The sequence below is a fragment of the Sinocyclocheilus anshuiensis genome, unplaced genomic scaffold, assembly GCF_001515605.1.
Source record: "Sinocyclocheilus anshuiensis isolate Anshui unplaced genomic scaffold, SAMN03320099.WGS_v1.1 scaffold843, whole genome shotgun sequence".
Classification (NCBI taxonomy): Eukaryota; Metazoa; Chordata; class Actinopteri; order Cypriniformes; family Cyprinidae; genus Sinocyclocheilus; species Sinocyclocheilus anshuiensis.
In genome coordinates, this window is record NW_015547670.1 from 206,488 (window position 1) to 258,298 (window position 51,811).

Genomic DNA, 51,811 nt, shown 5'->3' on the forward strand with positions numbered 1-51,811 from the left:
GCTATGTTTCACTGTAGACATCGTCCGATGCCAATTTTGTAGACATCACCCAACCTAGTTTCCTTCTAATAGTTTAAAATGTAACGTTATCAACCACATATCCTATTATTTTCCCTTAAATTTAAACTGTAGTTTAATTGACTGTGATTTAAAAGTAGATATAATAATGCTATTTGGTATATTAGATATTTTTTCTTGCAGAGATTATTCTGAGGTTGTAAATTGAGATTATTTAATGAACCTTAATTAATGATATCATGACCTCCTTATTGACATTTTGTCAGTCACTCCTTGTTGTAATAAATAGCACATTATTAGCACAGTATTTTTTATTTTATTTTATTCTATTTTGAGAGCCAAAGTTTAATGCAGTCAATGTTTTTTTATTTTTTTTTTGTCTATCTGTGACAGCCCTCTGGAAGCAAAAAAAAAAAAGATAGAGACAGAAAGTTGGGGAGGTGCCCATGCTATTCTAACAAATCACGAAGGCTCTATGCCTGTCAATCATTTTAGACATTCAGGTTAGCAGATATATCTTTACAGGGCAGGTTTTGATCGAAATGTTACGGAAGTTATCAAAATTCACGTATAACACCTTTAAGCATGCATGTAATTTACTGTTGGCTCTTAACTTTGCTAAAATAGTTTTAGTCCACTTGAGGGTGCTGTTCTCACAGACCAATGTCCAGCCCTCCCTGTGCCCATCCTTTGATAATCCCTATATTTAGTCACTCCCTGGATTCTGTCATGTTGTCCTTATGTCACTGCTGGTGTAAATACATAGAATGGACAAACTGTGGCTCTAACACACTGACTCGTTGAACAGGAAATATCACCCATGCCAGAGCGTCCATGCGGGATGGTGGAAACCCACCATTGTCATGTCAGGATAAGCACAGTTCGCAGATTCTGCCTGGAGGGCAAGTCCATCTGCCCTGCCATATGATGACAGGAAATTAATGATGCTGTTGTTGACACACTGTGTTCATGTTGAAATTTTGGGAAGGATTTCTCAATATTGTGCAATTGCAATTGTGACATCCGTATTATTATGGCTGCCTGTGAATAGTGTGTAATTTTACCTGTTGGAGAGATGCTACAAGTGAAGGGTCAAATAAAAAAACAAAAACAAAACAATTGTACTATAAAATATGAGATATTCCTATTGAACTCTAGTAATTTAAAACTCTTATTATAAGGTATACAGTGGGTAAAGAAAATAATCACCCCCCCTTTAAAATAATTGCATTGTTGTTTTGCAGCCTGAAATGAAGACAGACACAGTTTTTGTTTTATCCTGCTGTATTTACTCAGTGCAACTTACAACATCCAAGTAAAAGATATAACACTATCATGTCAGAAAAAAAAGCATAATAACAGAGTTGGAAAAAGGATCACTCCCCTCCTAAAAATGACTTGTAAACTCAATCAGGTGTAGCTAATCACCTTCTCAATGGCACACAAAGCCATTTGATTTTCAACTGTAGTCAGCTGTGGTCATTTTGATTAGCTCAGCATGAAGTGGAAGGTATTTGGTACAACACAGACACTCCCTGGATCAGGATGTCGCATCAAACTGGATGAAAGAGCCAGGAGGAAACTGGTCAGTGAGGCTACCAAGAGGCCTACTGCAACTCTGAAGCAGTTGCAGGAATTTATGACAAAGAGTGGTCATTGTGTGCATGTGACAACAATATAACAAATGTGGCTTGTATGGGAGGGTTGTAAGAAAAAAGCCACTCCTCAAGAAAGACAACATGCAGTCAGACTGAGCTTTGCCAAAACACACCTTGGAAGATTCTGAGGCAGATGAGACTAAAATTTAATTATTTGGCCTCAACACCAAACTATATGTCTGGCGCTGAAAATCTGAATGACGGAATGACTTGAAGACTGCAGTCCACAAATGCTCACCATCAAATTTAACTGAACCTGAGTAGTTCTGCAAAGAAGTCTAGAGGTGCAAAGTTAGTAGAGACATTTCCCAACAGATTAAAGGCTGTATTTAAAGCAAGAGGTACAAAATACTGATACGGGGGGGGAATACGATTTCATACGTTTTTCTCGTATGAAAAAATACGTTTTTTCATATGAGAAAAAAAGATTTTTTTTTCTCGTATGCTCGCAAAGGCTGAAGATGAATTAACTAACAAACGGGGAAAGAACAGTGATATACTAAAGTATTATGATTTAAAACAGCAAAAACATTTCTTAATTATTATTAATAATAATGGGTTAATTAATGTAAAAAGCTCTTATTGACAATTTTTCAATGGTTAGTATGTATATATAATTTTTCTCTGTCGTGTCTTGCCTTTATCCATTGTATGGAAAGTGAATGGAACATTGCAGCGTGAACATTCTGTCTAACATCTCTTTTTGTGGTCTACAGAATAAAATGGAACAACATTGTACCTTTAATTCTGTTGCATTAAAAAGCTCTGATTGGCCAAAACACACAGACTTGTGTGCACACTTGTGTGCGCTTTACCAGGTTGGCAGTGATGCCTTAGTGCACATACATCAGCTTTTGACTGATTTATAGTATGTTCTGGCAAGGGTATTGTTCCGTGTTGTTACATGTGAACTGCATCTGGCACATGACCTCCTGATGAAATAATGATTTCTTAATTTAAAAAGGAGCCTGGGGTGCACTGGCTTTTAGAATGTCTATTTTCAATATACATGTTGCCCCTTGGTAATATTATTAGAAAATACGGGATTAGTTTCCACTGTTATGCTGATGATACTCAACTATATAACTCAACAAGACCAGATGAAACTTCTAAATTATCTAAGCTAACAGAGTGTGTTAAAAATGTAAAAGATTGGATGACCAATAATTTTCTCCTATTAAATTCGGATAAGACAGAGATATTACTCATTGGACCAAAAAACAGTACACAGAATCTATTGGATTACAATTTGCAACTGGACGGATGTACTGTTACTTCCTCTACAGTCAAAAATCTGGGTGTTATATTAGACAGCAACTTGTCTTTTGAAAATCATATTTCCCATGTTACAAAAACAGCATCTAGATTAAAGACACATCTCTTTGGCCAGGCATTCAAATAATGCATCTCATAATCTTGGATTGCAGTTATATCTGATCAAGTGCGCATTATTATACTTTAGCTTGGGTTAAAAAATGTATTTTGCTTGGTTGGAACAGCAGCTACGCTAATTATGTCTCTATTTGTTTCTCTGTTTTTGCCACGGGATTGACATCCCGTGGTAACTAGGATTTACACAAGCTTCAGTCTGGATCCAGAACACCTGAGAAGAGATGATGCCAACCCCTCAGATGATGCCAACCCTGAAACAACATACAGAACTACCACATTTTGCTATAAGTTTGAATGCATCATATAATAATTGCTGTTAATAGTGTTCATCATCTGTTTGATTACGTCTTTAATTGATTTTTCCGTACATTTCTGCCATATGCACATTAACTGACAGTCACCACTGATAAGCTACTACTAAATATTGTAGAAACTTAATTTTCTGTAAAGTTGCTTTGCAACGATTTGTATCGTAAAAAGCGCTATACAAATAAACTTGAATTGAAATATCCTGGTGAGCCAATTTACAGATCATAATACAGAAAGTTTGGCCAGATATCTGAGAGTGAGGTGTCTGTCCTCCAGAGGTGAGACCAATAGAAACAGAGACACATGCTGGGAAATCGTTTTAACAGATACATCAGATTGCTCACACTCTAAGGCATTGAAAATAGATTTTTCTCTGTTTTTAAGGACTATATCATCTGAAAATGAAAGAGATGTCCTGCTGCTCTTTTACTTGCAATGAAAGCATATAGTGGGCAAACGTTTGAACTGCTATGTGCTGCTTAGATGTTGAGCTCCATAGATAGAGAAGCTTGAGGACACGAATAGGTCCTTTCTGCTGAACATTTGAGCCTCAGTATTTCTGGAAAAAATATGCTGATACTTAAAGTACATTTTGAAGGAATTTGTCTAAAGCTGATGAAAAGGCAGCAACCTGAATGTACTTTTATCCTAATAAATCTTTGTGTTCTTTCTTACATAATGGATAACAAATGTGTTATATAATGAGAAATAAAAATCCATCTTCACAAAAACGGAGCCATTTCATAAACTTCCATGCTTGAGAATGCGGTCTGAATATTCAAATGGACCTAGAGTTCTGAAGTCATTGGTTTGGATTAATCCGAAACAGACAAGAAGCTGTTCGGCATGCCAAAATCCGCAGCAAACACAATAGCGTCCCAGCACAGCTAAACCATGGCTAAACTCATCAAAACAACATAAGTCATTTCTTTAACCACATTTTTCTTGTCTTTCCAGCTATTAGCATGATTAAAATCACTAAACAATGTGTGCGTCAGGCACGTGCACAGGTAGGGCTCAACCTGTGCAGAGCACATGCCCTTTTTGCCCTTACACTCCGAAGTGCCCTTTTTTTTTCCCCTTCAATAAGTCAATGATATTGGTCACCCTTTACATCTGTCTGTCTGCTTTACAAATATTTAGCTAATGAAAGGTATTAAAAAGAGCGTGACTAAATCTCGTGACTCAAACTGTCAGTAAACCTCATAACTCCACCCCCTCTATCTTGACTGAATGAACTGAAGTTCCACAGCAGCTGAACTAGGTCTGCAAGGGTAAATAAAGATCTTGTTGTTTGAATAAGTACAGCGTTTTCTTTACGCAAGAAACATTATGTCTATAAAGGCTCATAATTTATGTATTTGAAACTGAGAGCCGCGCCCATATACAGTAGCTACAACAAACACCTGGTGATGAAAATGTAACGCCGCCGTTTTAATGACGGACAAACATTTGCACACATTCACTGGTCAGAAACCCCATAACTGCATTTGAGTTTGACACAAAGCGACTGAGTGATCCTCGTCACTTAGGTCAAATATATCTCTAAGAAATTTATGATTGCTGATACACTTAATTTATTAACATTTAATCATATATGGTCGCATGGCTAATTCATGTTTACGCTGTTAATATGCAGCACATGCCCCTCAAAAGGTCTGTGCACGGCCCTGGTGTGCGTCCACGTGTTGGCTTTTGTAATGTCAATTACAGAAATTATTTGCTGCTTATGGAAGCATTTTTAATTGAGTTTTGAACCAGTAGCAATTATTATTATCACTGAGTTCTAATACCTCAGCAAAAATATATTTGAGATGTGGTGTCTGTCTGCATAAGTATGGAGATGTTCTGATCTAGATACAGAAACCTGCATGTGAGTTCTGTTAACCTTTAGTTTATTTTAAATGGGCCGTAGGGGCCTGTGAAAGGCCCTTAGTTTTATGCCTCAGCTTTGCCTCTCCAACTACGTCTCTGCTTTGCAGAAGGAATTCACAGTTCATTGAGGGTTTTGTTTTTTTCAGTCACAGCAGATGTAATGATGAATTATTTTTCCTGGTAAAGATGCTTGTCACTGTCTGTTCAATGCCGATTTTGATAGGTTTACAGCTGCCATATAATATGTTAGCATGTCTGCCAAAGTTTCTCCTAGACCTTTACATGTCTAATTGACTTTTTGCATTTTACAAGGTGCAGCAGGATTGTGCAAAGGATGCTGTAATAGGAAATGATTAAATATTTCTCATTTCTCCTCTATAGACTGGATAAAGCACACCATGACATCATATAAACACTTCTGCTGTATGTTTATTTTTAGTGGTATGACTCAATTGAAGTTGACATTTTTCAAATGTTGCAATACAAAAACACGGATATGAATATTGATTTTGTTGCTGTGTAATTGCGTGTATATATACAATACAGTTCAAAAGTTTTGGGTCAGTAAGCTGCTTTTAATGTTTTTGCAAGACGTCTCTTACGTTCACCAAGGCCGCAATTATGTGATCAAAAATACAGTAAAAACATTAATATTGTAAAAATTGTATTACAGTTTAAAATGATTGTTTTCTGTTTGAATATATTTTAATGTAATTTACTGATGTGACAGCAGAGCTGAATTTTCAGCAATTACTCCAATCTTCAGTGGCACATAATCCTTCAGAAATCACCACATGCTGATTTGCTGCTCAAAAAAAAAAAAAAACATGGTAAAGAGTTGTGCTTAATATTTTTGTGGAAACCATGATACATATTTTCTTTCATGATTCTTTGATCAAAAGAGAGTTTAAAAGAACAGCATTTATTTCAGATAGAAATCTTTTGTAACGTTATAAATACATTTAGTGCCATTTTTTTTATCAATTTAATTTATCCTTGCTAAACACAAGTAAAAAAAAAATCCTACTGACACCAAACTTTTTAACATTTAGTTTTAGATAGTTTTAAGTGCACTCATTTATTTCTTTTTTAAGACTAAAAGTTGTACAAAATTGTACTTTAGGATTGTTTTTTATTATTAAAAATCTATATAATTGAAACTTTTTTATAGCAGAGCTGAATTTTCAGCAATTACTCCAATCTTCAGTGGCACATAATCCTTCAGAAATCACCACATGCTGATTTGCTGCTCAAAAAAAAAAAAAAACATGGTAAAGAGTTGTGCTTAATATTTTTGTGGAAACCATGATACATATTTTCTTTCATGATTCTTTGATCAAAAGAGAGTTTAAAAGAACAGCATTTATTTCAGATAGAAATCTTTTGTAACGTTATAAATACATTTAGTGCCATTTTTTGCTTGCTAAACACAAGTAAAAAAAAAATCCTATTGACACCAAACTTTTTAACATTTAGTTTTAGATAGTTTTAAGTGCACTCATTTATTTCTTTTTTAAGACTAAAAGTTGTACAAAATTGTACTTTAGGATTGTTTTTTATTATTAAAAATCTATATAATTGAAACTTTTTTATACCTTGAAGAGATGGAGCGATCTCTTGGCCATGCAGAGATTACAGTAGAGTGTAAAGTCCACAAGCCCAGCTCTTCTCCTTATGGTAAGTCATGTTTGTGATTATTGCTGACAGGTAGGTAGGCCATAAAAAAAAAACTAATATCTCATTTCATATCTTTCTACTGCTACATTTATCTCTAGTGTTTTCTTCCTGCTAAATGTCTTCTCTTCATCTTACACTGATACTTTAGCAACAGTATATTCTGCCAGACTTGACTTTGAGTAATCGTTTCCCATTTATCAAATAAGGACTAATAATCGCATTCTCTCCTCTTGTTGATTGTGGTTTCCTTTAGAGAGTGGATGTTGTTTTACTTTGGTCCCATGCAGTGTTGTCATTGGATTTTAGGAGAAACATTTAATCATCATATTTCTCTAAAACACATAAACAGTCAGAGTAATGAGATATCATGAGTCTATTGTATCGTCAAATACGTTCATGAAGCAATACCACATGCCTTGTCAATATATGTCGCATCCAATTCTGTACGTCTGGGTGAAAAAGTGACAAAGTTCACTAGACCTCTGTGTTCTAAAACTGTGATAAATGCTTATTTGCTTTAATTCCAAGTTAATAATATTTTATTTTTGCATTTGAATTTTGCACAGAATTCTCATTTCCTGCGTTCTTGGGACAGAACATGATTTTGATCACATTCCAGCCATCTCCTCCTGTTGTTAAGTCAACAGTATATTTTTGGTGGCAGAGAGCCTGACCAGTCTTGCAGCACACACACACACACAGAGAGAGAGAGAGAGAGAGAGAGAGAAACGCATAAATCACAACTGCACAGACTTGCAAAAATCCCTAAATAAATTGAAATCAGAAAATGTCCCCTTATATTGATGCATATCAGTCCTAAGTAATCTGGCAAGGCATATGTTTTCAAAGTGGTAAAGAGGCAATTTTGAGGTTTCCTGAACTTTCTAAGAGCAAACAGTAAATTTGCAGGACAGCATAACTTGATGGGCTACACACTTTCGTGCTGTCTACAATTTTGTGTTTTTCCAGTCTGAAAAATGCCAAAACTGCTGTTGTTACCAAATAACAGATGCACAAAATTCATTTCATATGAAAATAAAACTAATTTACAGTATTAACTGGCACCACCATCTGGTTTATTACTGGACATCATTTCATTAAAATTGTCAAATATAGTTTTTGAAATAAAAAGTTAATAAAACACTCCAAACCATGCAGTTTACTAGAAATGCTTTATTCACGTGAACAATGAATAAAAATTATAAATGGAATAAAATGTAATGAAATTAAAATGTCATTACATTTTCATATTTAATCCATTAGATTTGCATTATAAATATATAATTTTATAATTTGATTTATACTAAAGTATGACTTCTCAGGAAGGAAGTGAGCATTCCCTTTCAAAGTAATAATGGTGCTTTGTCATGAAAATGTCCTCCGACTACAAGACAGTAACACTAGCCGTACATGTCAACACCAGTCTAATATTACAAAAAGAAATGCCAGATTTCATAAACAATATGCCAAGAGAATGGAAACAACCTTAGGAATGCACTTCACACACCAAAGTCAATAGTTCCATGGCCTGTGAAGTGTTGCAATATGTTTTTCTCACATGTTTCTCCATCTGAATGTGCCTGAGGATCCTACTGAGAGTTTAGTGTGATCCAAAGATCATTCCAGGTGGTCAGATTAAAAAAAAAAAAAAAAGGAATCTGTTTTTGTTCTGTTTCCTTAGCAACAGCGACGTTCTTGTTGTCCTTAGACACATCTTCCTAGCAAGTATATACAGTGAGGTCTAAAAGTCTGAGTTCACAATGAAAATCTGGGATTGATATTCAGATTTAAACCTTCACCCTTTAAAGTTTTTGATCTTGTGATTAACTTTAATGTACTGCATAGTAGGAATGGTTTAGAATGGTTAAATCTCTTATGAAAGGTGCCTGTGTGCATTTATTTAGGGAGCTCTATTTTTAGCCCCTTTCTGCAATGTTAGTAACAAGGCACAGTGAGATTATGCACTTTATTTTTAACACCTCTATAAAAAGACACAATAAACCAAGACATTTTAATGTTTTATTTATATCACGGATCAAACCCTCTTTTTTCTTTCCAGTTCCCTCCTGTGAGACAGACGTTTCTGGGCCAAGGGATGGTGGCATCTGCTCAAGACATTTTTGGCCTGGATGAAAAACAAAAGAGGAGATTCCCATTCGTCGACATGCCTCGGATTTTCATTTACACAATCTAGAGTGAGTATCAAGTAAATGCTCTTAGTTCGGCATGCTTTCCGATTCTATTTTGATTCAGGAAAAAATTCTTCTGTGTATGAAATCAAACGTGCTCATGTGAAAATGTTACTGTGGGGTCATTTATAATCTCCTTTGATATAGGAAAAAAAATAATTTTGTAAATGAAATAAAGCAGCTTTGCTTCCCACGTTTTGCATGTTTGTTCAAATTTGACCTTATATTATCTGACATTCCCAAAGGCGTTATGCTGTCTAATCAAATAAGCTGTGATTAGTGTATACACTTCCTCTGTTTTTTCCTGGATGCATCATCCCTGAATCTCTGAACGTGTGTGCGAATGCGTGCAAGCCTTGGGCAGTAAGCTTTTTTGATTATGTCAGCCCATGTGGGCCTGTAATGCAAATTGTTTTACTGTTTAGATGCAAGGCGAAGTTCTTTTGCTGTGATTATGTAGCATGGTTACAGTGTTCAGTCAGAGACAGGAGCAGATGGTATTGTCCTGTATCCAATGTGATCAGATTAGCTATCTCTGAGTTTCAGCTATTGAAAGTGACAAATGCTCCCTTTTGGAGAGAGTGCAAGTGTGTTTTGTTCAAGAATATCTTATTTTCAAGTCAAGTCAAGGCCGTTAGGTAAGGTATGGTTTCCTACAGTCTTACACGATGCATTACACCAGATTTGTGTTTTGAAATGTTCATTTAGAGCTAACTTTAACATGCATATGCTGCATGCACTTAGCTTTGTTTTTTATTAGGAATGCTCATGGTTAAAACATGACTACTATCCAGTCCACGTTTTGGTCGAAGCCCATGAGCGTCCAAACATCAGCAGCGCAATTAATACATTTTTAAGAGTCTTTGCCTTTCCTGTGAATCATGCAGTCTGTTTCATGCATGTATGACTCAGGCTGAGCCACCGCAATGATTGCCAGAGAAAGATATTTTAGCAACAAACAGACCTAGGGAAATGCCAGCTCACCGTAAACCTGTCAGGATTTAATTTCAGATGGGGTATTAAATGTTTATTAGGTTAAGATAAAATATATTTTGATTTATTTATACTTGGACTTGGATTTACATCAGACATCAGTCCATCCAATATAATATGCACACCACCACCTGCATCATATATATATACTGTATATATATATATATATATATATATATATATACTGTCCTCCATCCACATGAAATTGTGAATACACTCATGGGTCACCTTCATCATATATTGCACAACCTCTTGGACCTTTATTCAATATCTGTCTTCGTTTTCGAGATTTTAATGGTTGAATGAATTATCGAACCCGTTCAACCTTGGGGAAGTCTGAATTTTCTTCCAGAAAGTACAGTAGGAGCTGAAACTCACCATGGAAAACATGGATATTGAATCTTCAGTGCAAAGCAATGCCACTATATTAATGTAAACTTTTAAATACGTTATCAGAACGTTGGCTAATGTTCTGGCTAGATTCTCTCAATGTTATGAACATTAGAATAGAACATTTGTTCAATGTTATCTCTTAAATAACATTTTCAAAATGTAAGTATAAAAATGCTATTTATATTTCATTCATGGAACGTTGAATTTAGATTTTTTTTTTACTACTTATTTCAGAATGTTCAATGAACATTTAAAACGTTCCCATAATGTTTGCAAATTTATTAAATGGAAGGTTCCCTTAATGTTTTCCCTACCATTTGCATAACCAAGAAAAAATATTTTTAAACATTTAAAAAGACTGGACATTTTGAACACTAAGAGAACACTAAGAAGTAATGTTTTAATTCGGAAATAAACTTAAAGGAGACGCTAGCAAAACATTCTTAGAATATATTTTTGTTAGCTGGGTCCTGTAAACTTAAACATTAATGTATATCTTGCATCTATATTGTAAAAATGTAAACCTTCAGAGGCTCTATCTAATAATTATATTTAATATTTATATTATATTTATTAATATTATATTATATTATATTTTATATTATATTATGTAGTAATATACTCCTCTGGCGGTCCTGCTCACCCTCTCTCTCAGAGTCTGTACGAAGATCCAGCGTATCTACAGACATGAAGTGAAGCACAGCTACTTAATGTACCAGTCACTCCTCCTTCATCAGTGGGACGCTGCTCCACCCTCTCCAGCGCGTTCATCTCTCCGGCCGTTACCGTCCCACGAGTGGAGAGGATTTCAGCACCGGGACAGATCCACCATACATCCACCACCGTCACGCATCATGGCGACAGAGGTAAGAATCATTAACGCATTCATTTGAGCTTCGTGCGAGATGAAGAGACGGCGGAGAGCGGGTCCGTTTCATTCGCGTGCTTTGGATGAAGTTATGTTGACACCTGCTGTGGGGATGAAACACGGTGTTTCCTGTAAACGCTTTAGATGAGATGCGTTCAAAGAAGCCAATTAAGAAAGGGAGACGCTGTTTCCTTTAAAGGCTGATTTCGTCGACATGACACGGAGTTTCCCATTGAAATCAGCTAAAAGTGAATATTTTGTGGTCAAAGTAGAGAATCTACAGAGGAATGTGTGAATGAAACAGACAGACTGACGAATTATTCAGCACCCTGGACAGAGACACAAATAGACTGAATAAAAAAGCAACAGATGCTGAAGTAAAAGTATTTTTACACGGCTCTCTGGAATATTTGATTCTGATTGGTCAGTTGATCGTGGAAACCCATGTTTGCCATGCTCCTGTCTCTTCAGACAAGTAAAAAAAAACATAAATAAATGAATCTAATATACCGTACTATTTATTTATAAATATAAAAATAAGCTCAAATAAATATTTTGTCAATTAATTTATTTGGTAGCTATGTAAAAAGCGGGACAAACACTGATATGTTGATCAGTTTATTTTGCAGTTATGACTTGCGAAGTGTATTATGCTTTCCATATAGACTATAATGCAACAACCAGTGTCTTTCCTTCACTATTAGTTATTGACTCTAAATTCTGATTGGTTGAGCCACTTTCACTGTCAAGACACACGCAACAAAATCGAATACTTCCCTACTATGTGGAAAAAGAGTAGTATGTCCGAATTCATAAAGTGGTACTCACTGCAGAGTCAAATGACTTGCAGCTCTCCACCTCTCCGGATGTCTAATGGGGTGGAGGGATAGAGTTGTGGGTAGGGTTGGGGTGTGGTTGGAGATTATAGCGCCACTCATTACAAGTGGTACTCACTGCAGAGTCAAATGACTTCCAGCTCCACCTCTCCGGATGTCTAATGGGGTGGAGGGATAGAGTTGTGGGTAGGGTTGGGGTGTGGTTGGAGATTATAGCGCCACTCATTAGGCACAAATTACATTCGCTCCTCCTTGCTGGACGTCTAGCGAGGGGGAGCTAGACGTAAGCTCCACCCATTTGCTCTGCAGTGAGCAGCTTCTCGAATCCTTAGTATTTAAAAAAAAAAAAAAACAGAAGATGAAAAGTACCCAGGTGACCTACTACTTCTGGCAGGATTCTGAAGTTTGATGGACATTTTGCCCTACCATAAGGCCATGGGAGAGGATGTATGAATGGCAGTGAAGCGAAGAAACTGACACTGGTTGGTCACGTAACCAGAACCACACTGCAGATGTAGTACATCTGGATTTCATTCACACTACCCAAATTCATACTATATAGTAAGTAAGTTCAAATTCAAATGTAGTACCTCAGACAGTATGAGATTTCAGAACGCAGCTACGATCTATATTTGAAATGAACATAACAAATATGACAACATTCCGTTTTTTTTTTTTTTTAATTAAGTATGTCATCTGTGTATTTGAAGTACATTTTTCACAAATTGGGACGCATCTAAAGTTAACAATTTTCTTTAATCTGTTTACCAACTGAAGTTCATAACTCATAACATAAGATGCATGGAATATAATATAATTACGCATAATATAATTTTTAATACGTGGTAACAGAGTTTTAATACCTGTAAAAAATTGGTAGATGAAACTGACGGCATCTGACCAATCAGAACAGATATTCAAATAACCCAACATCACGACTACCATAGGTAACATTAAAGTCAATCAGCTTTTAGAATCACTTCGATGCGTCATCAAGCTTTCCTGTAGACAACAGGGGAAGATAAACTTTTAGGCAAAATAACCATGAAATCCAAATTAATGAAAGATCTCCATCTACACCGTGCAGGTGAGTAGATTTTAGTTGCAATGGGGCTCTCCATATATATATATAAATGTGTTTTAGTTTTTTTTAATGGTCATAGTCTTTAGATCATCTGGTGCGAGAATTGTTTCATTGATATAACCTACTGTATTGACATATTGTGTTGGTGATTGGAGAGATTATGACAAATCAATCATTCATTATCAATACTATTTTAAGATAACATCATAGTTGTTAGTAAGTAAATTAATATAAATCATGCTGCAATATTTTGTTGGTTTTAATCAATATTTATTTACATATTAGCCTAAAAAAATCCCTCTCTGCCTTCCATTGTTAGTACCCACATAGCAACGCCCTGGCAACCATGTGCAATACTCTAGAGTAGTATGCAAGGGAATGCAAGCATGGATGGGCATTTTTAATAAGCACTATATCCACATCTCTTTTCTCTCATGGCATATCTTCCAAATACCATTTAATTTGCTCTATTTAAGAATAATTTCTGTATGGCTGCCCTTTATCCTTAGTGCATCATCAACTCCTATCCAAACAGCATAATAAATGGATTGCATCTGTATAGATTGCATGCACTTTCTGTTTACTCAGTCATCTTGTTTACAGATTTATTCAAAAGGTAGGCAAGCAAATTCCTCCAGTGAGAATACACAAAGAGATTCCACTGTTTGTAATGTATTCAGGGAAACAATTGTATCCCTCAGCAACCTAGATTTTAATTTTACAAGGATATTGAAACTGATTGTTGACTCTCACCTAGCCAACATTCGCTGTCACAAGAAGAGTTGTCATGCACTTGCTCTGGGCATCTTGTGGTCTTGTTTTCCTACATCCAGCTCGTTTTCATTAAAAAATATTGTAATGAGTCATCGGAATGTTCCAGGGATGCTCAGAGAGTCTTTCCTACGCTTCACTGGTCAGTTTAGCGTTCAGTGCCATAAACTCTGAGGCTTCTTTAGATGGCTCTCTAGTTTCTTCTTTGACATGCACCTCAAAGTGAAGTTAATCCTTAAAATAACTACCTCTGAAAATATCAGGTTGTTTTATGTTCTGGGGCTACTGTGACAACTGATGTGTGATGTGTTTCTGTTTTTATGCAGAGCTGCTGCATTAGACAGTCTTTGGAGTATTGCTTGCTATTTATCTGTCTACTGTAGATGAGACTCCAAAGTCAACAGTGTTTTTACCCTTGTGCAGGGGCACATAACATGGCTATTAAAGACTCCCACATTGATTTGTTGTGTTTTAAGGGCCTGGTAGCTGCTCTCAAACACACACATGTTGGGTTTCCATGTTTTATGGGGACATTTCATAGGCGTAATGGTTATTATACTGTAGAAATTGTATTTTCTGTCCCCTTACCTTAAATCTACCCTAAAACCTACCCCTCACACAAAAATTTCTGCTATTTTAGATTAAAAAACAAAACTTTCTGTGTTATAAGCTGTCTTCCTCATTGGGTCCACAAATGTCCCCACAATGTCAAAATGTACTATCCTTGTATAATATAGGGAATACCAGGTACACACACACACACACACAGAAAAAGAGAGAGATACACACAGAGACACACACGTTTACTTAGCTACTTAAATAGGGAAATTATAGATTGTAGTAGTTTTATATAAAGCCAACAGCAAAATCCCCAGAGTTAAATCAACTCTGCTCAGAGTACATATTGTCCCAATCTACAGAGTGTTAAAGTAACACTGAAGCCGAGTTAAACTTAATGGGATAATTAAGCAATTATTTAATTGATGAGTGAGCATTATTAAAGAAAACCCGCTGTTAACAATGTTGAAGATGAACAACTACTGCTCAGGCTTTTAGACATGAAAACGTATCACATAATCCTCAACAGTGGTAACTGCTTCAGTGTTACTTTAACACTCTGTAGATTGGGACAATATGTACTCTGAGCAGAGTTGATTTAACTCTGGGGATTTTGGACTAACCCTAAACCTAGCTTTAAAGATTTTTATTTATTTTTTTTTTTGTCTTAAAAATGTATTTTGTCCCCAGTTGTAGTAGTTATTATTAGTAGTATTATTAGTATTATTTAATGTAATATTTTGCTTATTTACTTCAACTAACCCTATTCTTTACAAGAAAACGTTTTGCATTTAAATAATTCAGAAAATGTGAAACAAAACACTATTCTAATTATCATTATTAGAATAAAAAAGAAAAATATAATAAAAAGCCATATAATAATAATAATAATTTGCTTATTTGCCAGACTATCCCTATTCTTTACAAAATATGTTTTGCATTAATATAATTCAGAAAAGCGAGACAAAACACTATTGTATTATTATTATTAGTAGTAGTAGTAGTAGTAGTAGTAGTATTTCATTGCGTTTTTAGAATACAAACATTTTTAAAAATGTATTTCTGAGTTGTTTTAATCCAATAGAATCCATACAGTACTAGTAGTAGTAGTAGTTAATAATAGTTAATAACATTAATAGTTTTGCTAATTGTGCTTAATTGTGAGACTAACCCTGTTCTTTACAAGTATACTTTTTGTACTTTTATAATATATAAGCATTTTTTTGTTTTTTGCATTTATGTAATTCACAAAAAGTGAAACAAAACGCACATAAAAAAAACTTTAAATTATTGTTATTATTATTTTAGAGTGTTAAAAGGATGGTTTTATTAAGATTTAGCAAACGTCCTGGGACTGTTTTATCCCCTGAGTATAGCCAGTAAATCCAACACAGCTGTCTCCTGTTACATACTTGCACCCTGTGCCAAATCTAATTAATTATATACAACACAACACAATTCTTGATTTGTGTTACTTGTTAACTGTGATCTCCAGAATATCTTGAGTTCATTAGAAGTGAATAAAAAAGACAGAGCAAGATTGTAAAGCAACATTTCAATAATGCAGTCATATTCCTTGTATTGAACTGAACTGACCTAACCAGAAAATGTATGCTGATCTTAAACACGTTTACAGTTATAAGACAAGCTGAATGTTTAATGAAAAGATATTTGCATCTAGAAAGAAGGGAGTGAGAGAGGGTGGACAAGCGAAGCAATGAACTAGCACGACAGAAAGAAGTTCTACTGTGTAACAGCCCTTTTAAAGTGTCACAGCTAAAGCAACCTGTAATTTGCTTCATGTGACCCTAAGGCCTTGTGCACGCAGCATCTCTGCTAGCGGTTAGCGAACGACATGCTGCCCTTTCAAGAGCTATTTCATTTTCTAAAGGCATGGCATCCATGCACTGTTTACACTCAATGAATCTTACATATCTGCTGAATCGTTCTGAAGTTCTCCTTCTGTTCAATCTCTAATAGGTGGCAGATGTTTAGCAAATGTGAGGTCAGTGAGAATCTGAATTTAACCTGTACAATTATGCAATGATAGCTTTTCATAATGGTGCGTAGAATCATAAATTCTTGACACAAATTGAGTATATTCCAGATTATAGAAGTTTGGGTCCGGAAACTTAATTTTGAACAGTGCATCTATAGTTTTATCATTTAAAAAAAAGGATTTATGAAAGGTTTTGCTTGTGTACTTGTGCTGTCTTTCTTTAAAAGTTTATGCCACTTGGTTTGATATTTTGCTATCTAATGCAATGAGATTGAGATATTTTTAAATGTGGTTAATCGTCCAAATACGTTTCTGTACTTTATGCTTAATATAAATTCAAAGCAATTCCTGTGAGTCCTGTTCTGAACTATTCATTCACTTATAAACAAGCTTCAAAAGGCAGCCACAGTCTATTTAAAAGCAAATGAGTCTCTTGGGGGAGCGGAAATTCAGTTTATAATCTCCTGGTATTTAATTAACATGGATAACAAATTGTGCACAAGATCAGCAGTCTTTGATTATAAAGGCATCTGTGCACAAGACGGGTATCAAATGCGTATTGGTCTGTTTGTGAGTAAAGTAAAAAAAAAAAAAAAAAACCTAACAATTTGAGTTAAACAGTTGAGTGGCAAAGGTGAATAGAAAGTTTTAAAAGGCAGAATTTATTTTAAATATAATTTTTATAACAGTATTAATGAAAAAATTAGTTTCTGTTGAAAAACACTATCTGTTGTATACATCTTTTGAAAAAAAAGTATATTGTAAAAAGACTTTCAGGATATTATTATTATTATTATTTGCATTATGATTTTTGTTTTCCATCACACTCAGTCATGACTGTCAGTAGCCTATACAAAGCTTTATTTTTATTTATTTATTTACTTACTTATTTACTTGTTGAATAATGAACTTCTTTGCACTCTAAAAAATCCTGGGTTATTTTTTCAGTGTTTGGGTAGTTTTTGTGTCACACAGATCCTGGGTCAGACGTAACCCAGTGGTTGAGTTATTTATCGCGGGGTTTTTTCATCCTCTTCAGGAGAGAGCAGTTCTAAGCGCCATCGAATTGATGCATTTCTTTGGTAAAATACAGGTTTGTGTACATTTAATTTTATCTATAAAATCGTTACTGTGCTATATATTGTTCAATTTTATGCAGCGCAACATACAGGGGCGCGGAGTGAATCACCTAAGTTAAACGAGTGTCACGTTGGTCTTTTCGCGTGATGGAAAGGCCTGATGTCATGCATAAAATAAATGATTTTATTCATAAAGATACAGAATGTAAATACTTTGGATGTTAAAATATGTCCTCAGGGCTGTTTACCGTTTGTTTATGGGCAGGTTATGGAGGCAGTTACAATATATTTTGGCTATGAGTGAAACGCAGGGCAGCGATCTGAAGTTAGCAGTTCCCTTTCATGGGAACTTTGAACTGCGTCCTCTAGGGGTCGCTATGGGAGGAATGCCTCGTCGTGACCCGTGTCTGAAGCATACATTGAAAAAACACCAACTCGTTGGCCGGCGACAGCCATGACGTCACTACCGGTGCGACTATAGTATAAATAGGCGCCGGGAGCACACATGTAACCATGGTTCCCTGAGTAGGGAACGAGACACTGCGTCCTCTAGGTTTCTTGGGCGTTCCCCCCATAGCGACCCCTAGAGGACGCAGTGTCTCGTTCCCTACTCAGGGAACCATGGTTACATAAGTAACCTGAGACGTTCCCCACCGAACACAATTCCAGCTCGGGCACGAGAACCAGCACCGTTACGGTTGAAAAACGATAACAGAGACTGGTCAATTACATGTGAATTACTTCTAAATGTTTAATTTTTCTAATGTTTGTTAAACGATATCGATTTTTAATATGTATTAAAAACTCTATAAAATATGCAATACTGTAAATATGATATAAATAAAAGAAAATAAAGTAAGTTATCATGCAAACCAGTAGTTGTGTGGAGTATTTTACAAATGTTTAAAGGATTTAAGTTCATCTGTAAACATATATGAAATAAAAAATAAGCTAGTTTTATAGTAAAAATGAATCAACCCATTATACTGGGTTAAATAAACAACGCAATTTGCTGGGTAAAATTAACCCAACATGTGTTCTGTCCTATATTTACCCAGCCCTTGAGTTAAAAAATAACCCAGATTGGGTTGTTTTTAACCCAGTGTTTTTTAGAGTGTGTTTATTTTTGTTTCATGTACATTTTGACAGGTGTCTTGTGTATGTGGGTCTAGATAATGAACCTTAAAAGTTCCATACAGCTTTACAGTAGCTATTTGTGAGGAGTTCAGAGACATTGGGCAGCTGGCCTGTGCATCAGTGAGTACTAACGTGATGTGATTGATATATAATATATTTCATTTGAATGGTTTTAGTGTCTCTTATGTGTTGCTTAAAACTGAGCCCATAAGCTGGCTGACTTGCGTATTCTCTGGTGTAATGAGTCCAAAATATTGCTAAACATCCAGCCGACCAGGGCAGAAAATAGTTTTTTTTTACTCTCTCAGTCGATTGGACTCCTTCACGTATAACATGTGGGTCTATAAACCACCATTAAACTGAAGAAAGTCTATATTTTGCTTCCTCTACAGTGTCTCTCAAGGGTTTGAGAGCACATCAACATTTCTCTTTTTCTGTGGGAAGAAACCCGAGAGCTGTAAATGTTCTCCCTCTGTCACATCTGTTTAAAATAATCTTCCCTATTCACAAGGGAAGGAAGAGGAAATGCCCGAGAGCCTATGAAGTTTTGAAGGTACACATCTATCTTTCTGTTATGCCTCTGCAGATCTGCTCAGCTACTTATGAAATACGGCTCAATATTGGCAGCATCTAGAATCAACCTCTGACCCCTCAGATGTTCTTGCTGGACAGACCGTTTTATTAAAATTCATAACCTTTTCCTTAAATGATGAATTTTAATTGGCCGTGAGCATCTCACTGCTGAGAGTTGTGATGGCCAATGATGCTAATGGTCTCACTTTAGGAATGGCACTGTACCCTCATTCGCCTTTCAGACTTATTCGCCAGTTTGACAGTTCACGATTTACAGAAATCGGATGGTAACTCTTTTTATAGTCATAACCTAAGCCCACTAACCACCTACAGTCTGTTTACCGACTGTCTGATGCAAATTGGACAGAAATGGCAAGAGCTGGCAGAAATTGCCACTTCCAATCTGACTGTCTGTTAAAACTTTATTGTTGAATACTGAAAACAATAGAATACTCAGAATTGTTTTATTTGTTTGTTTGTTTGTTTGTTTGTTTTTGTATAGCGCTTTTCACATTACACATTGTTTCAAAGCAGCTTTACTGAAAATGCATGTGTCTACATTACAATTTAGAGTGATCTGTTATCAGAAGTGAATGTGTCCAAGTAATGTTCATTTCACAAATGAACAGTTGAAGATAATAGAATCATACAGTTAGCTAACAAGAATTAATTTTAGGCAGAAGCTCATTAAAGCTATTATTACAAGTGTGATCATAATGATTACAATATAGAGAAATTTTTGCAGTTGTGCATGTCGATTCAAGTTGGCGTCATCTGGGGTCCTTGCAGGGGTCAGCATCATCTCTTCACAGGTGTTGGGTCATCTGAAGTCTTTCTACGAGGCTGGATCCACGCTGGAGCTGGTGTAATCTCTTGTTACTTTGAGATGGGCATCCCGGGGTAGGAACAGAAAGGCAAATGGAAAAGAATTAGCGTAGCTGCTGTTCATAACCTTTCAAGCAAAAAATATGTTTGTGACTTTTATCTGATCTACCTGGGAACAATGTTATGAGATTCATTATCTGAATGCTTGGCTGAAGAGATGTGTCTTTAATCTAGATTTAAACAGAGGGAGTGAGTTTGAGCCACGGACATTATCAGGAAGACTTCCAGAGTTTAGGAGCTAGATGAGAAAATGCTCTCCCACCTTTAGTGGACTTTGCTATCCTAGGTACTACTAAAAGTCCAGAGTTTCGTGACTTTAAAGAGCGTGATGGATTATAGGGCATAAGAAGATCAGTTAAATATACAGGAGCTAAACAATTTAGTGCCTTATAGGTCAGTAGCAATATTTTGAAATCAATATGGAAATTAATAGGTAACCAGGGTAGAGATGATAAAATTGGGGTGATATGATCATATTTTTTTTAGACCTGGTAAGAACTCTAGCAGCTGCATTTTGGACTAACTGTAGCTTGTTTATTGAAGATGCAGGACAACCAGCTAGTAGTGCATTACAGTAATCCAGTCAAGTCATGAATCAGTCATGAATGCATGAACTAGCTTTTCTGCATCAGAAACAATCAATCAATCAAATTAATAAAATAATAATAAAAAAAAAGTTAGCATTTTCTCACCCTCCAAAACTGTATGACTTGTTTGGATCACAGAAGAAGATATTTTTGAACAAAAAAAAAAAAGTCTAAAAATCAATAGGTCTAATGTTGTTCGAACCTCAATGTTCTTTAAAGGAATAGATCAAATTTACTGAAAATGAGCGTTCAAACAGCTGATAAAAGCATCACAATAATCCTCAAGTAATCCACGCGACTCCAGTCAATCAATTAACATCTTGTTAAGTGAAAAGCTGTGTGGTTGTAATAAACAAACCCATCATTAAGACATTTTAATTTTAAACTATCGCTTCTGGACAAAATACAAGACCATAATCTATAATACTGTTTCCTGTGGCACACATTCACTACAGATGATCCATAGGAGAGCAGATGTTTTAATGTTAAATTTCTTAAAATCTGTTCCCATGAAGAAACAAACTACATCTTGGATGGCCTGAGGATGTGCCAATATTCAGCAAGTTTTTATTTTTGGTTGAACTATTCCTTTAAATTGCCTGTAGAATAAAGAAAGTCATACAGGTTTGGAACAGGATGAGAGTGAGTAAATTATGACAGAATTTTCATTTTTAGATGACTCTAAATGGCACCAAATCAAACCAAAATTTGGTTCACTTTTCACGTTGGTCAGACAGATCCATCTTGTAGTTCTTGGCAAGATAAGCTTAAAACAGTACAATACTTTGTTGACAGTCAAAAGTCAGACTGTGAAACTTTTCTTCTTGTAACTTGCAGATACCAGTTTAGATGACCTCCCAAGTGTGAATAATTTATCATATCTGGGAGAAATCCAACTGTGGATAGTCATGTGGCCAGATAAGCCACTTGCTTGTGGTTATGTTAACAGCTGCTGTGGGATTTGAGACAGCAGAACAGCTATTATGAGCATCCTCAACCTGAGTTGGAGTCTCACTGAGCGATGCCTCGGTGAAGGAGTGCAGGGATAATTAGGCTCATCTCATTTGCCGTGAACTAAAAAACTTTGTGTGTCATGGCAACAGTGAAGACTAATTATCATTCACGTACATCCTTATGAAGCTTTGGTTGCTAATTCTGACTTTCTTTGTATTTGTTCCAATGCTGGATGGTGTGAAGTCATAATGACAACATGTAGTTTAATTTATTGATATATTCATGAAATCTTGCTCAGGGGTGGCTCCTTTAGTTGTACCTCATTTAAATATCAACTTTTGTCTCATATGTTTCTCCTAAAACAATATAGCGCCTGACTTGGCAAATTTGAGCACAGTTTATTGCTGAGATATCTAAAGCAGTGGTTCTCAGACTTTTTAACTTGAATGCCCCAGGGTTGTTATCGTTAATTAAAGCTAAAACCATAAATAAACAAAATAAACAATAATTAAAAAAATATTTATTTATTTATTTATTTACTTACTTGCTTACTTGCTTCAGCTAGCTGCCAAGGCAACATCTATTATTTTCATTTAGTTTGACTCAAAATACTACAATAACTAAAACTAAATCTGAAATAAAAAAAATTAGCTAAACTTTTAGCTAAAATTAAAATGCAACGTATTAAAATTTAAAATGAACAGTTTGATACTGATTCTCTATGATAGTAAAACATAATTCCAGAACTGAATGTTCTTTAGGTTTCACACTCTTAATGACCAATTTACTTTTAATTTTCAATTTAATTTTTCAGTCATTAGTGATTATGGGATAAGGTTTTTAAAATGGATTTTTACTCATAAATAATTTCTACATGATAAAATATTTTTGAGCTTGACATAACTGGAAGTAGACTTAACTAAATGTGTACTCATTATATAAATTTCCATAATTGTATTTGTTTCCATGACTTTTCCAGCTTGAAAACACTTTTAAAAATGTCTATATCTAGGTTTTCCAAGATCCTGGTATTTAAATAAACATTAAAGTAAGAAATACATTAAGAGATGTTAGTTCAGATTGTGATTTTTAGTTTAGTTTAGTTTAGTTTTTAGTTTAGTTTTAGTTTTAGCTTATTTAAAGATGATTATTAAATCTTTTAAAAGTCATTTTAAGACATTTTGAGGCCCCCTAGTGGGTCCCGGCCCCCTGGTTGAAAATTACTAATTGAGAGGTGACACATTATTAAACAAATAATGTGATTATTAAACAAAACTCTCCATTTGTTTTCAATTTAATCGCATTGCTTTCTAGGAGAAACAATACTGGTATTAAAAAGATCTTATTTGTGATTTTTTTCCCCCCGTCATCTACAGCCCATTACACATTTAAAGAACCATTAAACCTTTTTCATTCGTTCTGTATGTTTCAGCACTGGCCTTACAGAGTAACTTTACGATGTTAGCTATAGAGAGTATTAACGATAGACTTATTTTTGGCATCAAAGCTTTCAGCAATTACACTAATGAGACCACAACTGTGAGGCCAATTCATTTTTGCTGAAAATAAAGTTGTGAACCTGGTCTTATGTCTTGATCTGTTAAAATAGGGCTTTGTTTACGAGGGAGAAACAAGGTTTCGAAAGAAAGAAACTGATGCATTGCTTACAGTGTGTTAGGTGATATGCTCAGACAGAAAGCTGCAGTATGTTCTTAATTCATGTAGTTATTATTATTTGAAAATGAAATTTATGAAACACATTTTTGCCAGCAGCCACTGTAGACAGACTGAGTGCTGGAATATGTCTGTCCGACTGTATTGTCAATTGGAGAATCAGGAGAAATGGGACACAGCAAATGGTCACTAGAGTTGGATTTGCGTCTTGGATCTATCAGGTTTCATTCTCTCTCTTGGCTCTCTAAATATATTTCATGATGTTTCCAGAGCTGGTGAAGATGGTTTTTACACATTAAGTTCTAAAACAACTCATTGAGTGTTTATTTTCCTTCTTTTGATTGATGCTCTGTCTTTTACTGGCCTGGATTTTATAAACCTGCGTACATATTTCTTCATACTTTAAAATATTATTGCTTCAGAGGCCCCTGTCTGTTTTTCATTTTGATAGACTCTTGATGTAGGGCCAGTCTCTATCATTAGGTTTTCTGTGTGTCTTGGAAGAGATAGAAACCGTAAATCATTAAATTAATTGACACAATGTCATGCTGTCAGGACCCTCTCAATTTTAAGTGTCAAATCACAAATTCTTATCCACATGTACAATGATTTAACTGTGCAAGTAATGATTTACATGAAAAATGTTTAAAATGATGTACATACAAGGCGCTAGTCATATCAATGGCCTAGTGACTGTGCCATTTGTCATTTTAAGTTTCAGAAAGGTGCTCATGAGCGCCCCCTTTGAGACATTCCTGATGTATTTTGTGTCTCTTTGTAGTTTCACAACCTTCAGGAGCTGTGTCACAGTGCATCTCTGGCCACCAAGGTCTTCATTCAGAGAGACTACAGAGACGGCACCATCTGCAAATTCCAGACCAAGTTCCCCGCTGAGCTGGACAGTAGGGTGAGATTCAGATGAAGGTTAGGGGACACATCTGATGTATTACTGCCATTTATGTGGTCGCACAGTCGTCCCATGTGGCATTGCTTTAATCTTAAGACTTTTGATTGCCTCAATCTTAAATTTAAATTTGCTAAAAATGTACTCACCCTCAGTCCATCCAAGATGTAGATAAGTTTGTTTCTTCTTTGGAACAGATTTGAAGAAATTTAGCATTACATCACTTGTTCACAAAGAGAGCTTCTCTAGTGAATGGGTGCCGTCAGAATGAGAGTTCAAACATCTGATAAAAACATCACAATAATCCACAAGTAATCCACACCACTCCAGTCCGTCAGTTAACATCTTTTGCAGTGAAAAACTATGTGTTTGTGAGAAACAAATCTCTCCTGATTCAGACCAGACATCTTTTTCACGGTAGAAAGCAGTATTATGGATAGAGAACTTACATTTTAGCAGGAAGCAATGGTTTGAAGTTTTAACATCTTAAAGTCTTAATGATGTATTTGTTTCTTGCAAAAATGCAGCTTTTTGCTTCACAAGACGTTAATTGATGGACTACAGTCGTGTGAGTTATTTGTGGATTACTGTGATGTTTTCTCTCATTCTGATGGCACCCATTCAATGCAGAGGATCCGCTGGCAAGCTGGCTGAGTTTAAACTGACTGTTGTGCGCAGATCGAGAGGAGCCTGTTTGAAGAAACGTTGAAGACGCTCAACTGCTATTATGCAGAGGCTGAAAAGATTGGCAGTCAGTCCTACCTGGAAGGCTGCCTGGCTTGTGCTACAGCCTACATCATCTTCCTGTGCATGGAGACACGCTATGAAATGGTATCAAGATAAAGTATTCTCCTGTTTCATTTACAGTACACTCAACATTCATGAAGAAGCCAGTCCTGAGATGTAAGATTGAGAACAGCTCCAAACCATGAGCGCATTTGAAGATCAAAGACGAGCATTCAGGCCTGGTCACCCGAGGATTCACACAGAACCAACACATTAGAAAGTTTGAACATTTTGATCTGCCGGCCCATTTGAATCTGACCACACACGTTTGCAGCGGCAGATGTAAATCACTTTCTCTGAATAGCATGCAAACAAAATTGAGATAAGGTTTGATATGCGTAGATATGCCCTACTTAGACAATAGTTCCCTTGTGGTGAGCACCTATCCACAAGTGGGCATATCTGACCAAATCATAACATGGCATTCAGTCCAGAGATATACTTCCAAAGGCCAGCAAATTACTCCACACAGGTGTGCTTCACCTGCACTGAGATAGAGTGGACATAAAGTTGAAAGTCTCTCTCGTACTATATTCATCTTCATGCTTGAACATGTTTGAAAAGTGACGTCGTTCATGCATTGTGGAACTCCGAGGTCACATCAGGCTTTTTCAGAGTGTTATTTGTAAACTCTAGACAGGAAAAATGCCCACTTTAATGGCAAACTCTGATAAACTGCACCCACCCATGATGAGCACTTTTGTTTGCCGCTCCAGCTGACAGAAGGCCACACATGAGTGGACACGGATGAGTTCTCTCATGCTCTAGGCTAGCATGATAAGCATCTTCCTTATCAAAGACGAGTGATTGCACACACAAGTCAGGGCAGTGGAGACAAAGATTTAGAGAGTGCTGCACTGTGTCATACGTCAAGCCTCAAGACCGTAAATCACAAAATGACATTTTGTTCTTTCGAGCAGCACCAATTCTCAACCTGTGGTACACGCGTTGGAAATTTTAAAAACTATGTTTCGCATTTCCATGGTAAAATCTAAATGAATCAATAAAAACATCTCAGATTTACACACAGATATATATACACAGTTGCCTCCCCATATTATTAGTCATGGAATCCCTGAAATCGAAATAGCAGTGATTGATAACTCAAGTGATAACCATAGCAATGGATGGGAAAAAATGTATATGTGAGAGCAACCTCAGTGATCTAATTCTGGAACCGGTCCTGGCCAAACTTCCACAGACAGCGCGCGTACTGAGCAAGATCCAGTTCACGGACCAAAAGCGTGTGTAAACTTTATTGAGACATATCAACGTTATATATTATATATCAGTTTATTTATTTATTTATTTAATTTAACTTCAGATTTATGCTGTAAAATTCAGGAGATCTGCATTTCTCATTTTAATTCAGGAAGATAACATTGAACATGTACCATGCTTTAGTGGACGATTTCTGCCTTCAGGTGGAAAACAAACACCTTTAAAATGAAAATGACATAAAATTACCAGTAGATGGCAACAGAGAACAGAACACACATGCAAAACTATCGCACACGTGCTACTGCAGTAAATCTATTCATTGCACAGACCGATTTTTTCGTATCACGTGCATGCGACATGTATGTCACGCTGTATGTATGTGTATATATAAATATATTTAATTCCATATATTCTGACTTTCATTCCATATATTCAGTTTCATTCTTTCATTCCAAATCATAATTTCATTCCATATATTCAAGTTCCATTCCTCATCATATAACAGCATGCTGTTCAGGAAATAATTATATTTATATAATAGATATATTTACTATAGATAGATATATTATTATAGATATATTTATAATATAATATTATAGATATATTTACTGTTATTATTATAAAAAGTGAGCAGTCATTATTTCAAAAATATGTTTTTGCCAATTGCCAATGCCAATTTTTAAGTTGCCTTGCTTCCAGTGATATATTTGGCATTAATTTTCTAAAAATACAAAAGACATAATGACTTTATGCCATCTGCAGTGCTTTATGGGAATAGTTACTATTGAGCTGGTTTGGATTCATACATCATTGCTTAACAACTTCAGAGCTCATTGTACATCTTTATTTAACGGTTATCACTAAAAATAAATTTCTCAATGGAGAAAATGAGGGGAGATTTTTACTTTTCTGGAATCTGACTGTTGCACTCTGTTGACTATTTAAAAGAAATTGAAAATAAAACACTGTAAGACCCAGAGTAACACAGCTAGTATCAGCTCAGTTCCTGAAATCTAAGAGTGTACTGAATATCAGGAATTCAAAATCTAATTTAAATCTGTAAATAAACAGGAAGTTATAGGATTTCAATTTTCTTTATTATTATTATTTTATTTTTCAAGTTATGATGTTATAGCAACATGGTCATGTCATGGGTTTAAATCCTAGCAAATGCATGAACCAATACAGTGTATGCAATGTAAGTTGCTTTGCATAAAAGAGTCTGCTAAATGAATCATTGTAAATGTAACTTCATGCAGCTTAAGTGCTGCTGTCATTAAAGCTAAAGGTCGACATTCCAAACAGTAAGATATTCATGTTCATTTTTCAATTCAACTTTCCACTCAATACATTATGCTGATATATAAGTTGTAATGAAAAAGCATTTCCACTGGTGGTCTTAGGCTTTTGGACCTCACATGCATATTTACATGGAATTTTTATCATGATAAATTGATGTAAGCTTTTGGATAAAAGTGTGCTTGTACACTTTGTTTTGGAAAAACATATTTCACTTTGGGTTGCGCCAAGTAGCATATTAGCAGCATGTGTTGGATTTACTCCTGTGAGTCATTGCTCATCCTGAAGTTTGTTCATGGCCACTGAACTCAGAACAGATCCGTTTTCTTCCCTTATTACAAACATCTCGTCCTTTTTCACGGCCGGTTCTGTAGAGTGGAAGGCAAAGCGTAGCAAAGTGATGCACAGTTTCACCCCACTGGGGTAGAGAAACACCGATAGCCTTTGCAATGCTCACTTGAAAAGTCAAACAAATAAACTTGAATAATCTAAATAAACTACTATTATACAGCTTTGATGTTTTCACAAATGGCTCTAACAGTATACAATATAATATTATGAGCATTTATTTAGTTTTATAATGCTATAGACTTCTATTGTTTTTATATAAGCTATTTGTAATTGCTTTTTTATAATTATCTTTAAAAATACTTAAAGAGCAGGTCATATGGTATTTTAAAGTGTCCTAATATTGCGTTGGAGTCCCCTATAACAGGTTTAAATGCATCTAAGGTCAGAAAACATAGTAATTTTCTCAGAATATACATTTAATATTAGAGTCATTTGCCAATGATTTCGAAACGATTCGTTCCAAGCAAGTTTGGAGCAAACCCCTCCCTTCCATAAGCCTACTCTGCTCTGATTGGTCAGCTGACCAAGCCTGTTTTATTTTATTTATAACTTTATTTGAAAAGGGACCATGTACAATTTAACATAAATGTTTCCATTTCATGCATTGTACCGAATTTAGCCAATGGCTAATTTTCATCCGCGGTCCCTTGGCAGGTAATCATAATCACAAATAAACATAGGAACAAAAATAACAAAACACATACAATACAGTAATACTTATACACATCCCATCAGAGCCAAAAAAGAACAGTGAAAATGACATTCAGTTAAGCCACAACTATATCAATGTTTACAGATTTGAGTTGCTTTTAAATAAAATTTTAGTTGTTAGTTCTGTTGTGATTGGCACAGAGAGAAGTCCTTGAGCAAGTTAGCGAGCGCTACCATTGACAAAGCACCTTTGCATAAAACAATAATATAGTGCTCCAATCCGTTCTTATAATAATGACATAAAATACAAAACACTTATGCAAGCGAATGCCCACAACTAAAGTTTAGGTGCTAAACTGTGAACACTTAAAACAATAATGGTGGATACGTTAGCCGAGTGCTAACGTGACTAACTGATGAAACAATACAGTTTGTGAACCAAAATATGTCTACTGTAAAGTTTGAAGAACGCCAGACAAAAGACTGGTCTTGACTTTTACAGAACGCAGAACAGCTGTAACACAGGCACACCAGCCTAACCCGCTCGTCTCTCCCGCATTAACCCTATAACTGCCGGTGCAGCAAAATAAACAGCAATTTCACAATGATTATAAAGTCTGTGTGCTACACTACATTCTTTATTATTAAATGAAGTAATTATTAGAACAACGTCAGTCTACATTAATCGACACATTCTTAGGAAATAGTGGGTTCAGAGCGAATTATCAGAACTATTTCAGTAAGACTAATATCGTGCTTTACCTAGAAACCTAAAGCTGCACTAGGTGTACATCACATATTAGCACAAAAACTTGTTATTTTGAGCATTAAATTGAAAATGTACACATAACGTATCAATCATACTTACAGGTTGTGGTTCGGAGAGCTTGTTAGTCCAAATTAAGAAGATTAGAAGCCAACGAAGATAAAAGCACAAGATTAGAGAAGCAGTCCTTGGTAAAATGACATGCACACAACAAAAGGTTCGAATTGTATTTCTGTGGTATCCTTGAACACAGCGTCTTCTCAACATGATGTAAACACACTAACTAGTGGAAGTGTTTGTGGGCAGGTCAGACTCGCGGTCAGGCGGGATTATGCAAATGTGTTACCTGTTACCCAGTACCGGTAACAGGCAAAAGATTCGAAAATATGACGACTCGTTGAGGCGATTAAGAATCGAGAATCGACTTTGAGAGACAATATCTTTATTTATCATGCACTTTTTTGATTAACAACTTTGCAGATTGTTTTCATTTAAGGATAGCTACGTTATAAACTGCAAAAGAGATATTTTTCAAAAACCCATATGACCTGCTCTTTAATTAATTTTAATTGTATAAACTTTTAAATATATATTTAAATAAACTGTAAAAACGTACCCTAATTTTAACGGTAAAAACTGGTCAATTGTAAGTTCCCTTACTTCCCTTACTCCAAAAGTAATTTGCTATATTAATATTATTTTGATAATGAAATGTACATTTTTTGTACAATTTGTACAATTAGTTAGTTCAATACAATTAAAGAAGTACTTAATTTTTTTTTAATTTCACCTTTTTTAAAAAAATATTCAATGAGAAAATAAATGTAAGGACAAACATAATTGTATCCATTGTAATCAATTAAATTGTGAAAAGTGGGTGTTAAGTGGGTGTTAAGTTAAAAGTGGGTGTTAAGTTAAGTTCTCCGTTAAGAACGGAGGCAGGTGATTGGAGGGGAGCAGTTGAAAAGCAATAAGGGATTGATGTCAACCAGCAAAAAAAAGTTGTTTCATTTATGCACAGTAAGACCAAAAAAGTGTATTTATAAAACGAATAGAGTCCGTGTTTATTTTAAGCTGACTTTAAAGGACCACTAGGGGAATTACAATAACCTTTTTCTTCCTCCTCACTGTGTCTCTTCTCTGCCCCCACAGATACTGAAAAAGATCAGCATGTATATTCAGGAGCAGAATGAGAAGATCTATGCACCCAGAGGTTTGCTCCTCACAGATCCCGTCGAGAGAGGCATGAGAGTGGTATCCTTTGCAAAGAGTCAGGATGGTTTTTTGAAGCGTTGGCACCACCTTGAAAGAGCTAAGCATGATCTGTGAACTTTGATGACTTATTCTATTTGCTTACTGAAAAGACATTGCTCTTTCAGCTGTCACTTTAGGGTAACATAGTTTCCCATGGCCATGGTTTCCTTTCACTTCTGATATTCCACAAAAAAATTATCCTAATATTAATGAGACCAGTCAACACAATTGTGGTTGTGTGTCTACTGTTCCTTCCAAAATGGGAAGCCACACTTTCATAAGAGTCACATACTGTACAAAGAATATCACGTCTTCTTTAGCCATTCAGCAGAGGTGACACTTTGATATGTTGATAAAAAGCAGAAAGGAAAATCAGCCTTATTTGTAGGCGTTTCTTTCCATTTTCCAATGCTGTGGTCATAGCTAGGAATCTGTGAGACCAAAAAGTGTTTAAGGCCAGACCTGATTGGAAACACTTTGTCTGTGTGATTAAAGAATATCTTGAAAAGAAACATTTGTCAGGACAAACAACTTAAAGCAGGTTAAAGACACTTTAACTGTTTGACAGCTGGAGTTTGAAGCCATTAATATTCAAAGCCAGACTGAATATCCGTCAGTGGGATTTAATATAAAAGACAATAAAATAAAATATCAAAAAGGGAACAATCTAGTTTTGTCACATTACATTACACTGCTTGCTTCCAGTGCACATTTAACCCAAACTGTGTCATTAATGAAAGTTATCCTGTTTAAACATTATTTCAAATTCCAAGTTTGTAACCATAATTCCAACAAATTACAACCAAATTACAGTTCATTGGCTTCTGTTGGATCAATGTGTAAAGCCTGTATTTGTTGAAGCAGTTTGAAAATGTTGTTTATGCTTCTCACATTATAAATTCAACAAGCAAAGGTTTGAAATGTTGCCATTTGTTGGGTCAATGTGAACTAGACTAATTGTTTCTAAGCAGCTCACCTAATGAGATGTTGCTCCTGTCAAGTCTATTGATGCATGGATGAATGCTTGTCACTTTGCAGAGATCAGGCTCAATGCACTGCATGTACCCCAATAGTCTGCAAGTTGCCTTGGCAACCCATTTCCTTTTTGATTATTATTTTGGTTTCCTTTTTTTTTTCCGAATATATATTAAATTGTCATGCATAATGAAATGTCAGTATTTTTCAAGGAACTAGTGTGTGTTCCCTTTCTCTCATTGTCAAAAACCCATATGACCTGCTCTTTAATTAATTTTAATTGTATAAACTTTTAAATATATATTTAAATAAACTGTAAAAACGTACCCTAATTTTAACGGTAAAAACTGGTCAATTGTAAGTTCCCTTACTCTATATAGTTCAAAAGTAATTTGCTATATTAATATTATTTTGATAATGAAATGTACATTTTTTGTACAATTACACAGTACAGTTAGTTCAATACAATTAAAGAAGTACTTAATTTTTTTTTAATTTCACCTTTTTTAAAAAAATATTCAATGAGAAAATAAATGTAAGGACAAACATAATTGTATCCATTGTAATCAATTAAATTGTGAAAAGTGGGTGTTAAGTGGGTGTTAAGTTAAAAGTGGGTGTTAAGTTAAGTTCTCCGTTAAGAACGGAGGCAGGTGATTGGAGGGGAGCAGTTGAAAAGCAATAAGGGATTGATGTCAACCAGCAAAAAAAAGTTGTTTCATTTATGCACAGTAAGACCAAAAAAGTGTATTTATAAAACGAATAGAGTCCGTGTTTATTTTAAGCTGACTTTAAAGGACCACTAGGGGAATTACAATAACCTTTTTCTTCCTCCTCACTGTGTCTCTTCTCTGCCCCCACAGATACTGAAAAAGATCAGCATGTATATTCAGGAGCAGAATGAGAAGATCTATGCACCCAGAGGTTTGCTCCTCACAGATCCCGTCGAGAGAGGCATGAGAGTGGTATCCTTTGCAAAGAGTCAGGATGGTTTTTTGAAGCGTTGGCACCACCTTGAAAGAGCTAAGCATGATCTGTGAACTTTGATGACTTATTCTATTTGCTTACTGAAAAGACATTGCTCTTTCAGCTGTCACTTTAGGGTAACATAGTTTCCCATGGCCATGGTTTCCTTTCACTTCTGATATTCCACAAAAAAATTATCCTAATATTAATGAGACCAGTCAACACAATTGTGGTTGTGTGTCTACTGTTCCTTCCAAAATGGGAAGCCACACTTTCATAAGAGTCACATACTGTACAAAGAATATCACGTCTTCTTTAGCCATTCAGCAGAGGTGACACTTTGATATGTTGATAAAAAGCAGAAAGGAAAATCAGCCTTATTTGTAGGCGTTTCTTTCCATTTTCCAATGCTGTGGTCATAGCTAGGAATCTGTGAGACCAAAAAGTGTTTAAGGCCAGACCTGATTGGAAACACTTTGTCTGTGTGATTAAAGAATATCTTGAAAAGAAACATTTGTCAGGACAAACAACTTAAAGCAGGTTAAAGACACTTTAACTGTTTGACAGCTGGAGTTTGAAGCCATTAATATTCAAAGCCAGACTGAATATCCGTCAGTGGGATTTAATATAAAAGACAATAAAATAAAATATCAAAAAGGGAACAATCTAGTTTTGTCACATTACATTACACTGCTTGCTTCCAGTGCACATTTAACCCAAACTGTGTCATTAATGAAAGTTATCCTGTTTAAACATTATTTCAAATTCCAAGTTTGTAACCATAATTCCAACAAATTACAACCAAATTACAGTTCATTGGCTTCTGTTGGATCAATGTGTAAAGCCTGTATTTGTTGAAGCAGTTTGAAAATGTTGTTTATGCTTCTCACATTATAAATTCAACAAGCAAAGGTTTGAAATGTTGCCATTTGTTGGGTCAATGTGAACTAGACTAATTGTTTCTAAGCAGCTCACCTAATGAGATGTTGCTCCTGTCAAGTCTATTGATGCATGGATGAATGCTTGTCACTTTGCAGAGATCAGGCTCAATGCACTGCATGTACCCCAATAGTCTGCAAGTTGCCTTGGCAACCCATTTCCTTTTTGATTATTATTTTGGTTTCCTTTTTTTTTTCCGAATATATATTAAATTGTCATGCATAATGAAATGTCAGTATTTTTCAAGGAACTAGTGTGTGTTCCCTTTCTCTCATTGTCTATTATATATCTGCAGTCTTCCCAAAAGATCCTCCAGGAACATATTATTCTTTGGATCCCATAATTTTGGGTGATTCCTTTTGGGAAATCTATCCAGTGAACCATCAAGCAAGCTTGGCAATACCGTTCCTCCCTCTTCCCGCTGACTGCAGGCCCGGCTGGTTTTGGCAGCCCGTCATCAGCTCACAGTCCTGCGTGATCCAACCAGCTGTCACCTTAGGAGCAATGGGCAAACAATAGCTGCCATTCAGTTCCTACCACACTGACCACCAGTAACTCATCACAGAGCTTTGGTTTAGCTCATAGGAAAGACATTTTCAACTTAAATTAAATGAATCAGTTGATGGGTTAAATTCCATTAATGCTATGCTACCACATTTGCAAAATATTGCATATTCTCAACATCTGATTAGGTCTAAGTTTCTAATTAGGAGGGAATGCCTTTAACATCTATGCAACTCTCATCTAGAACTTTTTTTAGGGTCCAAATTTGGGTTATGTGGCTTTTAGGGCATGTCTATCAACTTTACGGCCATCTAAATGTTATGTGTACTTTACAAAACAAACATTTATTGTAATTACACCACCGTTAAAAAGTTTGGTGTTAGTAAGAATTTTTTAATGTCTTTGAAAGAAGTCTCTTGTGCTCACCAAAGCTGCGTTTATTTGTACAGTAAAAACTGTAGTAGTATTACAATTTAAAATAGCTGTTTTCTATTTGACTATGTTTTAAAATGTAATTTATTCCTGTGATGGCAAAGCTGAATTTTGAGCAAAATTACTCCAATCTTCAGTGTCACATTATTCTTCAGAAATTATTCTATTCTGATTTGGTGTTCAACAAAATAATTTATTATTATTATTATTATTATTATTATTATTATTATTATCAATGTTGAAAGCAGTTTGTGCTGATGAGACCAGTCAACACAATTGTGGTTGTGTGTCTACTGTTCCTTCCAAAATGGGAAGCCACACTTTCATAAGAGTCACATACTGTACAAAGAATATCACGTCTTCTTTAGCCATTCAGCAGAGGTGACACTTTGATATGTTGATAAAAAGCAGAAAGGAAAATCAGCCTTATTTGTAGGCGTTTCTTTCCATTTTCCAATGCTGTGGTCATAGCTAGGAATCTGTGAGACCAAAAAGTGTTTAAGGCCAGACCTGATTGGAAACACTTTGTCTGTGTGATTAAAGAATATCTTGAAAAGAAACATTTGTCAGGACAAACAACTTAAAGCAGGTTAAAGACACTTTAACTGTTTGACAGCTGGAGTTTGAAGCCATTAATATTCAAAGCCAGACTGAATATCCGTCAGTGGGATTTAATATAAAAGACAATAAAATAAAATATCAAAAAGGGAACAATCTAGTTTTGTCACATTACATTACACTGCTTGCTTCCAGTGCACATTTAACCCAAACTGTGTCATTAATGAAAGTTATCCTGTTTAAACATTATTTCAAATTCCAAGTTTGTAACCATAATTCCAACAAATTACAACCAAATTACAGTTCATTGGCTTCTGTTGGATCAATGTGTAAAGCCTGTATTTGTTGAAGCAGTTTGAAAATGTTGTTTATGCTTCTCACATTATAAATTCAACAAGCAAAGGTTTGAAATGTTGCCATTTGTTGGGTCAATGTGAACTAGACTAATTGTTTCTAAGCAGCTCACCTAATGAGATGTTGCTCCTGTCAAGTCTATTGATGCATGGATGAATGCTTGTCACTTTGCAGAGATCAGGCTCAATGCACTGCATGTACCCCAATAGTCTGCAAGTTGCCTTGGCAACCCATTTCCTTTTTGATTATTATTTTGGTTTCCTTTTTTTTTTCCGAATATATATTAAATTGTCATGCATAATGAAATGTCAGTATTTTTCAAGGAACTAGTGTGTGTTCCCTTTCTCTCATTGTCTATTATATATCTGCAGTCTTCCCAAAAGATCCTCCAGGAACATATTATTCTTTGGATCCCATAATTTTGGGTGATTCCTTTTGGGAAATCTATCCAGTGAACCATCAAGCAAGCTTGGCAATACCGTTCCTCCCTCTTCCCGCTGACTGCAGGCCCGGCTGGTTTTGGCAGCCCGTCATCAGCTCACAGTCCTGCGTGATCCAACCAGCTGTCACCTTAGGAGCAATGGGCAAACAATAGCTGCCATTCAGTTCCTACCACACTGACCACCAGTAACTCATCACAGAGCTTTGGTTTAGCTCATAGGAAAGACATTTTCAACTTAAATTAAATGAATCAGTTGATGGGTTAAATTCCATTAATGCTATGCTACCACATTTGCAAAATATTGCATATTCTCAACATCTGATTAGGTCTAAGTTTCTAATTAGGAGGGAATGCCTTTAACATCTATGCAACTCTCATCTAGAACTTTTTTTAGGGTCCAAATTTGGGTTATGTGGCTTTTAGGGCATGTCTATCAACTTTACGGCCATCTAAATGTTATGTGTACTTTACAAAACAAACATTTATTGTAATTACACCACCGTTAAAAAGTTTGGTGTTAGTAAGAATTTTTTAATGTCTTTGAAAGAAGTCTCTTGTGCTCACCAAAGCTGCGTTTATTTGTACAGTAAAAACTGTAGTAGTATTACAATTTAAAATAGCTGTTTTCTATTTGACTATGTTTTAAAATGTAATTTATTCCTGTGATGGCAAAGCTGAATTTTGAGCAAAATTACTCCAATCTTCAGTGTCACATTATTCTTCAGAAATTATTCTATTCTGATTTGGTGTTCAACAAAATAATTTATTATTATTATTATTATTATTATTATTATTATTATTATCAATGTTGAAAGCAGTTTGTGCTGATTAATATTTTTGTGGAAACCTTAAAAAAATTTTCTTTGATAAATAGAAAGGTCAAAAGAACAGCATTTATTTGAAATAGAAATCATTTTTCTTTACTGTCACATTTGAACAATTATCAATTTAATGTATACTTGCTAAATGAAAGTATTTATTTCTGTATTTAAAAAAAATTCTGACCTCAAATTTTTATATTTTCAATCTCTTCTGGGATAAAAGACCAACAATATTGATGAATATTGATCTTGAACTCATGGGCGTATATTTTTATTTAATAAAATTTGTAAATGATATAATCATACAATAAAATAAAGTAATATAATAATTCTAAATTATATATGAACAATTTTGATTAATACAATTAAAATAAAATATTATTAAGATTTCATAAAGCAAACAGAAACGTTAAAATTAGGAACACTTATTTATTGGTTCGATTGCATGAACTAATAAAATTTGTAACTTGAATGCAATGTAAATTTCTTTGGATTAAATCGTCTTCCAAATGCATAAATGTAAAATGACGCCACCTCAAATTGGCTGATGAACCCATTGATATATTCGTCCAGATGTCCTAATTAAAAAGGAAGTACGACATCACAAGAAAGAATACCCATTAAACAATTGAAATGGGTCTTTAATACAGTATTTACATTTTTCATACTAGCACTGTTATATTTCAACATCGCAGCATTTAACCCTTGACTGTGGCTGTCCAGATTGAAATCTCCATCTTTGAAGACAGTGGCTCCACCAGCTCCAGTGGAAGTTCTCCATCCAGTAGCACAGCTCAATGACTGGAGGAGCAGCACCAGGGGTACGGGTACAGGGGGGCCAGTACGCTCCCCAAAATCCGCATGTTGAAACATGAAAGCACCAGATTTTAAAGAAAGAGAGAGAGAGAGGAAGTATAGGTACTGCTCACTCGCTCGCTTCTTCCAAACAACAATTGCAAAGCCAGGAGCTTTAACTCACAAACGCACCTCCCCTTCCCCACCTCATTTAATTCAGCCTCCTCTGCATTCCCATTAGTGACAGACACATGTTGATCAGACGCCCTCAATAGTGAAATAAAGAGGGCTAGCAGACGGGTACAATGGTCGGAGTGCTTCCTACAGATTTTTCACTGTGTGTTAGCTCTGGAAAATCCAGATTAAGATGGTTTTGAAACATGATAGCTGGTTTCTAGCTAGCCTAAGTCAAGTCCTGTGTTATTTTATCATTGAGATACTATTATAGTTTTTGTTAAAGGTGCAGTATATAATATTGACAGCTAGCAATTGAAATGGATTCAAATTCAAATATTGGTGGGAGTTATTTCTCCCGCCCTCCTCTTCAGACTATGCTCACGACGGTTGCCAGATTGAGGACAGACAACACGAATGAGTGCAATCGACAACAGAAGGTGACGAGCCTTACACTTTTTAATATATCTCTGATCATAGACCTTTTTAGATGGATGCCGAGGCTTTTTAGGTCAAGTAGAATCTGCGATCTCTGACCCAGATCGTTTGCAATATGCTGTGTTTTCCACCAACTGGCAACTCGGGGTGTCAAAATACTATTGGGTAAATTGGCAGTGGGCAGAATCACATGAACCAAAAAAAAAAAAAACTGACATTCTGACACAGAACGCACGTTATCAAAGTCGAATAGCTGGCTGTAGCATTGTTTTTCAGAGAACCAAGTATGTAAACTTAGCATGTTTCCTAAATATCTGCAAACATATTATATTTTTCTGCTTTAGTAATGTCAAAAAAAATTACAGCACTTTTTATATTTTGAATTAGATTATATTTTTATATTTCCTGCTTTCCTAATTTTTAGCTAAAGTTTTAATAATGGTGTGTTTTTATATTTTTATTCGTTTTTTTTGTTTTTAAATATGCCTCTATAGTTTTTATTTTCAGGTATAGTTTATTTTCAGGTTTAGTTTTAGGTATTTCATTACATAAAGTTAAACTAAATTAAAATGAGAAATGTTACCTTGGAAACTAGCTGAAATAGTTTTTTTTTATATATATTTCATTATATTTCAGTTAACATTTATTTTATTTCAAGTAACAATTTTTTATGATTTTAGTTTTAGTTAATTATGATAACCTTGGTTTAGTCAAGTCACCTTTATTTATGTAGCGCTTTATACAAAAAAGATTGTTTCAAAGCAGCTTCATAGTAATAAACAGGAAAATAATAGAATCAATGATGCAAAATTCAAATATTAGTCAAATTCTGCCCCAAAAAGGCTCTAAAAAGTCAATAGTGTCATTATTCAGCTCAGTGTAGATTTACAGTAGTTCTGTACAATAACTGTAAAGTCCATCAATTATGAAACAAATTCAGTTCAGCTATAAGCAGCTCTACAGATGTCAGTAGTGTCATTATTGAGCTCAAGTAAGTTCAATGTTGTTTCAGTTCAATAACAATGTAGATTATTCGGAATTTGTCCATTTTGAAACATTTGATTCAGTAAAAAAAAACTGGTAATTCGCTGGTTTACCAGATACCATGTTCCAAAAACCACATAAACTGGCATGACCAGCTGATAGCTTGTTTGTCGCTGGTCTAAGATTGTTCCAAAACACAGCAACCAGCTTAAGCTGGATTTTCCAGCAGGGCTTTGGTGCTTATTTGGTTTGGACAGTGACTGAGCTCTCTCTATTTATCCCCATGATGTACCGCAGGGGCCAAATTCAGCAGTGCCTCAGTTCACTGGCAGTCTTGACCCTTTGCAGTGTTCCAGGCTCATGTTCCTTCTGTTAGTTCCACCACATACCTGCACCTCAGAGATTCAGTGTTTGGAGTCGTGGACAACATGCCCAAATCGGGCAAAGATCTCCTCTGCTCGTGGACGATAATAGCAAATGGCAGCATGTTTCTTTATTTTATTTTATCTTTTTTTTTTTTTTTTTTTTTTTTAATTCTTTTTTGTACGATAAACTCTACCTCTGGTTTGTGCTTGTGCAGGGAGCCAGTGTAGACAGGAGCAGGTCCAACATGTAAATGCACCTTAGATAAAGTTTATTTTGACTGACGTGGTTCAGAGAAGATTGACTCACCAGCTGTTCAGAATGAGCTGTGAGATTTTTCATTGCTCTTGGTTTCATGTTAAGCATATTTGCTAGACTCTCAGACATAAATCATCAAAGAATGCATACTCATTATTCTCTTAAAAGAAATAATGGCCCTTTTCATAGTCGGCTATGGCTGACTTCCATTCAGTTTAGAAGTTTGAAGTAAAAAAGTGTGCAGTATTAATTTTGCCAGGAAAGTAGTGATGAGCTTTCTATATACGGCAATATTTGTATATATATATATATATATGAATGAAGTATCATATGTAAATTATTATTGTTAGGGAATCATATGAAGGTTTTTGCACTGAAATACCACATGCAAAGTGGCTCAACTTTATTTGCACAAAAATGTGCAAGTTGTTGAGTTTATTCTTTGTAATCTTGTAGCATTCATTCACTAAGTTATATCAAGAATCCAATTAAATATTTAGCATTGGATGGGACTAAAGTTAACAGAGAACTGGTCATTGAAAAACCCATATTGATTGAGAACATGTCCCTCTAGTCTTGAGATTAGTGCTCAGTGTCTGTGGTGATTGTGGCTCTGGGAAAAAAAAGAGAAAATGTGCAGTTTAAAGGAAAACAGGCAAGCTTGTATTGTGAATGCAGGGCATATTTGCTTTTCCATCATTTTATTAATGCATTATTAAAATTGTATTATTAATATTGTTTGAAACAGTTTGGGGTTGGTAAGATTTTTTTTTTTTTATGTCTTTGAAAGAAGTCTCTTACGCTCACCAAAGCTGCATTTATTTGATCAAAAAGACAGTAAAAAAGAAAAAAAAAAGTCATATTCTGAAATATTATTACAATTTAAAATACATGTTTCCTATTTTGATAAGTTTTAAAATGTAATTTATTCCTGTGAGGGTAAAGCTGAATTTTTAGCAGACATTATTCCAATCTTCAGTGTCACAAGTCTTTACTGTCACTTACTGAGTTCTTACTGACCTCAAACTGTACAGTATGAGAAGCCAAAAACAATCATGATCAGGGCAACTGAGAGTGTCTGTTGCATACATGATTTTTTTTTTCAAACAAGCACTTTTTCAAATTAGTTATAAATAATTGTATTTAATTATTTATTTGAAGTACATTTTTCTACCTGTTTTTCCGCCACCATATTCTGTCATTATTCATCTGTCCATATTTTTCACCATTTCTGCCCCATAGAATCAAATGGGCTTTTTTTTTTTTTTTTTTTTTTTTTGCTGCTTTGACTTGATGTACAAACACATTTTTGCATGTAAAACGAGCAAACGGAGCTTGTGGATTTGCTGTCTAGTTTTTAACTGCCCCATCCTTCAGTAACAGCCTCTTTGGAAAATGCATTACTTAAACAATCAGAGCAAACCTGGACTGAAATTATTGGGGACCTTGTTAAAAACCAGCTATAACTGCATTGAGATAAACAGCCTCCTTGAGCTATCCTACTTCATCTGTCATTCCTCACTGTGACTGGACAGGCAACTTTCTGAATGCTGAATGAGCATCACTGCCATTTCAAAGTGAGTGTAATATGTTGGTTTAAGAAGGTTTCATAATTATCTGTTTTGCACCTCGGTTGCTTCTTCATTATTCATGATACAACCTCTTTAACTGTCTGTTCATTGTCTTTAATTTCCCCATTTTATTTACAGTTCCCTGCCTGTCCAAACTTACTGTAACCTACCTATGAGCTTCTCAGCTCAGTTCTGACAGCCACTCATCTGATCTGTAGCCTGGTAGTGTTCATAGATCTCCTGTGCTGCTGCCTTCATGTTTCACTGCTGTGGCGATACCCACCCTGGCGCTGATCCATCAGGACTGTGGACTTCTGTAAATTGTACATGACTTGCACTAATAATGCATGAGAGTCTTTCTGTCTTCATATGGACTTCAGTCTTTAGTAAGTGAATGTCTGTAGTTGTTGTAAGTGAATGTCTCCTAAGCTGTTGGGAGTTGGGAAGGTGATTTTGAAGAAATGTGTGATTAAGTCATCATTAACCTGTTCATAACCCTTTTGTTTTCTGTCATATGATATATTTTGAGAACAATGTACAGTTGGACTTGGAATGTGAAAAATCGGCATTTCTGGAATAGATTTGATTTATATTAACATTTTTATTTAGAATCCGGAACATGTTTTAAGAAAGTCCATCTTGGTTTTGAGTTCATGTTGATTGTTTGTTGGGCTAGAAAGTGACAAGTTGCTCAGGAAAGATTTCACAAGTAAATCTGCCAAACCTCTCTCACCCACAGTCCTTACATTTTGACATAACAGAAATTAAAATCTGAAATATTTCTTGGCCTGGTTTGACTGACTGATTTCAACTCTAATGATGGAGTGTGAGGGGCCCTTCAGTATTTATAATATTTAGTCTGAAAGGGCCCCAGGCTGATCCATACAAATCAGTAAAACATGACATAAAAATCTAAGTTACATTAAAAAGACATACAGTGGGTACGGAAAGTATTCAGACCCCCTTAAATTTTGTTTATATGGACAAGCCTGCTATTTTAGACCGCTTGTATATAATTCATAAAACAGTGTCAGGCAGAGTGTCTAGCATCATTTCATGAGTTTTCCACAATACTTACTTTTCATTTACATCAACAAATATTGGGCGTGTATGACTGCATGGGTAAGATGGAAAATCCTACATGTCTCCTATATTAAAAACATTACGTGTTTTAAAAAGTACTTTGATATGGCAAAATGTAAATACTAGTTTTGTAATGTATATTATATTGTTTTGAACAAACTGTGTAGAGAAAACACTGGAGTATGATTTAAAAGGGGAAAAAAGTCAAATGTTCATGTCTTCCTTATGTAGAATCATAACTTTCCATTAACTGTTAATGACTTCTGTTATAAATATTATAAAATCTCTGGCTCATTGCTGCTGCAGAGACAAATGTGTTTTATTATCTGTACTAATATACCTTGAAATGGAGAATATGTAACAAAGCAGCAAATATTTGTTTTGCTGTTTGTTTATTACTGTTATGTTGCATTCAAATACTGTATATTTAAAAAAAGTGTTTTATACCATTTATATAAAAAATATATATATTTATCCCAAGATTTCTGAATGTGAGCAGGTTTTTAAAAAGAGCTATTGTCTTCTCCTTTTATCCAGAATGCCAACAGAAATAAAATGTTTTGTTGTTCCTCTGGAAACGGAGATCAGCCGAGTTTTTTCCCTTCACACACACAGACAGCGCTAAAATGAAAACAGACTGATTTCTGGGCATGTGTGAGCTCGGTTCACAAACTACAAGGCAGGTTCATCATTTTGTTCAATCTCAACAGGCTAATTTAAGGTCCAGCTCACACACTCTCCAAAAAGTCATTCTTTCCCATAAGACATTAAGCGGCATTACTGGCTAGTGAAGAAGTCATATATTCTTATTTGAGAGGAAATGGTATTGCCCTTGATGTGACACGAGTATTCTGCACCAGAGACGGAGGATTAGAGTTATGACTTTGGCAAACCCAGGCTGTGTTTGGTTCTGCAGTTTTATGGGGCATTTGCATTGGGTCTGTTCTTCCTCCAGGATATTAGTGCAGAGGAACAGATTTACCTGCTGATAAAGCAAAGCCTTGTGATTTTCAAATGGCAACGAGTAAAAATGATTTGCTCCATGAGGATTGTTCGGAAAAATATATACAATTGAAATCACTCAGTAAACGCTTTGTTTCTCTGAGAATAATTTTAAGATGCATTCTAAGAGATTTCATGGTGAAATAGTGTAACATCCAGTACAATTTTAAACATGTTGCATTTACACACAAAAATACATTTAAAGAATATTATGGATTAAAAACAACGTTACTATATATATATATACACTACTATACATAATATACAGTGGGTACGGAAAGTATTCAGACCCCCTTCAATTTTTCACTCTTTGTTATATTGCTATTCTTGAAATTGAGATTTATACATCACCTGAAAGCTGAATAAATAAGCTTTCCATTGATGTATGGTTTGTTAGCAATGCATATTACTAATGAAAATAAATATTTGATATATTTATGGTAGGAAATTTACAAAATATCTTCATGGAACATGATCTTTACTTAATATCCTAATGATTTTTGGCATAAAAGAAAAATCAATAATTTTGACCCATACAATGTATTGTTGGCTATTGCTACAAATATACCCCAGCTACTTAAGACTGGTTTTGTGGTCCAGGGTCACATGTAGTATTACTATATATATACACACACACACACACAAACACTACCGGTCAAAAGATTTAGATAGAAAATTCAATGTTGAAAACAGTAGTGTACAACTACTTTTTTTTTCCAGGATTCTTTGATGAAAGAGAGTTCAAAAGAACAGCATTTAGCTGAAAAAGAAAGCTTTTGTAACATTATACACTACTGTTCAAAAGTTTGGGATCAGAAAGAATTTTCTTCTTTTTTTTTTAACTTTTTTTAATTAAAGAAATTAAGAAATTCATATTTTTATTTAGCAAGCATGCATTAATTGATCAAAAGTGACAATGAGAATTTATAATGTTACAGAAGCTTTCTATTTCAGCTAAAGTGTTCTTTTTTAATTTCTATTCATCAACGAATCCTGAAAAAATTTTACACAACTTTTTTCAACATTGATAATAATCAGAAATATTTCTTGAGCACCAAATCAGCATATTAGAATGATTTCTGAAGGATCATGTGGCACTGAAGACTGGAGTAATGGCTGCTGAAAATTCAGCTTTGCCAACACAGGAATATATGTGTATGTGTGTGTGTATAAATACAAACATCTAAACTATCTAATTTTTTTTTTCTTTTTCTATTTGATGATGCTAGTGGTGCAGAAATAAAAAAACTTTACCTTTAAATTTACAAATGGTCATCAAACATTTTTGTTATTGCTGCAACATCTCTAGGGAAAAGCAGATAGCGTGGTAATTTAAAGAAAGGTTACTTAAAACCCTAAAGTCATATCGTTTTGGACACTGATAAAAGAAAACAAAATAAGCAAATATAATGAATTTAAGGCCTAAGTGCAATGTGAGCAAGAGTTTTTCCATGAGCGTATTTACTCATATTCCCCACCGGTAAACACGCAGATCATGGTCAGCAGATGAAAGACTTATTGAAATGCCCTTGATTTCACATTTAAAAAGCAAACGTCATCCTCTTTGTCAACCAAGGGGAGAATTAAAATCAATCCTGTGTTAGAACACAGGCCAGCTCTGCGTTCTGGACTTTTAAAAACAGAGGAATGAAATAGAAGAAATAAAGCAGGCAGAGGCTGAAAGACTTATTGTTTTCTGAGAAGCAGACATCATCATATATGCTAAATATATCAGATTTTGTTATACATTCTTGTAAGGTCACTTTAAATAAAGTGACAATCATTTTGGAACTTCCAGGAAATGTTGCATTAAAAAGATTCTATTTTCTGTCAGGAACAGAGATGGATGAGCCAGTGAAGTGCACTGCAATTAGTATAAATGATCTAATTTTGGCTCCTTAATGAACAAAACCTTCCTGACTAAATCATCCTGTGAAATCAATGTCATAATGAAAATACAAAGTCTTACAATATTTTCCTGAACAATTGACTTTAAAGAACACAATTTATTAAATTATATAAAATCTTGCTCACACTTGTCAGTCATCCATGATTTTGATTCTTTAAATATTAAAACTTTACTAAATACATTTAAGGCTTAAAAATTGTATATTACTTATAAGTATTATTATAAATATATAAATAATTATATTTTAAATATTTTTATTAATATTTATGATACTTTTTATATGTACATTCATTCACATTTATACATATACAATATTTACATTATTACTATTTTAAAAGATCATAATGATTATTTTGCTGCTCAACACTACACGCATATGTATTTACATTATCTTCAAATCTAGTGATCCAAGCACGTCTCGGTTGAATTTTCCCCTTTACTGTGGCCGATTGGGATGTGATCACATCTACATGTGCAGCACATTCAGTACAGAGTGTGAATGAGATCTTAACAGAAGGAAAACTGCAATTCTTCACGCTTCTGATTGTTACATGGCAGTTTAATTGTGATCATGATCCTTTCAATCTTCATGGCACATTTCATTTTTTATTTAAACACTCAGCCTGCAGAGCTTTCATAAGACAGGATGAACACAATACAGTCTCCATGACGTTTCTCTTTCATTTCTGGCCGGATTTAGTGTCTGCAAATATTATGGTTTGGCTGAATTTAGATCAGCCCTTTCACATGCTGGCCATGTTGGCTTTGGCTAACAGTGTTCAGCCTCAAAGACTAGCGCTGAATGTGTTGCGTCTGTTGTAGGATGCAACATCTAGTGTACACAATGTAAATATGTGCTTTTGCAATAAGTTCTGTTGTCAGATACATTTAGCAATGCTATGAAAGGGAGGGTCTAATTCAAGGCTACAGCCTGTTGTTTGTTTCAGAGGAAGATGTTGACCTGTTCAATGCCTTTGACTCATTGCCAGTCAAAAACAATCTTTCGGCCACACACTATGACTGAAAAACATTGTGCAAACTGCTTAAAAAATTCCTAACCCCTCCTGTAATTGACCATGTTCATGTTAACCAGTGTCAAATGGGATTAAAATATGAATATTGGTCAAAAAAAAAAAAAAGAATGAATAATATCCAAAAACATCAAGCAAGAGTATTACATGAAAGCTGACCAAAACTATCCTTGAATTATTTTAATCAACCCAATGGGTTTCATAAATGCCCAAACAAATAAACAGGGATCAGAAGAAAAAGTCCAGAAGATTTAATTCTTTAATCCATCACAGCCAAGTGTCCTCAAGTGCTTTATTTATGAAAAGGAGCCATTTTGGTTTGGCCTATTTGCTATGTGAGGAACGCCAATGGCAGCAAACAATGGCAGTCAGTGATGTTCAGACCTCCCAAACTGAGTTACAGTATTCCTCCATCTCCATCTACAAACTATCAGCACCCATTTTAATCCCATTCTCTTCAACGTCTAGTGCTCGCTCTTTTTCAACCCCATCAATAGTTTATCAGCGCAGCACAGTTTTGAAGCAGGAAAGAACGGCGAGAGAGAACCGAAGAACTGGCCAGGAGATGAATAATAGATTTGAATATGATTATGACTCTATTCTTGCCTCCACCAACTACAGTATATGGCCAAAAGTATATGAACACCCAAAGAACACACCCATATGTGCTTTTAAAAAGTTGATATCATAACATGGGCATTAATATAAGGAGTTGATGCTCCTTAAAAACTCATGTTCAGTGGAATTAAAGGGTCATTCCCATTCATTTGAAGATGGTGTTCACATACCTCTGGCCATGCAGTGTTATGCTTTTTCTACAACATATACTTGTTTGAAAAATGTGCCTCTATAGCGCCAACATTTTTGCAAAACTCCTAAAACATAGCTATACATACAAATCAGTGCAGTTTTCCTTTGAAATAAACACTAGTGCCAGTAAAACACCAACAACCTTTTTTCCCCCCACAAATTATGACTACGGGGCAGATTATCAATAAACAAAGATGTTACAGCTTTAAAACACTTTTACCATATAATGTACCATTTGTAAACTAATAACCAGCTCCATATGGCTTTTCTGACATAGTAAACTTGCTCGGTAGCTCACCCGGTACAGCATTGCACTTGCAATGCGTAGCACTCGGGTATGAATTTCATGAAACACAAGTCACAAAGCTTGATAAAAGAACACAAATATTTTAGAAGCAAGCTAAAATGGCATGGATGCAATGTGTTTTTATCTCATGTTTCTTTTGTTTGCACTATTGGTTAGGTTTAGGGCAGCTTTAGTGTAGATGGTTCATTAGTTTCAAATGTGATTGAGCATTAACCTTTTAGCACCAATCACCAGACATTTAATTTGCTAACTGCTGCAATATGTGCAACAACCAATGTAATAAATTTTGCCACATTCACATTCATCTGTTTCTAAAAAACTCAACGTGCTTTTAGCGTCTCTCACTGGACATTGGTCTTTGAAAGTGATGTGAAACGTGCGAGAACCAATGTCATATAATTTTGTAGTAATGTCAACTAACAGGTCAAGACTCACTTTCGCTAGTCTCACAGAACCATACTTCATAATGTGAAAAAACAAAGCACAGATAGATGTATTTATCTCTCTCTGTAGTGTTAGGTCATTCTCCCTTCTCAAGAAACCATGATGTGGCTAGGACCTTTAATAAATGGAAAAGGAATAAAAATCATCCTGATGAGAAGCTGACCTGAGGGAGATGTCTTTCAGAGTAGTGTCTACGTCTCTCATCTATCTTGCTGGCTGGTTGCCCAGTAATGGCCAGAGGAGAGCACCTGGGTAAACAGGTACGTCAGTGGTATGAGTTCCGCTAGTACTGAACCATGGGACCCATGGCCCAGTGCCGCCCGTCATACCCTTCACCCTTTTAAACCCAGACCCAGCCTTTGGAATCTAATGTTGCATTCAAACACAACAAACACATAGCGATCTCACATCTCAACAGACTTGGATTGTTTGCTTTCCTCTCCCAGATTTGATCTTGCTCCAGTTTTCATTCTCTTTCTTTCTTTATCTCTTTGCCTCTCGGGCTAACTTGGAGGCTGAACATCTCAAATATGTATTGAATACTTGAGTCAGCCCCTACAAGAAAGCAAGCTGTAACAGCCTCGGTTAACCCGTGTGCCCAATGCTGTCCGAGACACAGACCTGCTCTTCTCAAAGTGACCCCTCCATACACCTGCTGAAGTTTGTGTTTGCTTTGGAGATGCCGAGACACTGAATAAACATACAAACCACTTGGTTCATGAACGCATATATTTGTTTTGTTTAAAATTTATGGTTTTGTGAGAATCATCACAAATAAAGTTGTTCCCATAAAAAAAGTTTTCAACCAGGTGTCCCTGTGTCAGGAAAATTGACCTGTTTTGTTGTGTTTTCTCCCATGTGCTCCCTGTGACCCAGTTTTTCCCCTCTCGTTGATTAGTCATTTGATTCACCTGTGTCTTGTAATTACCCCTCGTTAAGCCCTGTATTTTATTTTTGTCTGCTCCATGATTCCTTGTCCGGTATTGTTCCGTCTCCTGATGTGCTACGTGTGTGTTCCTGCCTGCCCTGTGTTACCCCTGTTTAGATTATTAAAGACTGTTATTCATGACTCTCCTTCGTCTCCGCGTTCCTCGCTCCTACACAGTAGATAACCGTGACAGAATACCGGACCAGGAAAAACTTTGATTTGATTTCGTTTTTTTTGTACAGTGTTTTTTTGTTTCCCGTGTTTTTCCTCCATGGATCCCCTCGCCGCTTTGTTCACCTCCCTAGCCCGTAAGGACCTGCCCTTCTTGGAGTATGCGGTTGAGTTCAGCCAGTTTGCCATTTTAACGGCGTTCGACGACGCTGCGCTGAACTCACTGTTCTGGATCGGGGCTAATTACCACCGCCCCATCGACCTGCCAGAAACCACTGGACTGTGCTGGAGACCCAATCCAGAGCACAGCCCCCCATCATCCCGCTGCACGGAGCGCAAGCCTGAGCCCACGGATGACGGAGAGCCCAAGCCTGCCGCGACTGACGAGCCATCGCCGCATGGAGCAACAGAGCTGCTTCGAAGGGGACCTTATAGACTGGGAGCCAGATATATATGCGGACATGCCCATTCTCCTCCCACCTTCCGCGGACTTACCAATCTGCCCTGAACTGTCTGCCAGCCCTGTTGTTCCCCTGTCTGACGCGCTCCCGGTGCTGGGAGTCACGATTTGGTGTGTGTGGGCAGTGCACACCAGCCCTGAGAGCCTGGAGGCTTATCAATGCCCACCCTCCTGCTCCTGCCTCCTCCACCGCTGTCGTCTGGAAGCCCCTTTGCTCACCCTCAGGCCACCATCTGTCCTGTGCGAACACCGCGGGTCTGCCAGTCGTCGGCGTGGCTGGAGAATCCCTTGCCTCCGCCTCCAGGCTCTGAGTCCCAGACTCCGCCTCGGCCAGTCGACCCAGCGGCTCCACCATGGCTCCTAGCTCCCTCCTCTTCGCCGGGCTCCCTCGTCTGTCTGGCTCCACCTTGGTCTGTCGTTGACCATCCGTCTCCTCGGGACTCCACTCCTCCGGCTGCACCTCGTCCCTTCCTCCCTCTGGCTCTGTCAGGCTCCTCCTTCCCTTCGGCTCCTCCTCGGTCCTCTGTCGCTCCGGCTCCACCGCGGCCTTCCAAATCCCCGCCTCCACCTCGGTCGCCTGAGCCATCTGCTCCGCCTTGGCCCTCCGGATCCTCCCCATTGCCCTGGATCATCGGCTCTCTATCTCTGCCTCGGGCTCCTCCTTTACCTGCTCCACCGCCATCGGTCAGCCCCCTGGAGTCATCAGCCCTTCCTCCACCATGGCTCCTCCCTCCGTCGGCTCCACTGTGGGTCGCCTTCATGGCTGTGGCCTGGGTCCCGCCTGGCTCCGCCTGCTCCAAGTCCCTCCTGTCTCCTCCCTCCGTCTGGTCCACCCTGGCTCCTCCCGTCTCCTCCCTCCGTCGTCTCTACCCTGGACTCTGTTTGCCGTCCTCCACCCGAGCCTCCTCCGAAGTTCCCACCTGTCCCTCCCTCTGTTGTATCTACGCCGCGAGGACGCACCTTCCGGGAGGGGGCAATATGTCAGGAAAATGGACCTGTTTTGTTGTGTTTTCTACCGTGTGCTCCCCGTGACCCAGTTTTTCCCCTCTCGTTGATTAGTCATTTGATTGACCTGTGTCTTGTAATTACCCCTCGTTAAGCCCTGTATTTTAGTGTTGTCTGCTCCATGTTTCCTTGTCCGGTATTGTTCGTCTCCTGATGTGCTACGTGTGTGTTCCTGCCTGCCCTGTGTTACCCCTGTTTGGATTATTAAAGACTGTTATTCGTGACTCTCCTTCGTCTCCGCGTTCCTCGGTCCTACACAGTAGACAACCGCGACACCCTGAAGGTACTTCATGGGGTCTGTAGTTATAAATAGCATTCAAAAGCTTGGGGCTGGTACAATTTTTAATGTTTTTGAAAGAAGTATCTTATGCTCACCAAGGCTGTATTTATTTGATCAAAAATACAGTAAAAACAGTAATATAATGTGAAAAATGATTACAATATTAAATAACTTTTCTGTTCGAATATAATTTAAAATGAAATTTATTTCAGTGATGCAAAGCTGAATTTTCAGCATCATTACTCCAGTCTTCAGTGTCACATGATCCTTCAGAAATCATTCTAATACGCTGATTTGGTTCTCAAGAAACATTTATTAATGTGCTGCTTAATATTTTTTGTGGAAAATAATTTTTTTTTTCAGGATTCTTTGATGAATTCAAGTTCAAAGGACGAGCATTTGTTTTATTTGACCTTATAAGTATTAATTTCTTTTAAAAAAATCCTATTCTTAATATTAATCTTTTCAGAACAGTAACTCATTTTGAACTTTCTTACTAATGGGCTGTTAAGAATTATTTAACGTAGTAATGTTAGTTGATATTCTCAATTCAAGTTATAAAGTGTTACTGAGAAATTCTAGCCTTGTATAGTGGGAGAATGGGAGCTCATTTCTGCCTCAGAGTAAAATAAATAAGGTAACTGAAACTTTATATCTCACAATGACACCATATTTCAGAATGTGACATTATTTCTTTATGTATATATATAAAGCACTCTAGCACTTTCTATTCTATTTTAATTCTACTTTATCTACATTTGTCTTTTTTTATTAAAAAAAAATATTTATATTTTTCTATTCTATCTACTTGTTTTTCTTTGTGTGTGTGTGTGTGTATGTGTGTGTATAATATATATATACCTTGCTACGTGTACTGCGTTAGGTTAACCAAGACTTGTCATTTGCACTTATACATTGTTGCTCTTTTGTTAGTTTTGACTGCTTTTATTGTCCTCATTTGTGAGTCGCTTTGGATAAAAGCGTCTGCTAAATGACTAAATGTAAATGTAAATATATCTTATTCTCATTGCTGCAACAAAAAAAAAACAAACAAACCAGAAAAAGG

At 36.0% G+C, this 51,811-nt stretch overlaps 1 protein-coding gene across 1 annotated transcript; it reads left to right on the forward strand.

Annotated features, from left to right (window-relative positions):
- The first annotated feature begins 11,202 nt into the window (after positions 1–11,202).
- Positions 11,203–37,992, forward strand: LOC107702732 (golgin subfamily A member 7B-like). The gene is made up of 5 exons (XM_016505136.1): positions 11,203–11,370; positions 24,291–24,416; positions 25,092–25,244; positions 30,640–30,741; positions 37,456–37,992. The coding sequence occupies exons 1-5, from the start codon at positions 11,215–11,217 to the stop codon at positions 37,531–37,533; spliced, it is 615 nt and encodes a 204-aa protein (XP_016360622.1). The 5' UTR covers positions 11,203–11,214; the 3' UTR covers positions 37,534–37,992.
- The last annotated feature ends 13,819 nt before the right edge of the window (positions 37,993–51,811 follow it).

Excerpts from the sequence above, each read along its gene's own strand:
- LOC107702732 (XM_016505136.1), top strand. The coding sequence starts at position 11,215 with ATGTACCAGTCACTCCTCCTTCATCAGTGGGACGCTGCTCCACCCTCT. Across the intron at positions 24,417-25,091 it reads CCGCTGAGCTGGACAGTAGG|ATCGAGAGGAGCCTGTTTGA; the intron begins GTGAGATTCAGA and ends TGTTGTGCGCAG. Across the intron at positions 25,245-30,639 it reads TGGAGACACGCTATGAAATG|ATACTGAAAAAGATCAGCAT; the intron begins GTATCAAGATAA and ends CTGCCCCCACAG.